At 40.5% G+C, this 72,089-nt stretch overlaps 2 long non-coding RNA genes across 2 annotated transcripts; both read right to left on the bottom strand.

The window, feature by feature from the left end:
- Nucleotides 1-21,093: 21,093 nt before the first annotated feature.
- LOC127481703 (uncharacterized) lies at nt 21,094-23,799 on the bottom strand. Its single transcript, XR_007908295.1, has 3 exons — nt 23,764-23,799; nt 23,329-23,388; nt 21,094-22,692 (listed from the first exon to the last, which is right to left on the bottom strand). It is a non-coding gene; the product is annotated as an uncharacterized LOC127481703 (long non-coding RNA).
- A 726-nt stretch (nt 23,800-24,525) lies between these two features.
- Nucleotides 24,526-54,452, bottom strand: LOC127481702 (uncharacterized). Its single transcript, XR_007908294.1, has 3 exons — nt 54,397-54,452; nt 50,097-50,202; nt 24,526-24,636 (listed from the first exon to the last, which is right to left on the bottom strand). It is a non-coding gene; the product is annotated as an uncharacterized LOC127481702 (long non-coding RNA).
- Nucleotides 54,453-72,089: the final 17,637 nt, after the last annotated feature.

Below are 72,089 nucleotides of genomic sequence, written 5' to 3' on the forward strand. Positions count from 1 at the left end.
TTCTAGAAGACAGAAGCAGATCAGTATGCCTGTTTTGTTCATAGGCTCTCAATAACTGACCCCACATTCGTCTGTGTAATCAACACAAACAGCTTCATTGACAATATCCAAATGAAAACTCAGATTAACTATCCCAGTTCTACAAAAAAAAAGTATGTATCTTTTAGTGCAGTGGAGGCTTGGAATCAGTATCATCCATTATTGACTTTGTAGCTATCTAATGGCTTTGCACATTATTAGCATTACTATTATGAATATAGTTAATGGATATTAATATGATGTGAAAAAGTGCTCATTAAAACACTGTAAAATGCATTTGGTTAGTAATTAGCACTTTTGAAAGCCTAACTTCTTAACTAATGCATTTATTTCACATATTTATAATTACAAAATTTTATGTACTCATTTTTATAAATTAAAGTTTCAAAAGAAATGTGCTCAGTATAATTCCAATATAGTTTTTCATATTTCCTTTTTTTCTCTTTGTCACATTCACAGAAAGTGCAAAGGAAGAAGATTTCAGCAGTAGCTCAGTGATGGAAATCTAGCAGATGGAGCTCCTGCAAGAACCATTCCCCAGACAGGAAAGGTAGAATGAAATAGAGCAAAATGCTGCATGGAAATGCAGTGCTCCTGAGTGGACTCCAAGGTGCCCAGTCCTCTCTGTTCCCAAGTGGTCTCACTTGGAGCAGCCACTGGGTTCACTGATACACTCAGGTTCTGCTGGATGAACATCATGCATCAATAATGAGCTTCACTGTAAGTATAGCTTCAACACAAAGGGTTTTACTTCAAAGACAAAATGTTCTTCTCTTCCCCAACATCATCATGGTGGAGATCCAGTTTCCTAATACAGAGAATCTACAAGGAAGTGGTTGAATTTATCATATCTCAGAGGAGAAAAAACTCAAACAAATAACACCCCAAACAGTCCTCAAAAGAAAAAACAACAACAACAAATCTGGAGTACATAAGCATAAAACACAGAATAGAAGGAGTGTTGGAGGAGAGCAAGGAGATGACTTCCCTTTAGGAAGGCCTTCATTGGGGAAAACAAAAAAAAAATCAGTAAATTACTCCTGCAGCTTCACACTGAGTTTTGATTTTGACCAAACTAGAAATGTAGTTACCTTTTTTTGGTTTGTGAGTGGGACATGTGAGACCCCCTGAGACCACTCTGTCACCTGCAGTGACACTCTTGAGGGCTCAAGCAGCAGAGATCTAGCAACCTCCTGTGTGGTCTCTGTCCAAGTTACATGAGCCGTTGGTAAGGAGTGGTCTGCCCAGACACAGTCGTGGCCCTTTAACTCGACCTCTTCACAAACAGGATTCAGCTCAGCTCATCTAATCTTCCATCTCTGAAGCGCTGTGGTCTCTGATACCGACTCCACCCCAGCAGAGAGGGGCTGCTGCTGTGTTGGCTGGGGCACAGTATGCCTGCTTTGTGGTGGGCCAAGGCTGCCTATATTTGTATATCATTAGCAGAAAGACTCATAAGTAGCAGGTTTTCCCTTGTTTTCACAATGTCCTTTAAGAAACTCTTCAGGTTCCTGTGGTAAAAAAATCTCCTCAAAGTCTTATTGAGTTCATTTGAAATTCCAAAACTAATGAGGCTTTTGTCTCCCTCTTAACCTAAGAACTATTGTTACCTCTAAAAATAAAAGAGATAATCTCTTAAAGAGCTAAAAACACTGAACTCTTGACAGCCTTTTCAGACATTTACATAAAAATGATTGACAGGCTTGTACCTTTAATCTTCACAAAGAGAATGGCGAGGCGGGAGCTCCTATGCCCGCCTCACAGCAGCTCTTTCACCAGCTGTCTGCCAGTTGTTCTCTCACAGTACAAATAGATCCAGCACAGTCTGGGTAGATGCTTAGTGCTCAGAAGGTGGTATTCATGAAGAAGCTACAAAAATCATCCAGGGATGCTTGGGCAACACTGTTTTCGGGAAAGAGTTATGCAAGGTTTTTTAGCAGGAAAAGCAGGGTGTGCTTTCTGATAGGAGTGTCAAGAAGTCCAGCTATGTGCCTCCTGCCCAAATCCCCATGACTCCAGGACAAAAAAAAGCTCTCCTGGAACACAGTAGGATCCAGGGTGCAGGCTGGAAGAGTCACTGCATGCTTTGCATTGAAGAGGGTAGTTAAAAAAAGTAGACCTAGCTACCAGTACCAAAAAAGCTCTCCCATTTATCGTAAAGAAATCTTGAATAGTCACAGTGCAGTGACTATTCTTTGGGAAAACATCCTTTTCCCAAAGCTTACTGGTCAAAACACAGGCATACATTTGCCTCACTTTCCTAACTGCAAAGTTGTGTTAGGTGTCCACAGAAAGTTGTTGGCAGAGGCAGGACTACAGGGAGGAGTCTGGAGAAGAGACGGGGACACAGCCAACTCCAGCTGGCTCCAACAAACCCACTGCAGGACGGAGATGAGGCCATCAGGTGGTGCCTCTGTGATAAGGTAACACAGAGAGAGTGAGACCACCAGAGGCAGAGGTGGAACTAAAAGGAATGACAAACAGCAGGGAACGTCAAGGTCCTGAAGGAACTGCAGCCCATGGAGAGCACACAAAGCAACAGATGTTTCCTGAGGGACTGCAGACAGTGAGGAGAGTCCACATCAAAGCACAGAAAAAGTGTGAGAGCAAAAGGAGGAGGAGAGAGAAATCACTAAACCTCTACATTCTGACTATAGCTGCCCCCCCTGGCCCTGCACCACTTGGGGAGCAGGTGCAGGAGTCTGGAGTGAGGGGATGAAGCTGGACCTGGAAGAGAGAAGAAAGGAGGAGAGAGGAAGAGGGAGAGAGAAGGAGAGGGAGAGGGAGAGGGAGAGGGAGAGGGAGAGGAAGAGGGAGAGGGAGAGGGAGAGGGAGAGGGAGAGGGAGAGGGAGAGGGAGAGGGAGAGGGAGAGGGAGAGGGAGAGGGAGAGGAAAGGTATATCTTTGTGTCTTACTGCCAGATTCTATTTTAATTGGCAATAAATTAAATTAATTTTCTCTAGTCAAGTCTGTTTTGCCTACAACAGTAACTGGTAAGCAATCTCCCTGTATGTTGACCAATGGGCTTTCTCATCCTATTTTCTCCCCATGTGCTGCTGAGAGGGGTTATGAGTGAGCAGCTGGATGGAAATTTGGGTGTTTGCCAAAGCTAACCCACCACAATAGTGAACCTGGCACAATGTGTCAAGAACTCAGCAGCACATGGACTATCTCAATCTGGAGCCTCTACAATAAGGATATATTTGGTTTCAATCAAAGGAAGCACTGGGAAAGGTAAGGGCTATTTCACAGAGTCCTTCTACAGACACAATAATAAATAACTTTAAAAAAGATTATTCCCTATGGGAAATACCAGCTTCAGCCTTTGCTGATTATTTGGAAGAAGAGGAGGCATCTGCATGCTCCCTGAATCCCCAGTCTTTCTGCTCTCTTTTCTGTTAGAAATAGCTAGAAGTGGAGGACAATTGAAGATTCCCCACTAATGACACATTAGAGAGGTTCCTTTTGATTCTAACAATATCCTGTTTACTACAAGTTGTGTTCTTTCCACAAAAGATACAAACCTGCTTTCAAGTCCTGATTTCATTTCAACAGGATATCTAAGAGTATAGCAAGCTTTTCTGGCTCTGAATACTATGGGACATTTCTCCCAGCAGATGAGGAATCCTAAACTCTCTTTCTGTGGCCAGATGCATTTAGTTATTTTTAGTCTAAAATCTTTTAAATCTGAACCCATATTTTTCCTGGGTTCTAGGTTCTTTTTGTGGCACATGACGTGTCCTCTGAAGCTCCAAAGCACAGGATGTCCTTCACCTTCTCCAACCTCTTTGACAATAGTGAGGCTGTAATGGGGAGGACGGTGAAGGAAGAAACACTCATTCTGGGGAGTGAAGAGAGGCTGAGAGAATATTTCTCCTGTCCAGCAGATTACTTGTGCTGCAGAACTATTTCCACCGCATAGAATTCCCCAAGTCTGTACAAGGTGCCATGAATTAATCTCTAACTCATTTGTACTCTAGACTGTTTCCATTCATTTAGGCTATCAAGGAATTTGCTGTGCTTCTAATGTGTCATTATAAAGTCCTTTAAAATATTTCAATCCCGCTTTAAACTTAAACTCCTCAAAGAACTTTAACTGTATGGTGTAAATTTATGAAGACCATATGAAAGATGTCAAGCTCATGACAAAAGTCAGAGATAATCCAGAAAAAAAATTAGTTGGAGTACAAATTAATCTTCAGTGTTCCTGTCTGTTCCCAGTAGAAGAAATATCTTCAGCATTACCTCCAGGACAGATCTCCTGACAGAAGTCAACCAACCTAGCTCAAGTGTCTGTGTATATTCTGAAGTCCATGGTCCACTTCTACAAAATCCTGCATTAAAGCCTCTTCAGCATGATCCTGTCAAGTTTTACAAAATGCACAGGGTGGGAGCTAGTGTTTGACCAAACTGTCTTTGAAAAAGCTGGGTTATTTCTGCAGGTCATGTTTTAACTCTGCCTTTTCAACCAATGTGAATTCAATGGCAAATCTTGTCTGAGGCTGAGCACTAGAGCTGTGCCTTTGTGCGACAGAAATTAAAATCAAGTTTTGTTTATTCACAGTTGACAGAGACTGTTCAGCACTAATGCATGAGTTGTAACATACCAGCTATGACCTCCTGCTTAGACCATATTTTGGGTAGCTATACTCCAGATGTTAGCGCTCCTTAACATCTCAAATCGACAAAAAAATTCTCTAACCTGGGGACAGGGCTGTGCGGTGTCGAAAGAATTGTTCTGACTATTACCAACCTGGCTACCTGGCATACATGAAAGAGAACATTTATAAATGCTTTGAAATTGCAGGATATTGGTCAGTATATAATTATTTCCAAATCTAATACCAACATTATTATTATTGTGTTAGCAGAATTGTAACAAAGATTAAATCACTTGTTGAAGTTTCACTTTACTAACATTGTATTGTGGGGTTTGTAATCAAAGGGAAAAACATAATTCTGGCTTACTTCCTATATTCTTAATCTGACAATGATTTAGGAAAAATCTTTCATTACAGAGAATGAGAATGCATTTTCCCAAACCTGTTATTTCTCTCTAAAATCAAACACTTGTTCTCATTCTCATATATGAATCATGAAAATCCTTTTTTTTTCCTGAGTCATTCCCTGTGGACTTCTCTCCATTAAAGGAAGGCTAAATGAGGTGGGCAGAATATCTAGAGCACCTCTAAAGCATAGCTATCTAAGCAGGTTTAATTTTGAGGCCCCACTAAACAGCTTGCAATCTTGCAGGGCAGGAGATTTTTCTCCAGCTCTGTGGTTACTGAACTTTCCATGAACAGGTCCTCTAATGTCAGGTCTATTGTACATGAATTGACCTATGTCCTGTCATGTCACCCTTTACAGCTGTCCTGAGTCTTCTGGGACGTTCTTTGCTGGTCTTCATGTCCTCTGCAGACCAATTTTCAGGCTGACATCAGAGGAATGCTGTTCTTTCTCTTCCTCTCTCCAACTTATGATTTTTAAAGCCATTCATTTCACTTTGCATTTGACATGAAGGCAAGGAAGTACATTTTAAAAATCACCTATTGGGAAAGTAATAAAAGCCTTGAGCCATTAAATTCATACACGTTTTTCCTTAGCCTTTGCCAAGTTATGTGCAATAAAACAATTTGACTGTCCTTGACCACACTTGATTGTTGACTATCAGAGTGTCCTAGTTAGAGCAGCCGGGACCAGTTCATCACTGTGTGGGTGTAACTCAAACTGTGTATTCTACACCCTATATGTCATTTCCCAGGAACTGTTAACAATAGATCATTTGTAGCAGCTGCCCAGAGCACACCTCACCCCTCAGGCTATAAGCTGGGTGTTAAGAAGCCTGTGAGATAGGAGGATGTTCCTATCCTCACGCCAACGATTCAGGTGTGATAACTTCCCTCCAGGGAGTCATTAGCACCTCCACACCCAGCCTGAGGGGTCATGTCTGCTAATGGGCCATCAAGGATTCCAAAAATATCTCAGGACTCACAGTCACCCACTGTGGAACTCCCCGCCCTGGGGGAGGTACTGGGCATTCCCACTCAAACCTGAGTGTATATAGTCTTGTGGTCTTGGGATTTCTGGTGCCACTCGTTGGATCCAGAGGAGGACCAGAACCTCAACCGGGCTGCAACCGCCACTCTTGACCAGACTGCGACCACCACTCTCGCCAACAGGTTGTTCCTTCCCTTTTACTTTGAACTCAGGGGGACCACGTGGGGTTCAGCACGGGGGCCAATGAGCACTATTCTGTTCGTGCCCCAGGGTGCTGGGTTATACATCTGGGTTTTGTGGGTTAAAACCAATTGCTTGTCCATATAATTGTATTTATTGTATTATTGTTATTAAATTGTAACTCTGACTTATAATGTCTTTTGAATTGGGTTCATTTCTCCTGCTAGTTTACTTTTAAAGCAGCACAAAGAGTAGCGTAAGATAACCCTCAGACAGTCTGATTACATTATACAGCGAGATTATATTAAAGATGTCCTACATTTTTGGCTGGCACAGCAGCTAACCATGAAGATAGTGGAACCTTTGATTGTGAGATGTTTCCTTTCTCCATCCTATTTAAGAGTAAGATCTTGTGGACATTCTTCATCAGATCTCCTGACAGCTCACATTTATTGTTTTCTTAACCAATATTTTTGTGTAGCATATGTGGGCAAGCCTGCCTCACAGTGACCCACGCTCCAAAACAAGTTCTGTTTAAACATCACACTGGCTAACTGAAACAGAATGATTATAATAGGCTTGCTCAGTGACAAAAATCCATTTCACATCTTCACCGGCCCAGGTCTTTTTCATTTGATCACTTAACAGAGTGCAAAGGGCTTATATGATGCACCCCCAGGAAAGGAATGCATACTTATATCCTGCTTGATTTTTATTCTTTAGGTGCTTTTATAAAACTAAGCCAACACAGCTGTGACAAAAAGATCTTTCATTTGACATTCATCATTCATATTCACTTGTCATTAACTCAGTGACATTGAGCTCATAAAATAGAGTAAAACTCACCTTGATAACATCTTCAGGAAATTTGTATCCCTGCTATAATGTCTACATTTGTGTTTACCCACGTGAACCAAGCCATAGAAGACACAGACATACTTCTGATTTTTAAAGACAGAAAAATAAAATCATCTTCTCTTGCTCATGAAAAATTTAGTAAATCCTTTTTTTTTTAGCAGGGGGGCTATGGCCTTCAGGAAATCTGGGAATTTTCATTAATAACCAGCAAAAGAAAGACAGAAATTTGAAAAGGCTGAGCCAGGTTCACCCTGGAATTTTCTGAAGATGTCCTCTGATAAAGGCCATCATGGGAAATTATGATGAAGAGGAGTTTATGAAGGCAAAAAAGTAGCTCTCCTCCCGCCTCTGCCACACACTCCCCTCAAGTCATACTTACAGACATATAAAAGGGCTGGGACATTCTGGAAAGTGAGCAATGTCAGCTGAAAAGAGACAGGAACAATGTATACAGCGTATCAATTCACACATTCCTCTACAGATTCTTCCCATGAAAGGTTGAAAGCCATTGCTACTCAGAAGATGTGAGAGAACAATCACCTCTTTGCCTTCCCAGATAACGTCCTAAGTAATCCACCAGTCTCATTTGGACAAGAAATCTTATTTAATGAATTCCCATACTGACAATGTGACCTGACCTACTGGAATGACTGAAAGTTCTTTTGTTGAATCCAGTGTGCACCAAAGTGCCTCCTATTTTCACTGACATATCCCTGTTAACAAATTTTGCAAGCACGCTGTTATTTTCATTTTACCGAGGAAGAAGTGAAAGGAAAGTTGAAGGCCCTTTGGTCAAGGTCAAGAGAATTTCATTGCCAGAACTGGATTTTGGAAGCTAGTGACTTTTCATCTCATCTTCAAGCAACCTGAAGCTGTTTTCTCATCAACTTTTCTAAAATCAGTGTAACATTAAAAGCAAAAAATGGCAGGAGGCATCTACATGTTGACAGCACTCGCTTCAGCAATGGGTGTATCGACAACCTAATCATTAAAAAATGGTCTTCTAAGTCCGTTCATCTCTGAGGTATCTTGCATTCTTATCAGGAGCTCAGTCGTCATAATAAAAGTAAGTGCAAAAACAAGTAAATAAATAAGTATAACAAATCTGGCACACATAGTTGCTTGGCTGTTCAGTCGTTTGGCTGGAAGTGATCAGCCATTAATGCCATAAAGTCTGAGAATCAGTTTCAAAGGTAGGGAAGATTTTCTGCACATTGGCCTTACAGTTTTGGGTTGCTGAGTAGGAGCTGAAACCTGACAGTTCATGCATTCCCACTGCCCAAATTATATGAAGAAAGAAGTTTTCGATAAGAGTGGGGTTGAGACAGGCAAATGTTATGTATCAAGCACTACACAAAAAGGGCATTAATCTCATAAAATATGTCTGTTGATGAAGTAGTGGACAACATTTTGTGTATCTGCTCTATATTTAACGTGCACGTTTTAAATGAGAATGTACTGGTTTGAACACCTTTTTTTCTCTCAAAGACTCATTATTATCATAATTTGTTCCATAGTAAAATTAAATATTCACTAATGTTTTTCATGTCAGAATGACAGGGGGGAATGCTATTTTAGCACCACAGCAAATTCCATTAAGTAGAAGAAGAGTTTAAAGTCTTGTGCTTCTCGAGCTCCCATTTTTAATTAGATCTCTTGTATCCGTATTTTTCATCGGGTGTGGGAATCCTTCAGAGCCCAACCCATTGGCAAAAGCACAGACTTACTCAGAGCCCATGGCTATATTTTATTAATACAGAATTGTTACATATCATCATGAGCATAATGCAGCATCTGGACAGTTTTTCCCTCTCTTTCACTATTGTTTTTCCCTTCAGCTTTAGGAAACAGCGTTTTCCTTATTAACTCTTCATCTAAAGTTGTGTATGTCCATACACCAGCTTCTCCCCCTCCCCAGATCCACAAAATGAGGCTGCTTTTGAACTGCAGGCCCAGCACACAGAAGTCTGCAGAGATAATTTTTAATTTTATTTCTGTTCCACTGATGCTTGCATTTATCAAAGAAGAAACATACAAGAAACACCTTTCAGATGTGATAGAAATTCTGATTACAAAAATAAAAAGATAGTATTTTTTTGCCTTGCAGAAGGAGAATGAAAAGGCTAGGTGTAGTAACTGCTGACAGATTGCAGTGCTGCAGAAGCTTTTATGTAATGGCTTGAATCAGCACTGCTTTTTGTGGCAAAGGCCAAGATACTTAGCATGCCTTTATATTTAGCCATTCTGCTATCCAGCGCATCTTTTGAAATTGTGTTTCAAAGAAATATTTGAGCTTAATCCATTCTGTTCAGTAATTTAAAACAAACAAACAAACCAAACAAACCAAACAAACAAACCCCCAACACAGATAAACATGACTTTCATCAGTCCCTTAATTCCAGTCATCATGTGGAATCTGGTAAATCAGCTTGGCCTTTTGGAGATAATAATGCTAAGGACAAAGTGACTAGGTGTTGCACGGCGCAGTGCCAACTTCAGTGACCTTGGGATCCAAGCTAAGACAACACAGCAAGTATGACAGTGCCTCAGGAATCACTGCCATCATCATCACTGCATGGAGCAAGCACATTTCTGAACATGGAAAACAATGGAGACTGTAGGGATGAAACACAAGCTAAGCAGGAAACCATCTAAGCTAACAGGCAGCCAGAAACAGCAAAGTAACTGTGAGTCCTGCTTTGCCCACAGCAGAGCCATGGAAAATCATGCTCTTGGTATGAACAGAAGGGAAGGCCAGAATGTTTATGATGGAAACTGGTATTGTATTAGCAGGGTAAGAAGGATCAGCTGATCATTCTGCTGCCCTCAGCTGTAGCAGCATCACAAAAACAGTTTCAGAAGGGATCCCTGGCTCTTTGTTCTTCCCCACTCTTGCCTTCAATCTGTTTCCTTACAACAGAAGGCGGCGGCCCAGGCCACAATCCCTGCTAGAGAGAGATGATAGTTGAGATTTTCCCAGACAGGAGACCTTGAGCAGTACATAGCCAATTACCTTGGTCCATCACCTTTCAAGTCCTGTTTCTACCAGGGGAGATTTTATATGTCCAGTGTACAGACCCACATGGAATAGGAGACACAGAATTCTGCTCCTGGAAACCACAGATGTTGGTGATTTTGTGCATGTGGAAATTGAAACTTAATAGATCATGTCCTTTGTAGGCATTATCTTGATTGAAACAACTGAGGTAGAAATAGAGTGAGGAAAAAGGTTGAGGAAGACACAAAATGTTTGTGTAAAAATTATTCATAATATAAAAATTATAAAAGTTCCAAATAACTAAGTTCAAGTCAAAGGGAGTAAAAGGATCGGAATCACAACTGTAAGACTCCTGACTGTGAGGAGCTGCTATCCAAATATCCTCTCTTTTCACTGGACATGTATGTTAAGGAGACTGTTGCAGTACTGCCATCACTTGAGCCTCTCTGTGCTGTACATAGTTACAAACCTATTTGATTTTTTTTCTTATTTTATTATATAGGCTGGCAAAGTGTTATTTTGTGTAACGCAGGGAACCAGGGATGTGTAGCCATTCACACTTACACTAAAGACCTGATCGCCTCAGTCTGCCACATATGAACTTAAATGACTAAAAAGAAATCAGCCTTCAGCTCAAATGCTCCAAATTACAATTTGTTTTGCATTATCGAGGAACATGCTGAGGATTACCTGCAAAGAATAATAATTACCTCACTGTAAGCAGTGTTCTTGGAGCTCTCTACCATGTGGTTATTTTCTTTTATTCGGTATTTTGATCTAAAATAATTTCTAAAAATACAGTCATTGCCTTTGGCTTTCGTTCTGTTTAAACTATCACATAATGTTGCACATGGACTGTTTTCTTTCATTATTCCAGGCCACCCTGAGTTAGAGAGCATGCATTAACGCTGCACCTCCTATAGAGTAACACATCTAAGCCAAGGACTAGAACATAGGACCCAGTGAGCTAAATTTGCATTTATATGCTTGGCCAAAGTGATGCTGGGGGATGGGGTAAGCAGAAGCTGTCACTTGACTCAGTCTCCCTAAATAAATTAAGGGAAAAAATACTTGATAAATGCATGATAATCAACAGAACTGTACAGTGGAAGAATTATGGCAGGGAGGGTAAGGAGGAAACAGACAAGTCTATTTGTAAAATGCCATCCTAACAAGGAGAGAGCAAAAGTTATAAGATCACTCACCTAAATACCTCCCAGGGTGTCTTCTCTGATTAAGGATTTGTGAGAGTTATTGAGTTTTGAATTAGATGCACTTTAATAAAACAGTAGAATGTTCTTATCTGATTGCACCTGTATTGATTGTGTTAAAGAGGTCTATCCTCAGATCAAGGTCAACGATTTTACATAAACTGTCTAGCTAGATGGAATCACTAGTGGTACTTAGGACCCATAGTATGTCCACCCTTTAAGTGTATGATACTTAACTGTGAAACCTAGACAAAGAACTCAATGTTCATTACACGTTTTCTCTAGCAGTACAGTATTTACTCTAATTAAAGTGTAAAATAATTTGGAAAAGACCATTCATGTTAGCAAAATCTCTAGCAACTGTCTTACCAGCTAGAAAAGGAAATTCTACACATATATTTAAACAAGAATATTTCACAGATTTAAAAGTACCTTTGACCATTTTGAAGTGCTGTACTTCATGTTAATATCCTTCTTTACCCAAGTAAAATGGGGCATTAGTCTGATTCATTGTTTCATTGGCTTCAGTAAAGCTGATCCAGCTTTCTACTGCGGTGTTATAATTTGGATAGTTTCTGAGTGATACGCTCACAGTTCTCCTCAGTAACTATACATATATATTTTATATATGTATATATGTAACTATATACATACATGTATTTAAAGTATAGTGCATATAATTATGAGTATGTATAAACCTTAAAATTACACATACCCACCTATCCACTCTTAGTTAGTTTACCCTGCTTGGGACCCTGAGTGCAGATCTCAGGAGCCCAGCAAGTAGTGGCTGCCTGCCAATCCCCAGCTTTATTTAGGAGCAGATAAAAGCCCTTCAGAGCTTAGCTAGACCAGGAAGCTACCACAGTGAGTGAACATCCTAGCAGGCTGTTCAGGTTAGCAGTAGTGCATGGATGTGCAGTTGTACCTTACGGGATGACCTCAGCTTCAACATCAACCATGAGAAGAGATCAGCTTTGCACTTCCAGACCTGGCAGACAAACCTCCTCCTAGCCACCCTTACTTGCTCCTGACATCATGAACAATGAAGCAGATGAAGAGGACTTTTCAACAGGCTGCTTACTGCTGATGGAGACACAGCAAAGCAGAGGTGATACTGGAGCTGAGAGTGAGAGTCCTTTGTATGGGCATAGTGAGGCTGCACTGTAGCTGAGCAGGGAAGGAGGCAGCCCTAAGCTGCCCATTCAAAACTCAGGCTGAAGATGTACTTGGCTTGTGAGTTTTGAAGATAATTGATATCTTGCTATCAATGAGCAGGTGGGGAGACATCCAGATAAATCTGTAGCTCCTCAAATGTTGCAAGAACATTCTTCACTTCATGGCAAGCAACAGAAACTGAACATTGACTGCAGGTAGAGAAGGCTCCTGTTACATTTGTAGGCTGGAAAACGGACTGGCCAGGATCCATGATCTGGTTTCTCTTGGTGGAGCTGCTGACAGACTGATGAAGAGAATCTGAAGGGGACAGCTGCAGGGGAAGAGATGGGCTTACTGTTGACAGAGACAAGGGTGCATCAGCAGTACAGGTTGCTGGAAGCCCAGATGGCAACAGATTTCCTGAGTAACATTTCCAAATGTCACAACTGAAATACATGAAGGGGAGAGGGGTCCCAATACCCATTAAAAGCAAGTTTTGTTTGTGACAACATGAAGTCCGTTGGCAAGGCAAGGAAAAGCTGCCACCACAACTCCAGATAGAAATACATCTTGTCCACATAAAATATAGATCAAGAGCCTGTTAGATAACTGCTAGTTTTTCTGTGAAAAAAATCAGCCCCAGCCACAGACACAGCAGGAAATCAGGATTTAAGAGAAACAAAAGTTTGCCAAGGGCATCTGGAGCTTTCTCTGGAAAGTCTCATGCTTCTGCATGTCCCAAGCTTCAACAACCACCTGGACAAGATGGTAAAAGAAGGTAAAAAGCAAAGCACTCACTGCTAACTTTGAGCCAAAATATTAATATTTACTCTCTATGGCAAAAGACACCAATAGGAATCCTGTCTTCTCTTCAGCTGGCACATTTTCATGAAGGGTGGGATTTTACTTGGATGATACATTGGCTCCCATCTGTTTGCCTAATTTTCCTTGTGCTGCTAAGTGCTGGGGAGGAGTGAGTGTCTTCATTTTTGAGTTTCCTACTCCGTGTGTCAGCCGGTTGGAGTGAAAGCAGAAGAGAATTAGGAGATAGTGCTTCTCAGCCAGTGGTTCAGATTGGACTGTGCCTGAGCACTAACTCATCACGCAAGCTTCTCTGGATTATCTGTTATCACATTTGCCTTAGCAGCTGAATGTTCTCTGTCCATCAGCAGGTAAAACACACAGTGAATTTTTCTCAAAATTGAAGCAAGGATAAAAGACTTATTTCTTATCAGGGATAAGTAGGATCCCTTTTCCTTGCAATTCCACTGAGCTACTAATATACGAGATACCTAATCATCTTCTTTCATGCGCTAGCTTCTTGTTTCATTTCTCACTAATTAACTTAATGCAAGAAAGAATTTGTAGGCTTTTGAACAGGCTCAGCTACTTGTTTCCCTGCTGTAGCACTTACACAGTCTAATAAGGAAGGAGCTTCTGATGCAATTCCAGGAAGCAACATTGCTCTTTTACTGCTGCTCAGCAAGGATTTTGATTTTCTCTCATTTGGCAGGAATAAGCAGAGATCTCCTTCCAACAGACAGGTAGTTTGCTGAGAAAGGTTTATGTTCTGGGGCTTGGAGGGAGGGAGGAAAACTAAATGAGCAAGTGAGGCAGTGGCTTCACAGGACCACAAGCCATCAGATCAATTAATTAAATGAAACAGAGTAAACATGTTGCTTCAATGTGATTTATACTATGGCAACCATAAATTTTTAAAGCTTGTAGCATGATGTTCACCGTTTTTCCTAGGCTCATTTTCACTTTTAGAAGCTGCAGGAGTGAGGTACAAAAGACTGACTGTCTTCTCATCCTATGAGGCAAAGACCTGCATTTGTGGGAATCCTCAGCGATTTTGAGAACTTGGCCATGCTGGCTTTAAATGAGGAGGCATGGGTCAATACATCAGAGACCCCCACAGACGCTCAAACAACATACAACAGAGGCCAGAGATAAACTTCTGAACTGCTATCCTGTGCCACATGTCCCACTAGAGGAGTTGTGCTGCTGCTGGTACTCGTGCTTGAGGATTTTAATCTGACCCACTTTTACTTGTACAAGCTGCCTTTATTTTCAGAGCAGTCAAATTCTGCAGTATCTTAAAGAAAAATCGGAGTGGCAGTCCGGGTACGTCAGCCAAGAAAATATGATGCTGAAGACCTGGAGCAGAGTCTTTGATTAAGTTTCTGTAATGACAGAGGCAAGATCTTTAGTGACAGCAGATACTCATATTTGTCCATTGCCCCTGCACTATTCAGACAATGGGACATGATCAGGGCCTTTCTCTAATAGGAACAACATCTAGGCAGCCAGAGAAACTCCTAGGGACTCTGGTGCTTTAGAAATGCAAATATAAACCAACTTCCCTAGACATTTCCTCTCTGGAAAAGGCTCAAGGAAACTATCCCATACCTGCTAAACCCAGGGCTCCAGTGGAGTTTGCGTGAATGGACAGAAATAAGAGGGAGGGAGTAGGGGGTGTCAGGTGTAATTCTGCTTTGGAGTTGGAAGAGCTTTGAATTCAGATTATATCTCCTTCACGGTTTCACTTCTACACTTTTCTGCTAGTTTAACCTAAGCAATGGCAAGTACTTCTATTTTGCAGCCTTCCCAGCACAGCTCTGCACACCAGTGTTGTGGGCACTTCACAGACGGACAGAGAAGTCAGGGTGAATAAATTATGACTTTTTAGAGATCACAGTGACACACTTTCAATCTCACCAAACAGTCTGCATTATGTATTTGTGTCTGTCTTCACAAGTAGTGGGGCTGGAGATATGCCCTTTTTTTTGCTCTTTAAATAAAAGGGAAGACAGAGTTATCTGTCAGGATGTCTGGCTGCAATCAATAGCGATACAGCAGTAAGCACTGTGATTGCAATGAGCCAGAACTAGAAATAACAAGCCAGCTCAAATCAAATATCTGTCAAGTCTTCCCTAAACTAGGAATGTAAATGTCTCCAGTTTCTATAAGCACACATTGGAAGCAATCACCATATGTGGGGAAAAAAAAAAGTCTGAAGCCAGGCAAAGAAAGTTCAATTTATGCGCATAAAAGGAAACATCTCAGATCTCTCCTTGAAGAGCTTTCAGGTGTGAAAACATACAGCATGCTTTCTCATCCAAAGCACTAAGCTCCCATTCCAAAAATCAGCATCATTCATGTTGTACTCTAAGCAGCACAGCTGAAGGGGTAAATGAACACAGGTGCCAAGGAGATATGGTGCTGCCTGCCCAAACAATGTCTTGGCTGGCCTCTGACACTGCCACCTATGTTGTCTGCATCAACTGAGCACTTATCTCCTGACAGCTATTAAACAGGCTGGCACCTTTTGTGGACAGAGATGTCAATATGAAAAAATCAAAACACAGTCAAAAAGAAAAATAGAGAAAACTGGAAAGCACATTAAACTCCAACTGGGACTACAAAACATAAACCTGGGGTGGAGGAGGAAGAAATAGAAGCTGTTGCTGGCGCTGCTTACTGCAAACACCAGATACTTCCAGGTCCACATGTTTTACCTTGTGAGACATCCACCTCTGCTGCAGTAGGCTTGCTTAGGTTCAGGCAGCAAACCTTAAAAATAAGTGTTATACACAAAGGTGCATTGTTTGCTATGCCTCTTCTTTGCTTGTATTTTTACACTTTTCCTCTCCTCACAGTCCTTGGACATAACTTTACATAATGAGCCACCTCTCCTTCCCTTCTGCCTTGTTCTTGGGTGAGTTAGGAGAAAAGAGGAAGAGAAGTGTTTCCAAAGGTTGACTGAAGTCTGGCAAGGATAATCTAACCAGGATTTTCTATAGTTACAAGGGAGAGACAGACATCAACTAAAGCAGGATTTGGAACAGGAGCCCAAGTTGGCTGATTTAAATCAGTTCTCCATGTTTCAAGCTCTTGCTGCCTTATGGCCTGTGGGAGAAAACCACATTGAGAATGAGACCCCAGCCAGGAGGGAAAGGTAGAGAGCCAGGAGAGAAAGCTACGGAGCCATCAGCACTGGGAGCCTCCAGCTGCTTCTGGAACTTTTTATACATTTTTGACTGAGTTATCAATTTTTGCTAGTGGGCTGCTTCCTCCAGCCTGCAGTGTGGTTTTCTTTGAGTATACATCTTTCCTGGCTTCACTTTACTTTCCCTCTTTTTCTATTTCGACTTTACTTCTCAAGAAACCCATTTTTAGCCCTCCCCAAGCCTCAGTGCCAGCACACTGGCTGCTGCGACCACACCGTTTTCTCCCACTGTGAGATCTATGTCTCCTTTCTGCCATGTGAAACCAGGCCAGCTACATGACTCAGGCTGCTGTGCAGAGGGCAGGACATGTCTGCTGGTTGTGCAGCACCTGGGACAATGGAGCCTGTTCTTGGCAGCTTGTAAGGTATGACTGTAGCAAAGATATCCCCCAAGAGAGGCACATGCAGAAAGCCACTCAGTCTTTCACTTGAAAATATGATAGTGCCAAGTCTCAGAGTCTCAAGGGGATGCCTAGAGTCTGGGGAAGGAGACATGAGCATTGAACACCTTTTCAACTCCACTTTGAATGTGTTCACTTTCTGAAAGTCATACACATACCCCCCAACCAATTGTTTTTTTTCATGAGACTCGGATAAACACAAGGCAATGCTCCTTTCGGTCAACAGGAGTGAATAAGAGCAATAACAAAGGCAACAGGGTAAGGAAGCCCACATCAATAAGATGAAAGCATAATTTTTCTATCTTCTGGAGCTTTCTCACTTTAAATGGTTTGTTTTCATTTTTTCATGTGTGTTAATAATTATAAACCAAGAACCCCAGGCCTAACACACCCAGTCTTCTTGTCTTTTTAGCGCCTTAGAGGTGTATTTTTAAAAAAAAACATTGAAGTTATGGTACTGATGCAGAAAGGGAGACACTGTGAACTGCCCTGCATCTGTGGGGTCAAGCAAGGTCAGCATAAACATCCTGGTAATACCACAACTGCATTGTACTAGGGTTTATATACTGCTTTCAGTATACTACTTTCAAGCCTATATTTAAAGCAGTACAAAAACTGCATGTAGGCAAACCCTTGGGAATATGTTTTTGCTCTTCAAACAACTGTAATCAAAGGAACAATACTGACCCCACTGTAGTCAGTGGGAGTTTCACTACACATTGTTTTCAGAAGTTCTTTCAGCTCCTAGAAAAAATTCTGTTAAGTCAACAGGCTCTCATAGTGCAAACAGCTTTTCGAGGTTAGATTAAAAAAGAGAGTCAAGAAAAAAATGGAAATAACACAGACTGATCAAAGGCAAATCCATGTTTGTGTCGCCTACATACACATTAACACCTCATTAACACTATTTGTACCTACAGAAGAAGTCAAGCATGGGATAGGTTCTGTCACAAAGTAAATAAGTCCTAGGCAGAAATACTGCTTTTTTCTTCTGATAATACCAGAAATAGCAGGTCCTTGACTGCTGTAGCTTTGTTCCTGCCATTTATGAGAATAGAAATGAAAAATTCCAACATTCACTGATAAAGAGTTCCCATATGAGAATTCATAACAATCATGATAAAAACAAAAGCAGTAAATTGAAGACAACAGGATGGGCTTTTTTTAAACATAGTACCAATTTACAGTATGGTAAAAATACTACAATCTTTTGGAGAAAAAAGCATCAAAAGAATCATACAACCTCACAAATGTTTCATAGTCCTGAAGGCAAGACAGCATTAGAAATTGGTTGCATCTCAAAATTCTCCATCGACGGTTCTCATTTCTCCTGTGATTTCTGTTTTCACAATATAGTGCCTCACTTCTGCCAAGAAATGGAATTGCTGCTTCCTCCTCTTACCTCCACTGGCTCCCAGCAGTGTTCCATGCCATACCTCCAGCTCAGCCATCTTTCCAAACCTCTTCGAAACACTGATCAGCCAGAAAACAAGTGCATTAAAACACGTAGAGCAAAACCAAGATGGTTTGCTGCCTCAGTGGCCTGGGGTGCTGCAGCCTGGGCGAGCACAACTAGCAAGCTCTAAGCTTGCATCGCTTGCTATTCCCAAACCTCCTCCAGTGACCAGTGCAGTCAGGACAAGGATTTGGTTGTGCACAAGTTGCTGTGAAGAGAGTTCTTCAATCATGCAACCCCTTCTTATCTCCTTTTCTGTACATTTTGTTTCACAGGGCTTAAGATTGGCATATGATCTGCTGAGGTTCTGCAGCATCTGGGGTTTTACCAGCATATCCTCTACCTCATCATTAGCAAGCAAAAAGAGAAAGCCTTCCTTGAGCTTATGCTGCATCTGCACCCATTTCACTTCTCTAAAACCAATTTTGTTAAACCAGATCAGTTGTTCTTATACTGACTTAGCTAAAATCAATTCCTAATTGATTAAAGCTAACTTGAAATAAAATTGCCTAGGCTATAATAAAGGGTGTCCGTAGCAATTTAACTGACTGGATTTAAAATAACCCCATCAATTAAGCAGCTACAACTGTTGAGCTTTTCATGACCGAGTTTGCTTCCTCCTCTGTGCTCAGGAAGCATTAAGTGCAGGGGGACCTAATCCCAATTAGTGCAGCAGAGTGATGCTGTGGGAGAACAGTAACCAATCCAGAGCGAAGTTTATCAGGCAAGGAAGGTCTGAGCTCTCAGCTTTTCCCTTTGCATTGCCTCAGGCATGATATCCTCTCTCCTTGCAGGTTACGAGCAGAGAAGGCAGGAGCTGTCTCATACCTTGCGTTTGCAGGGCACTTTGCACCAAGCAGGTGCAGTCTTGTCTGCGTCTTTGGAGTTCTGGCATTAACCAAATATCTGTCTTGTGAAACAATGAACATCAGCCTTGCACTTTCTCAACAGCACAGTCAAATATTTTTAAACTTGCATATGTCCATAGAAGAGAGACAAAATGAAGCCAAAGGATGTTTTTCTCCCTTTTAAAGGCTTGCGTTCTGCTCTGAAGTCACATTCATATGGAAAAAAATACAAATGCAAAAAACTGCTTCAGTCACAAACCTGCTGATGCAAGTGGGCTCATGTGATTTAGTGTGCTAACTACACATTTGGGTATTCTCATAGGAAGAGTCTTCATTACAGCAGGGATTTACCACCACCTTATAAACGAGGATTTGGGGAGGCATATAACACTTGGCTGCTTTCTTTGTTTTTCCTGTGTCCTCTGGAGCCCTTCTTGCCAAGCTGGAACCCACACGAGGTTCAGAGCACTCCCAGTTTTTAGGACACAGCTCCATTTTGCTTCTTTGTAAATAGGAGTTGGAAGCACTGAGTACAAAACATCTTCCCTCTGTGAGACCAGCACTTTCTGCCTGGTACACAAGTCAGTACTGGGAGTGAGGGTGGCTGAACGCTAGTGCCTTCAGGGAGATGCATCCATACAGGCTGGCAAAAGTTAAAAATCATCCCTTTCAGTCCTCGGCTGCATATCTTTTCTCTGCCAGCCCACAGGGATCTGAAAAATACCCAAACTGCTTAACTGCTTATTCAGAACAGACATGAGCCAAAGCTGGAATGAGTTATGCAAACGATCCTGAAGGCTGGATTTGCTGGTAAAACAGGATTCAAATCCAGGCCACCCTGCCTTTGTTTCTGCAGAACCAAAAATTAGACAGTGATTTTCTCCAAAACAACCAGAATGTTTCTAGGTCTACTTCATTTCCATATTTTGATTCCCTGGTTTGCCATCCATCCTACACAACATCCTTTCCTTTCTCCTGTTAATCATTGCTTCATACTTCCAAAACTTATTGATCTTGCATTAGCCACATAAAGAGGGTTTTCCTTTTTATTATAGTCCCACTCAAACCAGAATCTATATTGAACTCAGTACAGAACAATGACAGGGAACTAATAAACATTTTAAAATTTCTAAAATCTAGCTAGTGGACAATGAAAGAACTTTTCAAAAAAACTGCAATTGATTCCTTTGATTTTTTTTCCATCAGTAACTTCTTTAGCTACTCAAGAAATTATTTAAAACGTTTTAAAATTTCAATTCTTTTGGGAAATGGAGTCAACACTGGTGAAATTCCAGTCAAAGATGTATGTCACTTATTATTTCCAAGTATTACCAAGTTGCGTGGTTATGTATCGATATACATACGTTGTGTCTATATGTGTGCACACACGTGTGTGTGCATTTACACTCTTTGCACGTGGTATTATCTATGTATTAGAAATAGATTTAAGTTGCACAATTCAGTCTAGATCCAAGTTTGAATCTTCTAAAGTTTCAGAGGTGTTTGGACCTAAGCCTCGTCCAAACATAACATAAAAAAATGGGTCCTATTCAAATTTTAGAATCCATTTAAGGCTCAAATGTTTCTCACCAGTAACCTTTCCTGGAGTAGCAATGAAATTTGAGCTTTACAGATGAGACAAGGTCACATGAAAAATACAGGAACGTTATGTCTCTACCAGGATGACATAGCAAGATGGCATTTGAATAAGCAACTAGGATTCTGCCAGTGTAAATAAGCATATCTATACAGAAATCAATATACCATGCAAAGGAACACAACCATTTCAAAATCACATTTTTATCCTTTGTTATGAAAGGGAAAAATACTAAGTCAGTAAGGCAAAATGACAACTCTTTTAATTTGATTTCTCTAAGCATTTGACAAGAATTTCACTTCCTCCTTTGTGTAATCAGTAAACCACATTTGTGTAGGTTTTTCATGCAGTAACAAAGGACTGTGTACATGGATGTGAATAAATTATGAGAAATGCTGATGAAGAAAGTCAGGAATAGGAAGAGGAAGCTTAGAAATAAGTGCTACATTAGAGACATCTTTTATTTTTATAATCAACCATATTCCAAGTTGAAGCTTTCCCTTTCTTATCAGCCTAAATATACATTTCTCCTAGCTGCAGTCTCAACACTTTAACACAATAAATTATTATGATTACATGCTAAAACACTAACATATTAAAATGGCCTGCTGAAGACAATTAAATTCTTGTGAAGGCATGCAGAACAAGACTCTGCAATAATTATTAAAATTTAATACTAATAAATAATTGTAAACAACACAAAATTTGAAGCTGAAATTTTGAATGTGTAGCTACAGGCAGCACAGGCATCTGAACCTTTGAAGAGGAAGTGATGTCTCATTTTCAGAGCAAGGGTGTGACTACAGTCACCACAGGCAATATCCACAGTGTGTTAAGCTTGGGAAGCCATGGTTTCCCCTCCCACTGTTTTCTGCAGGACACAATCCACCCCACAAACCTTCCTTGGGTTGTCTGTAGCTGCCTCCTGGTCCTCCTTGGCTGTAGGGGGTCACCACCAAGGAACGCACCAAACACCCTGGCTGCACCACTGCCTCCTGGGGTGACACAATGGATAAACTGCACAGTACCCCTACCCTCACACAAACCACTCTGACTTTAATCAATACAAATCTGAAGCCCAAATTTTGAATGTGTGAAGAAGTGAGCCATAAATATATGCCCACTGCCTTACAAGGATATGTTACCAGCACTGAAGAAAGACAACACCTGTACAGCCAATAATTAGAATTGCTCCACTGCCATTGTTAGACATTTATAGCAAAGACTTTGCCTAATTTAAGGATGCTGGGTACTTTTCTCTATCAGCTCTAGCCAAGGACTGGGCAGACCTGACTATCAAGCAGGCTGAATTGTTCCTCACACCCCATCTCTTAGGGGCAATAGCAGCCATAACACCTGCATTTGGCTGTACAGCCCTTGGTGTGACAGCAGTTCTTCTGCTCTATCAGTTTGATTTGCAGGTTACCACAAGGAACTGCAACAGTTTGCACACAATGAATATCCAGGTGTATTTCTTGCTGGGAGAAAAAAAAAATGAGAAAGGGAGAACATGAATAACTGGAAAAGAATTATGCTCTGAACCTTTCCTGGTCACGGAGTATTAACAGAATAAGAAGTGCTGAACTGTGGACTATTTGGAGATGTATTTGTCAGTCAGTACACAACTTCCCCAAAGTCTGGACTTTATATTTGGTTAATGTTATTAGAGCTGGGAAAGACTATTAGGAAACTGAGAGATGAAAATTATATCTGGAATTAATATTTCTGATTGTTTTTCCTTCCTCCAGGTTATTTCTACAAATCAGATATTGTGAATTCTTATCTTGTTCCCAAATCAAATAACTCCAGTGAGCGGCAAAGGCAGGGTTTGAAGGAGGAATCTCCAGTGGTCTGTGCCTCAGAGCTGTGGTTTATTCTCTTCCTCCTCAACTTTGAGGCAGCTTCATTAACTTGGACTTAGATTCTAGCTTCAGCTCCTGTTGTAGAGAGGAGAAAAGAAAAAAAAAAGGATGAAAGAAAACCCCAACATGATCCAGTCAGACCTTGAAAAATTAGACCCACAGAAGAAAAGAGTACAATCGGAACTTGCAAAGACATTTTTTTTTTATTGGCCTTGTAATTTCCTCACTAAACACGCTTTTAGCAGCCTATCCCTCTCAGAATCTTAATTATCTGGCAGCCCCTCATAATGGCCCCATTCATGGTTTTGCAGAGCAAAAGCACTGTGATATCGCAAACACAGGAACTCAGAAGTTACAGCATGTTCCTGAGGAAGGGCTGCACACCCACAGATAGTTGGCAGAGGGAATTTGCTACTTGGAGAAATAATACAAATATGTAGACTTTTTTTCCTTCTTTTTTTTTTTTTTCCTGAAGCAAGGAAGAAGAGATGCTGTGCCTGAGTTCTGTATAAAGGTAAAAAAAAAAAAGCCCTCTGATATACAATTCTGAATAAAGCAGAATATTATAGGTTCTCAATCTTTCTCCTCCACCATTTCTGGCTGTTCATTGACTACCATAAATTAATATGATGTGATATATTATATAGGCTGGAGACATTTTATGAGCTTCCGAAATCTTTTTCCCAACAGAAAATGTGAAGCATCACTTACTGTTCAGGCTTTTCTGGTTTGGTTTGTTTGGAAATGAACCACGCACTGAAAATATCTTATCTAAATCAAAATGAAGAATAACAAGTTGGTCAGCATCCTTGAGAACTGGACATTTTTAGTGATTCAAGTACATACCTTTACAGACCCTGTCTATGATAAAAGAAAGAAAAAAAATGCTATTCTATCACTAGCTCTGAGAGACTGTTATTTCTGAAGTCCACACTGATTTATGCTCTCCAGGTACCTTTTGTAATCAGTTTTGCTTTTTAAATTCTCAGTCTGACTTTGTCTAAAAGAAAAAATTTTAAAAATTTTAAAATTAAAAAAAAAAAGTAAAAACCTCTACAGAACAGAACTCCCAGAAAAAAAAACCCCTCTGAACAGAAACTACATTGTATGCAAAATATAGTCCAGAAAAAATATTAAAATACTTACGTTAAATAAAAATCTTCCCAAAGGGCTGTAACTTCTGTAATAAGAAATATAATAATTTTACTAAATTATTCGGTGTTCAAGGAAAATATCAACTCCATATATCCACACTTGTCTTGAGATGACATTTTAATAAACACATTTAATATTCCAATAGAAGTGGTCCCATTTACTTCGGGATCTGCTGTGTCAGGCCTACTCAGTAAAGATTGACTAAGGTCCTAGGGATAACTTTATGAATACCTATTGATTTTTATTTCAGCAGGTGTGTTCCCTCCAGAACTGGTGGGCTAGCTAAACACCATGAGCCACATTCCTAGATGCAATGGCAAAATAAAAGCAATCCCAGAACAATGATGAGAATTATGAAAAAAAAAAAAAAAAAGACAAAAAAAAGTTTATCTAGGACCCTAGAAAGATTAGGTTTAATTTTGGTCCACTTCATCTCACCTAAAAATTACATTTAATAATAAACCTATTTTATCTAGTATGTGCAGATGTGATCCAGATCAATTTCCATATTAGAAATATCAAGATTAAAAACAAAACAAACAAACAAACAAACAAAGACAAATAAAGAGCCCACCCAACAACAAGAATATACAAAGGCATTTGGATCTGTGAGTATGAGGACTTATAGATAAAACCTCCCTGAAAACTTCTCTTCAAGCAATAAGGCAAGGAAAAAACCCATTACAAAACTGAGCTTGGGACATGACTCCTTCCCAGAGTCCTGTTTCTAACCTCCAGAAAGCCCACCTCAGAGAGAAACAGAAGCCAGAGACTCCTCACACATACACAGCAGTCTGTAAGTGAGCTGGGTTAGGAGTCACCTTCAGGCTAGTTGTGCTCCAGGACCCACCACCACACTGGCACCTTGTAAGAAAGACAAAGAAACATAAGAGAAAGAAATAGCTGTTTTCTTTCATCTGAAAAATGTCTCCTCCAGAAGAGGGTGAGAGGTAGAGTGTGTGCATGCCAGGCTACCCAACAGCACCTGCTCTAGACTGGTACAGTAGCATCAGTCTCCACATTTCATCAATAATGAATGCCTATGTTAAAGGAAGGGATTGCTAGAAAGAATAGGTTGAAAGAAAGCATAAGTTAAACAGTAAGAAATTAACCTAATACTTGCATCTACCAACTGAAGGCCAGAGTTTTGCATCTCTAGACAGAAAGAACAAATTGACCTCTTCACAGAAGTGGTGCACTAAAGACGTTTAATGAATTGCTTCAGAAGCAGAATCAGTTCTGAACTTAACACGGGTATCTCAGGGAGGAAAAAGGCACATAAAAGCACTATGCAAACTGCTGACAGCACTAGCTATACGAGAGACAATCAAGGTACTTAACGTTTTAAAACACACGTCCCGCATAATAACCAATGCTGTAGAAGCCTCTGTCGCTCTTTTAAGCACTGAATTAAGAGAAGCATCACTGTACCAGGATCATAAAAGATATCCTTTAAACCTCTTGCATAAATGCATGTGTTCTGAGACAGAGAAATGTGAACTTATATTCTTCATGTATTGAAGGGCCATTTCCCCCCTCAGGAGCTGAGGGAAGAGGAGGAAGGGGGCACCACACTGCTGATTTTCTACAAACACACTTAACCTTTAGTAGTTGCTGTCAGCATTTCCAGTGCTAATACCAACAGTGAACAAAGTAGCTAGAGGAGTGCAGAGCTTTTGCTTCTGTTAGACACAAGATCAGTGATTATTGGGTCAGAACCACCTTGTGGGGAGAGTGTGTGTGTGCGCGTGTGTGTGTGTGTGTGTGTGTGTGTGTGTGTGTCCCTGAAGGGATGGGTTGAACCTCACAGAGGTGAAGGGGCATTGTCTGCCTCATGGCAGGTCCCTGGAATTCACATGGGGAAGCCCCGGAGTAGCTGTCAGTCACAAATAGCCCAGGAAAACTACAATACACCACACCTCTTGGAGCCCCTCACCCAGCCTCAGATTGGCAGGGACAGTGAGGACACTGCCCCTCACCCTAGCCTGGAACCCCAGAGTAGCTGGTGGGTCAGAGACCTCACCTGGGGGGCCTGTCCATAGGGACCAGAGCAGACAAAACCACAGGCATACGTTTGCCATGCATCACTGCCCTGCCGTCTGGACATGTGAGAGCTGGTCTTCCACAAGGTTTCAATGGTAGCTATCTCTCCCTCTTTCTGCTTCTCTTTTCTTGTTCCCTCTGATTCTCTTTCTTTGCTTCTTGCTTGATGCTTTTGGTGGCTTGGAGTTGCAGGGATTGGCTTTTGACGTAAGTGCTGTGGATTGATTACATCTTGATTTAAGTGTTGTGGATTAATAGTATATTCTGAGTTGGTATTGTAGTGGAACATGTTGTCTAGCTTATGTAGTGCCCGTTTTGAACTTTTGCCAAGTTCCCTTATTGTCTCCCCTAAATTAATAAAGAAACCCCTTGGGAACAAGTCTGTGGCTTATTCTCTTGACACTATCTCAAGGTATTAAAGAACCCCATACCTATATTTTAAAGTAAAACTCCTAGCTGAGCTCGTGAGCCCACAGCTCTGGAGCTGGAGTGTTCATAGGTGAGGCTTAAGAAATCAGAGTTTCCTCACAACCCAGGGTGACTCGCTTTAGCAGCTATACCTGAGAGGGTGGCCATGCAGGAGAAAAAGCAAGAGGAGAGAAGGGGAGGTGTCTCCATGAGTTCAGGCAATATTTCCTGCAAAAGTAACAAGATTGTGGTCCGTAATTTCCCTGAGCCATCATGTCTGAACGAACTAACGCTTACCATCTAGAATGTACACGTATCTTCTAGTAAACATTTCCTTTGATGAGTGCTTGCAGTATCATAAAAAAAAGTGCTCAGGCCGTGGGTGATAGGGGGCAGCTGCTGCCTGGCTTGCAGGCCCGGCAAAGATTGATGGAAGCAGGGTAACAGGAGTTTTGCAAGAGGCAGTAGCTGAAATGGTTGATAATAGCTTCTGTAGCCCTTAGTTTCTGGGTCACTAGGTCGAATGCAGAACCATGCAAAAGTCAGCTTCATCTCTCTCACAATCACAGAGTGCCTACATGAAGGGAGGCAGTGGTTTCAGCCTAGCCTCTCCAGAGCCACTGCTCACTCCTATCAGGAGCCCAGACTGGCTCCCTCTGGGACAGTCTCCCAAGAAAAGCATACCAGCAAATCGGCATATAGCTTGAACTGCTTCCTGACACCTGAAAAGCCTTATTTATGTTAGGCGGGTGATGTGTCCTCATCACAGTAAATTAAAATCGTCTTGAACTCTTGGCCAACTTACCTACACTCAGCCCACTAATATACCTCCGCTGGGCGTACGCCACACACCCCGCTGCGGCAGCAGCTCTCTGTAAAAGCAAACCAAGCGAGCAGAAGCACAAAGTCTTCCCTTGCCCCATTCAAATGCAGACATGCACATGAACCCTTCACAGCAAAGGGGATCAATGTTCAGTCCTGAGGCAACCGCAGGGCTCCACTGTCATAACCCACAGCTGGGCAAGGGCTGAGCCCCCTGAGCAGTGCACCATCCACAGCATGCGCTCCCCTCCCACTTGGCAGGGGTGCTGAGCACTGGTATCATGGAGTTATGACTGAGTTTTCTAAAATGTATACTGGTTGCTATTTTGTGTTGCTATTACCTCCTCTGACACAGTTTGGGCTTGCAATATTAAGACAGCTTGGGTTTACATACAGACAGAATACAAATAGGTTTCCTGCAAAATAAGTGGTGAAAACACACCATTTGATGGTGCTGCGTGGTTCACAGGATTTATGGTCTCTTGTTTGGGATGAACAGTGCAGTTCTCTTGTGCTGTTTCCATTATGAATAATGTGGCAACGCTAAACTCACACTAATAAAACCTGAATGTATCACCGCACTGTTTGGCACTCTGTATAGGAGAAACCCATCCATTAGCAAGGCGGGCACTGAAAATTCTTTGTGATAGGAGCAGCGGAGCGACAGCTTCACAGCAGCTATTCAGAGCCACTTTACAGCTTCCTGAGTAGAGCCTAGACTGGGCTGCACGCCAGAAGTGTGGAAAATGGCTGGCAGAGACTCTGGCCACTGATTTGTACATCATGTGAATCCCCCAGAAAAAAGAACAGGTACTGACAACACCTGCTAGAGGGTGCTTATAGAATGTCACTGCCCATCTTTAACATTTGTGTCAGCCCACCTATGCCTTTGGTGACTCCTTTGACAAAGCAAAATGACTAAGACTGTGCAAATGGGCAACCACCACACCACTTCAGCTGCTATGCAGCTATTGGTGACCACCAGGGCCTGCTTAGGCATCAGAAAGGTTCCAGCCAAAGAAAAGCAGACAGCCATACCAGGGAGTGGGACAATGTGGTCTGCTGAGGCAGTATGCTCAGAGGGGTGCTCCCTGCTCTCAGGGAAGGAGTGAAGGCACCGCAGACTTCCCGCTGCCACCAGCTGAGTTTCGGGGGCACAGCCAATGACCACAAAAGGGATGATTGCTTACCCAGAACACAGCCGAAACTAAAAGCAGTAAGAGCTGCAACACTATCTGCTTCATAGTCAACAGTCTCCAGCCTTCCTTGATAATTACTGACATATGCTGCTTCCTGGATGTCCCTTGAATAGACTGGCTGGCCTGACCTCCCTGTGTTCTGCTCCAAAGCACCTTCGTTTGATGAATGCTTTAACCCTGGAGAGTTACCCAAGAATGTACTAACACCATCCCTTACATTTCTTCTGTGTGAAGTTCCTAAAAAATGTCTTATTAAGTTGAACTTCCTTTCTTTAAACAAACTCATGACTTTGCATCTGGATTTCCCTTTTCTCTAAGTAGTGGTATTTAGCCATGCAAACCAGACCTGCAAATTCACCCAATTGCCATGGCAAAAAGAGAGCCCTGATGAGAAAGTTTAAATTGAACATCTTTCAGCAGATGACAAACCTTGGCCTGCCTGAAGCCTTTGAAAGCTCAAAATGCAATGTAAATTAGAGTTCAAGGAGCCTAGAAGAAAACTATTTTAGCTTTAGGCTTTCAACCAAGCAAAAAAGAGTTAAAATTTTATTTCAAACAGCAGTTCAATCATTCGTTTCCCCAGTATTAATGAATGCCTTCTGCATGTTTCCCCAGATAAGGCTCTGATTCACATATATCTTCACATATGCCTCACATAGCAGGCATATCCCAGAAACTCAAAAGGTCAAAAAGATGGCAACAAAGAATTTTGTTAATATTACCTAGAATCCACTCTGTTCCTTTGGCTATTTTAGCATCAGTAAATAACTCTCTACATTTTCTGACCTAAGCAGTTCCATTTGAGAAGCTTCCCAGGTTGAAGGTTTCTAAAATGCTACCAAATGATTAAACACAAATCCTCAAGTGAAGAGAGTAGGTTTTATTAAATATCCCAGAGCAGTACTGTCTGCCCACACTTATGCCCATGTCTGGCTGCTGGCTGATAAATGCCTTGGCTTTAAGCTATTACTTATTAGCATGCCTGTATATTTCCACCTCACACAGTCACCCAAGGGTGATTGCTATCTGTTAATTGAATTCCGTGCCAGCAACTGTGTCTTTGTGTGCCTGCCATTATAATTTTGAGGATTGTGACTTCATTTCCTATTTACAAGTTGAAGTGATAAAAAAGCATATTTATTCATATGTATAAATAAACTCAACATTTTTGTATCTATGTGGCAGGGGGTGGGTGGACATCACATGTGAAATGCACAGACGTGTCCATTTCTTTGCCTTCCTTTTGCTCTTTCTTTTTAAAGACATTCTGCTTCCCACCTGAAATAAGCTAGTGTGATGGAAGATACGTCCAGTGATGGAAGAGGGGGTCAGGGGAACAAGATTAGAGTCTTGTTAGAGCAGAGCAAGCTGAGGCTGTAGAATTTCTTGGGTTGAAGCCTTCCAAGTACTGGATTCTATGGTGCAGTCTTACTGCAGCAATGATTTGCACATCTACCATATTTTATTCAAGCATCATGGAGCTGTTTCCCATCATTGCCATCATAAGAGTGGTTTATGGAATGTTTCTCCCATTTTTTTAGATGAGAAAATGTGGTGTGTACATTGTTTGACTCTCCTGAGACCACACCGTGAGACTGAGGTGGGAGTAGGAGAAGAAAGCCAGCAGAAGAGACAGGACCCCAATGATATTTCATTGAAGACTGATAGGTCTGATTTCTGGGCCTGCATCTTAGCAGCAGGAACCCATGCCTCAGCTAGCTTTTGCTGGCCTCCAGAAAGAAGCTGAAGCTTTTGAGAGGATTAGTCCTTTTGAGTCTGGACTAGTCTGCTTGAGCAAACAAAGGAAACTCCTGAGCCACCAGTAGTTGGCTGCTACTGCAGGAAAACTTGGTCTGTAATCCCTTTCATAAACACACTGAGATCCACTTCATAAGCCCTCCTGGCTTTCTTGCCCCTCGATATGTCTGTAGGAAATTTGTTCAGAAATCTCAGTTTTTGGAAGATCAGAAGCTGATTTCTCTCTTAAGATCCACAACAAGCAGCTAGGAGAAAAGTAAATGTAAAAAAGATTGGAAAGGGTTGTGTCCATCTCAGGATAAGGGTTTGTGGAAAACCAGGGAGATCTCTTTTACCCAACCAATTCATGTTTAACAGAAAAAAAGCAAAGTCTACAGCCAAACAAGTCCTCGTTGCAATGTCCTGTATGAAGGTGGATTTTTTATACCCAGGTTATACTTTTGAGCCCACCTGCTGTGAGCACTCCTGTTTCCAATGTCTCCAGAGAGAGAAAAACTGAGTAATGAATTGGAGAATCCCAATCCATGATGTCAGAAACTAGCCAAACACTGTTTATTTAGTGAGAAATGCTATGAAAGCATTGCTTTTTAATAAGATTCTTAATATTTCCTGGAACTTGTCTACAAGAGAGTGTCCTTCATCACTGCTCTGCTTTACCTTTTTCCATAGCCAGAATGTGCTAAGATACATGTCAATTAATATAAACAAACATCCCAGGAATAAGAATACCCTGGGAAGCTATAAAATGTTTTTTGATCTGGAAATAAAAGACTTGGGATCAGATTCATTTTAACATCCTGAGAAATCTTTATCCAAATGGTATTACTGTAGTCCAACCTGTCTTCAGTTTAAGAGAACTTCTGTTTAGTCTGGTTTTTATCAGGATATTAGCAATATGCAGGATACATATTGCAATAAATTAGCTTTAGGAAATAATTTTTAACTGTAGACAGTTGTATACTTCATATTCATCAGTGATTCAGATAATATTAAAAATCTGGCTTCAAATACTGGCTCTTTGTGCTAAAAATTATTTGTAAATTATATTATTTAAGAAATGGAATACAGTTACTGTTTTCAGAAAAATTTCCAAGGACAAATCATTTGCAGTGTAATAGATGGAACAAAGGAGGCCATGTATTATTGAGATCACTCAGTCTTTAAATTTATTTTGGCTGCTTATAACTTGGGAAAACTTTATCCACTTCAATTGATTTTTTTTTTTTTAATTGAGTGTCTTCCTCATAGGAGTTATAAATTCTACTGAAATTAAGTTTCTGGAATTTGCTTGCTTTCTTAACATATAAGAAAGCACTGTGCATCCACAAAGGCCATTAAGCACACAGTTGTTAAAAACCAAACTTATTGAAACCTTGTAATAACCAAATCAGTCAATGTCAGAATTAACAGGATTGAAACATTTCAGGAACATTTTGCAGGGGATTTGGTAATATTTAACTAATGAATAGTAAATATAAATAATATATGCTCTGAGATCAAAAGAAAAGAAATCAGGCCTACATTGAAACAACTGGTAGCGAGAAAAACCTTCTTCAGATTTTGAATTGCTCACATTTTTTTCTGTCAAAAATATCATCACAAACAAAATGTTCCTACGAAGCATTTCAATTCTGACAAAGCAGCATTTCCTGGTGGAAGATATTCTGGTCAGAAAAACCTTTCAACACAATGTACTTCAGGGTCAGTCTGATTATATGAGAACACAAGGCTCTTTCAAATGTCTCAAATGCAAAATTAGTCCTGCTCGGTGTATGGCTCTGTCCAGAGAGGTGAATTAGTGCAGGGCATTCTCTTGCTGTAAGCTCTTGCTGTAGGAATGGGAAAATCAGAAACATGCTTGCTGAGCCAGGTCAGTTGCTTAGGTGACCAAATCCAGGAAAAAGTCCTTGCCTGGGAAACTATAAATTTGCCTTGGTCTGATCCCAAGGCTTGGCTGGAGCCTTGGCTGGGGCCTTGGCCTGTAACACAGCTTGGGACACATGCACCCATTGCAGCTGAAGACAGCTGGAGGACAGAGTGTGACTAGTGAAGGCCATGTTATAACGCACATGTGCATAATTACAGGTTGAATTAAGATTCCACCTTACCTCTGATGCTCCATAAATTTGAGTTCTTGCCTTTGTAATGTTAATATTTTTTGAATTTGTAATTTTTGTTGTATAATTGTATATAGTACATAATTACTCATAATTCATTACTGCACATGCGACTCTGCAGACAATATTTAGACATTAAATCTCAGCTCAGTGATTGAATAGAGGGTACAGTAAAAATAAATATCCATGTATTTTGTAAATATTTGCATAATGAGCTATTTAAATGCAAGAGATTTTAACATATGTAAACAATTGGAAATACTCTATGTGTGTAAGTCTAAAGTGGATGCAAAAATATACACAACCTCTTGTAAAATCATATGATTTAGGAGTCAGACATAGCATATTTTTTAGGGCTTTATGTATGACTATTACAGACTGTAAATACAGTATTAGGAACACATTGCTTGGTACAATTAGTCAGCAAACTGTATGACTGAAAGCTTTGCATGACAAAAACAATGGAGTAAATGGACATTAACGGTTGTCCAGTTACAGTGAAAGCTCTTTGTGATCTGCAGACTTAAGACATACAAACAGCTACAGGACCCAGCATAATCAATCCCAGTTCACCAACAAGTGGAGATTGCACCAACAGAGGAGATAATTTCCCTTTCCTTAGAAAGCTGTCATGTAACATGCTGTGGAACTTCTCCCATAAAAAGTTTGCCCAGCTCAATATGCAGCAGCGCATACCATGGGAACCGAGAAGCTGCCTCCATCTCCACTGCTTGCTTCTTCTGTTCCTCTCACAGTCTGAGATTTCTGGATCAGTGTGTCAAATGGTACCTTAAAGAAGCTCCACAACTTCAGCTACAGCATAATGTGGCTCAGCATGGTTTTTGCAAAGGAAATATAGCAGCGGAGGATGGAGAGAACAAAACAACTTTCAAAGTGAAAGCTTTTTTTGTGTTAATAACCAGCCTGAGCTAGCTGTCAGGGAGAGAAACAATGAGTATTTTACTTGGTAGGTAGTTGTGCCTTCTGATTAATTACCGCCTCTGCTGAAATCAACTTCTGCACTAAAGACCGAGGCAGTTAGATCGCATCCACAGTCACACCTCTGTGCTCACAGCTGATTAAAGAAACTGAGTTTCTGAGATCGTTGCTGCCATCTCCCTCAAGCTTCATGACTCAAAGGGACACTGCTACAAGATGCATCCCACCTCCTGTAGAGCACTCTATATGTCTATGGTGGAAGGGTTAAGTAGAAGGTCCCTGCTTTGGCACATCTGGCCAGCATGGCCAAAAGCAGATGGACAAGGGATCTGCTCCCTTCATTGGGACTCATTCTCCCAAAATCACCTAGGTGCCAGGCCTGTATTAGAGCAGCCACCAATAGCCCCATGTCCAAAGCAGCCAGAGAGCTCAGGGTGGCAGACACATCCCAGCCACAACCCCATCCCCAGGTGGTACCCCTGCTGCCTCTGCCATGATTCAGGGTACAGAAAGACCACCATCAGTGTCCTAAACATCTTCTATTGCAACATCCCAGGCCCAGGAGCTTCATGCACATGCTGAATTCCTGGCACCTGACCAGTTAATAAATGTTTGAGTCACTGAGGAGCTAATTTAAGATAGCCCACAATAAATGGGTGTGTCAAGTAATTGGCAGACTGAAGAAATGGAAGATAATATGAGATGCCTGGGTGTGGTTGTTTATGTGAGACATAGGGAGCAGTTTTTGACTCAGAGGCTAAGTTATCCGGGTCTGATTTAAGGCTACAGAAATTTAAGTATGATTTTTGGGGAAGGAAGAAATTAATTTCATTCTCTTCTATGGGACATTTAATTGCAACATTAAACTCAAACACATTTTCATTAGTAATGCTCCCAGTCATGAGGCAGATCTGAATTTTTAAAACCTCCCTTTCGAACTCCTACATTGCATTTCAAACATTTTGTGTCCAACTCATGACTAGCCCTGCACCAAAAAAATGTTTTCTTCACAGGCATTCCACATGTTCAGAGGGGGAAAAAAAGCATTTTCTGAAATGCCACACACAAGAAAGCCATTTGGGTTGTGGGGGAGAGTCTCTCGGTGTGCAAACCACAATTATAGTCATATTTCTTACACCTTGCGACAATCAACCCACAAAGTGAACAGTCCTCAGAAATGCTTTTAAGAGATTTTCTACTCACCTGGAATAAAGATAACATTTACACTGCTGTTTCTCCTTGAGTAGCTATTCTTAAAACCAAGTTCTTGACTAACTTATTTCCAAAGGAAACTTGAGCAGCTAAAACCCATGCCTTCTGCAGACCAAGGGAAAAGGACAGTCAGGTGGTATTCCACCCCTTTCTCAGTCTCATAATATGAAATGTTATTATTTTTAAAATTTATTATTAAAATAATCTTTAATTAATACAGGATAATGTTACACATAAAGAAATCTCCCCTTTCTTTTCTTTTCTTCACTGCCCATAAAAAGGCTCTGAAATTAAATTATTCTGGTAGAGGAAAGCATTCCAGATTTTCATCACAGACAAATGTGTGAAGAGGAAACACATTTGACAAAACCTGTATAACAAAAAATTCCATTGCGTGTCAGACTCTTTTCCAGCCTTTTCTCTTGCTGTCCTTACTTGTATGTCTAGCCTCAGACTAATGCTCCCTTAAGAGTAAAAGGCTAAGGTAGACTCAGCTTATGTCTGAACACGTGGAAGATGTATCTGTCCTGAGAAACGGTTGTTGGAGTTCAAGAGCTCTCAGGCATCTCCTCTCATCTATGGTCTTCTCTTGTTCTCCATCAGAGCACTGCATTTACAAGAGTTTGCAGATGTGTAGCTGAACACCTGAATTCATGGTACATTGCACAGGAAAGCTAAAAATTCTGAGCAAACAAAGTCCATCTCATCCCAAAGGCTTCTTCCAAAATACAACTCCACAGAAATGTATGTGCAGAATTAAGCACCAGACTCTTACCTCCTAGCACATTCTCCAGAAGCAAAGGGCAGAGGAGGAGGAAGAGAGGACTTCAGCATGGGGTCGATGGGTATATGAATGGTGTGCATCCACAGATGGCATATGCATGGGCAAGATGTCCTGTACACTTGCAAAGGTGATAGCACCACAAGTAGCCACTTGGATTTGCTCATGTCATCTGCTTTTACTACGGGAAGGCCTCTTACATAGGACAATTTCTTCCCAACATAGGGGCCTCCTGCTCTCACATTAGTTCCTGCCTGCTGCTTCTTCTGTCCTTTCCCCTCCTCACCTCCTTAGGACCTAAGCCCCTGACACTGGGTCCCTCTCCATGTCAGGTGCTAGGCATTGCCTTTTGGGCACTAGTTCAGCAGTGACAGAGGTTCTGAAAGGGTGACCAGGCACCAACTTGCAGAGATGAGCTGTGCTTGTGTCAAAGGTCTCCCATGCAGCTGCACGCTTATGTGCCTTCAGACAGTTGTGCATTAGGGCCAAAGTTCACCTTTCATTGCAAACTTCATTAAGCAGCCATGTAAAAGGCAGTCCACCTACCTTGGCCTCCTATTGCTGCCTCTTTGCACCTTCACCATCACCAGTGGGACTTAAAAGCATTCAACAAATGTTGTCTCTGGGTGGAGAAGCATTCATCTCCACAGTAAAGACACAGCAAAGGGTCCCCACTGACATGCCTGAGTTCTGTGGGGCTGGCTTCAAGCAAGTATGTGTCCTCACGTTTTCGAGGACAAGGAAAAGATAGGCTAAAAGCAATCAGACATATAAGCTACTTGTTCAGCGGGTCGGGACTGACAGCTTCCTTGTCATCTCTGAAGAAGGAAAGGTAGTGCATTTTAGAGGCAAATTATCTGAGTCTGCACTAGCAGCCCTTTATAGTCCAGCAATGGAAGGTCTAATTGAGGCTGTATAATTATCTCCTTGCTATATAAAATGAAATGTGCACTCCCTTGGTGGATAACATTGATGAAAAGCCAGTTGGGGAAAAGGTTGAAATACACAGCAGGATCAATTTTATTTGTAATGGGTTTTACCATTTTGTCTGTACATTTAACAGGCTGAAGCAGGGGGAAATAAATATTATGTTAGCAACTGTGCCATAGAATGAGGCTTTGTTTTTGATTAAAAAATAAAGGGAAAACAACCATCATTTTATGGCTGTCATAATTTGTTTCACACACATTTTTTCAATACTAAGGTGTACAAAAATATTTAAGTGGTAAATAAAAATGCCTATAAACTTGTAAAGAGATCTTTAGATCTCCCGGACAAAGACTGAAGAATGTGGTTTTATTCTGTGTTGATTGTCTTGTAATACTTACATGAGTCAATATATAAAAAGATAGGTACATATATACAGTTACACATACAATTATCTCTTTATCTATGAATCACTTCCACATAGCAAAAATGTACTGAAAATATTGATCTCAAATCTTATTATACATTGCTTTGTTTCTTGTTTTATTGATATTAACAATTTTTGCCTACACATAAATTCTATTTTGCTGATATTATTACCACATGATGCAAACTGAAATCACAAACCAAGATACAAATTCAGGTTCAAACACCAGTCCTCAATTCTCCCCTTGCAGAGAAGTTTAGATTTCATGCTTAAAGAACCAGAAAGATAAAATCTTAATTAATGTATTTTTTCATTTTAATATATGGAATATATGCATTAAGCTGGAGGCGAGAGAACATAATCCTTTATATGATAGAATATAATTTGATCTCTTAAACATCAGACATCAATACTATTAATGGTGTAAATAAATAAATAAAGCAAGATGAAGTAAAAATCTGACATGCATCATGTCTAGGGGCCTTGGTTTTGTTTTAAACCTATAAACCTGGGATAAGGATCAAGACTTTTCCACTGAGGTTTTTACCCTGTGGATGTTTATTTTTCTGCAATGTAATTTGATGCTGCTGTTGGTTTTGGCATCAATACATTACAAGTTAAATTTATGTCAGCTCCAACAGATCAACTATCAGATGTTGCTATTAACTTTGACATCAAAATCATTAAGAAATTGCCATCATGTAAATTAATTATCAGAATTGTATTGGCATGAATGCATAATGATATTACTCATGCAAATAATTAAAGAAAATGCACAGTGAAAAATCCATTAGAATAATGGCACAAAATGTCATTATTCTGGCTTCTTGACAAATAGATGCTATTAGTTTTCAGCATAGTGAACTTTAAGGTTAACAGAAAGAGTCAGGGAAGTCCAGCACAGGGCTCAAGTCACTCTTATTTATGACTTTATTTATTCGGTATATAAGACTGTAGGAGTGAAAGCTAACTTTTTTTGTCTTGTCAAATAAAGCTATTTACATCACTCTGGAAGAGAGTAAAAAAAAAAAACAAAAACCAAACCAACAAAAAAAACCCACAAAACAAACAAAACAAACAAAAAACAAAACAAAAACAACCCCCCCAAACAAGCAAACAAAAAAAACCCAACAAACCCAAAACCCAAATCCAAAGCAACAGAACTACTTATGGTACTGTTGTCCAAATATATATGTTCTTTCTTTCTTGCCAATTTCAAGTCTCAAGGGACCTCAGGCATAGCAAAGTTGTTAAATGCTAGGATTTTGCTGAGCACAGAGGAGTAACAACTAACACAAAAGTATTTAGGTTATTACCTTCTGCCCCCTACCCAAAAGGTCATTATTACTGATCAGTGCTCAGGGAGAGAGAGTTGAGAATTATGGTGCATGTGTGTGTTCTCTTAATTTAATGTGTAATGGACTGAGAGCTTTTTCGTCAACAGCAAAAGATTGTCCACTCTAATAGAATAAACATTACTAACAACTCAGTGGTGCATGCCAGCTTACTCATCAGCTGGACACATTTCTTTTAAATGCCTCTCTTCATTCCCTCCCAAGCCAATGGAAGAGCGCTCTCTCTCTCGGTCATGGTTTTGTACTTGATCCAGAAATTATATTAAAGAAATAAGGAAAAAAGGCAGTAATTTCTGGGCTTCTTGCCTCCCAGCTCTCATCTTTACTAGACTAAGCACACACCACCATGATCCCAAACCAGAAAGTTCACATCTTAAAGAGAAAATTCAATGTTTTAAACAGTTAAAGCATGGGAGGAAACAGCACTATTCATCTTCCTATAGAAGACCACTCCTAATGATACTCAGAATAAGAGATATATTTCCAGGATATAAGTGGGGGGCTAGGAAACAGTACATCTATGAGCTGTTTGGGGCCCTATCCTTGTTCTTCTGCACATAAATGACTTGCCTTAAATTTTTCCCCATTGCCAAAGTGAGAGCAACAGTGTCAACACAAAGAGAATATAAAGAGATGTGGCAAAGGATCCACAGTCAAAAAACCAAAAGCCACTCCATAAATTAAAACTAGTCAAGCTACCTAAGCAGCCATAAACGCACAACTCCTAGAAATTTCTCAGAAAATCTGCAGAAGATTCATTTGTGACCTAATGCCCAAAATCTGCAGCTGGATCTGCCAGCATAGACTCCTGCATGTCTGAAGAGTCACTTAAAAATCTCTATTTGGAGCCTCATTGTCACTGCACTCTCTAGTCTTGACATAATGAATCTCAGCTCAGAAATGGGACGTGACACTACATGTCACTGGTACCAGAGGTTTTGGTATTGTCTATATCTCCTGGCAGTTCAGTGTTTATTTTCTCTGGTTTGCTTTGGGGAGTGGGGAGAGATACAGATCAAAATGTTTAAGGGCAGCCAAGGTTTCTGGGAGCAATTTAGATCAGAATTAACATCAGGGCAATGGTAAAAGTAATTTTTAAAAAAAATACTTGAAAGCTATTTATGGATTTCTTTAAACTTTATAAGTGGCCTTGGAGACAGCTAGCTTTTCAGGTATGCTTTGACTCTTTATGGTGAAACTCAGACATTTTACTTAAACAGTTTGTTTAATGATGCCCTGAGCCTTTTAATTCTGTTTAACAATCCAAGCTTTGCTTCTAATCCATCAAGAGATAGGTCAAACTTGTACCCATAATTTAAAGTTATGTTAATAAGATCTATGACATGTCTTGCAACATTTTATTGATAATATGTAATGTATTATAAGTATCATGAGCTTGCAGAGCTGCTGTCACTCGGGGATTTTGCGCATAAGGTATTACATCTCCAAAGCATGCTGCTGAAGTGAAAAAGGACTTTAAATAAATAGGCTGGCACAATTCTACCTTCAAAGGGACAGTCTATAAATTCACAAAAAAGATTTACTGTGAAACTCAAGCCTGAATCAACACAGGACTTACTCTGTGTAACTAAGAAGGGACACGCCACGTGGTAGGGTGTTTATAGTGTAATGCAGAGGTTGTTTTTCAGGCACATTTTTTCCTTCTCTAATTACACTGATTGACACCTCCTATTTACAATCACAGATCCACACTGAGAATAACTGCAGTAATTGCTACATGATAAATTCATGTAAGGAAAATATTGAGTGTCTATTTAGTGCTTTTTAATGTCATTTAGCAACTGGGGAAAAAATATGGCAACAATAGCATCATGTGACTTCATCAATTCTCCATGCAACATGGTAAAGCTGCTTCTACACTACATCTGTAAGATCTCAGAGATACGGCAGTTCCATCTGGATTAGAATGAACATCTGTCAGTGCACTAACTAACTTATAGTTTATGGTCATGCTTACTTGTGTGAGTTTACCATGAACTGAAGGTGATATTTTTCACTCCCCTGTTGTTTGTTGATGGTATAAAACCTTCTTGGGAAAGGGCAGATGATACATTACTTTGGGAGGAATAAAACCCTGAAGAGATAGTCTTTGCAACATATCTGAAGATGTAATTCATTCCAGGAGTTGCTTCTTCTCCACCCAAAAGTTTAGCAACACAATCTACTAAGAATCAGCTTGGGTTTTTTCCTATACACAGTAAAAAAGTTAAAATTACAAGTAGTACAGGTTACATTTATCCAGTTAATTCTAGCTTTACAGGGGTTAGAACCCCTTAAAATACAACCCTCTCCAAAGAGTTAATCCATGTCTCTGTTATGGCACCAACATGTGTTTTTGTTGTTGTATGATCAGCAGAAGTTCTGGCTCAAGTCACCCACCCTCAGAACTGTCCCTGACTTTCAGAGGTCAGGATCATGTTACCTCTCATCTTCTTCAATATGAGTAAAGGAAATGTGTTCTTTCCAGCTACTTTGATCTCTGCCTACAGAACTGTTGTTTGACATGTAAGGGTGTAATAAGAATATGATCTGCTAACCAAAGATACAGCAAAATCAAATGTTACACCCTGAAATATGAATGCAACTCATCAGTCCCGTTTAAAACCAGAACAGAAACACACAGCCCAGTGTTTAGGCAGGTAGAAGAGAAAGATGCACAGTGTGTCTGCCCTTCAGAAATACTTCCTGCAGTTTTAGCTAGCGTAACTGGAAGATTTCTGATGCAGGGTTGCTTTGGAGAGCAACACTGCACTGGCTTTTCTAAGAGGTAAATTATCATTTGCTACTAACTGAAGACAAGGGATTACGGGCAAGTGCTCAGAGTGGCACGTTAAGAACTGCATGTCCTTAGTCCTGCTGCCTGCTCAGCTCTGCACCTTAAGTCTTTAGGCAAACAATTTTAACCCTTCTTCATCTGAGACTACAAACCTGTGAAGCAGTCAGTCCCACAGGAGTGCTGAATTTAAATACATATTTTTAAAGAGCTTTGAGATTCTCAGGCATACCTTACTCTATAACAGCAGATATCTTCTAGCCAAGCTCATGGGCTGTGAGGTATCAAGAAGAAGAGCTAACATTGAAGAGCTCATGTCTGTAGTGCTGGGAACTTCTACAATCACAGTTTGTTCTTTCATTTAACCTCTCCGAATACACAGAAGGTGTCATGCATCCTCACAGCTGTTCCTATGCTCATGCTCTCCCAAAGCAACCACTGATCTTAAGTGAGAGCTTGGCTGCCTCAAGTTGACTCAGACAGGCCCAGGGCCTTATGATGTTTTGTGTGAAATGGGGACGGAAGCAACTTGTGGGCTGTTAGAAGCAACTGTTGGATCTGGCGCTCCTTTGGACTTACTTCTTTACCGTGATTTTTCTCTATCCAAACATGCTCGCTCTTCTCATTTCATTTTGCATGACCGCTACCCTATTCAAGCAGATTTTGAAGAAGTGCACTTGAAGTGGTAAGTCTGGCTGTGCTGCAGAGTAGCTGGGGTAGATCCCTCCAGCCCCTCTCATCTCCCCCTTATACGGCAGCATGAAAGTGAGTTAACAGGCCCCTTATAATGGTGACTTCATCCATCTCACAGCTCCTTTCACCACAGCCATGATGCTTGTTCTATCCTTCGCCTCAGCTCTCCTCCACGTGATTTCAGCACAGGAGCAACATCCACCATGTGCATTCAGGAATCCTGGCTGCCTGGTCATGCTGAAGGGATGTGAGGGGATGGAAAACAGGATGCCCAGCAGCAAAGGTCTCCTCATTTTAGACAAAAGGATCCTGATTTACACAATCAGAGACAAAAGTATAATCAGCCCTGCTTTGATTAATTGCAGTTGAAATGGTAAGGAGCTATCAATGCAGCAGCCAGGAGAGCTTAAAACTAAAAATAACCTGCAGGAGGGGAAGAGAGGATGAGTCTTTGAAAAAACTTTTCTGAAATGAAACAGGAATCTAGGGAAAGCTTTTCTCTCCTCTCCTCACTCTCCCAGTCTGTGCAGTGAAATGGGAGTTCTTGCTTTCCCTCTCTGAATAAAAGTGCTGCTCGCATCCTTGGCATGAACAGCTGGGACCATCCTGCTATCACCTCCCTGTGCTTCCTCACCACTTTAAAATTAGCATCACTGTGATCAGGCAGCAGCGGAAGAAATATTCACCCACTGCTTGCCACGGAGTCTGGAGCTGATCATTAAAACAGCACCTGCCTCTAGGAACTGGGGAGTTTGCAACGCCCCATATCTCCAGCAGCTCGGGGCTGGGATTTGCTATATGAGCAGAAGGCTTTCACCCACCAGAGAGCTCCTGCCACTGCTGGCACCACGTCATGTCTGACAGAGCTGGCTCCCGTTCTTGGTGTGAAGCAGTCAGGGAGGCAGAAGTGACTCTATAGTCATAAATAGCAGAGCCAGTCTGAGCTGAGGAAGATGATTCAATGAGATATTTTGGTTGCATTTTTATGAAGGCAGCAAGACTCTCTAGAGAAGTTATTTTTAGTGGACTGAGACCCATGATACTCATCAGTAGGCACAGACACTGCCAGTGCAGAAAACATGTAGAGTAAAACCATCCTGAGGGTGTATCCTGACTAGGTGGTAACTGCAAGTCACAGAAGAGCTTCTTGTAAATTCTCAGCTCCAGCAACTTCCCAAAGCAAATTTCACAAAGAGACCTCAGCAACACGAAATGTCCATTCAGCCCTTCCTGGCTCATCCTGATAAATGCTTCGTTTCTGGTTTAACAGCAAATTGAAATTGATTAAGCCAGCATTGATATTGTCCTACAAGGTACAGAGAAGCTAAACTCATTTGGGATAAATCCCAAGAAAGAGCAACGTGTATGTATGCAAACAGACACACCATTTAAAATAGATTCATCTGGGATGCATAAAACCTGAAAAATGTTCATTAGGACTGGAAAAGGAAACACTATTAATCAGCTCTAGGCTTCTTATTACTCAGTGGAAGAAAACTTCAGTTGGATAATTTTTTTTTTAAACACACATAAACCCTTAAAATTCTCATTGGAAGAATTAGCCAGTTAACTTGCTGTAAATATGAGAGGCAAATGAAAGGGGTTGGGGGCCAGATTATTATTTTTTTTAGTTTGCATTCAACAGGAGAAAGATTTATGCATGAGATGCAAATTGCTATGTGTTATTTACACATCTGAAGAAAAACAAATCTTGAATGTAAATGCTTAGAGGGCATATTTTTAAATATGAAAGTGGTAAAATTATTAAAATGTTTATAACTCCCACACTGTTTAAAAGAGATTAAACTGGGGAAAAATGAGTCCTTTTATTTAAATTATAGAGTCCTCCCTAAATATTAGGGCAGAAATCAAATACAAAGGTCCATGTGTTTCCATTCTTGAGAGTCTTTTAGAGTAACCTTGCAGTTGGTCCTATCCAGAGTATCCCACTGGGTTAGCAACTGCAGAGAACAATGGCCAGTTATAGCCTTTCTGTTTCCGTCTCAAAATACTATACATTTCTTCAGACAATTAAGAAACAAAAATACATTTTAAAAACAAGTACACTCCATAAGCAGTCCAGTTTGGATAGTGGAATACATGCAACTTGCAGCTGAACACTCCTGAGAATGAGGTGAATAGCACTGAAGCCTGCAATGAATGAGCGAACAAAGCTAAAAGACCTGAAAGAAAATGGCAAGAATGTGAAAAAGATAAGAGCAAGTGATGGCACCTAGAACACACAGCATTGGTTAATTAATCCATATACACTGAACTGTGCATTTTCCAGTTCTCTTTGGAAAATTTAAAGGGCCTCTATTATCCTAGCACTGCTCAATCTTTCATGTATTCACTTCTGGTGGCAAAAACCTATTATTTATGTTCTTACCAAGAGAAAATAAAGGTAATAAGATCTGGGTTATCAAATCCATTTATATGCTTGACTCCTGTCAGCTTCTAAAACCCTTGATTATCTGCATCGTAGACTCATGTGCTTGCCACTTTTGAAAAAGCAACTTGTCAGGAATGAGGTTGACACAGAACATGAAACTTGGAGAAAAGAACAAGAGTTATACGACCCTCCTGACGATGAGACCTCCGTGTGAAGTTACTGAGAACATTGGACTTAGTTGTTTTTATGGTTCTAAAGCAGAGTTTACTGTTTTATAGTATTTTCCCTGTATTGTACCCTGAAAATTGCTTTAGAAAAATTCCCTAGTTCTCTGTACCCTCAAACCCCCCTTTCCTGATTGGCCAACACTTGTTGCAGTGTTACCTTTTATGGCCATCTTCTCCCTTAAATGGATTGTTACCACCCCTGTTTTCCCTGGTTTGGTTGTATTTTGCATACTCCGCCCTTTTCCCTCCCTTTCTTCCAGCAAGTTCTCTCCCTGACATTATATAAGCCAGAACTCCCCTAATAAAGAGGCAATTCTCCTTAACCCTAACCCTGAGTGTGGCTTACCCTCTTTCCTACGGGATCACGTCAGCAACTCACAATGCTGTCAACCTGAGAGCCTCAAAAGCTGTAAGACTAGACTCCACAAGCTGAAAAATAACCATGGAATTGCCATTTTAGCTTTCTTTTTGACATTGTGAAATCTGGATGGAGGTTGCTCTTTCCCTTCAGCTGCCCTATAAGAGGTGCATCTTGCAGTCATCTTTCTTTGCTCACAGCACATCTCACCAGTAGGAATGCTAGAGCAAGACCTGAGCATACTAAAACAAGTGTTCTTGTAATGCAGGCCAGTGACTGCCTACAGCAATTGCTCTCAGGTAGCTCTGCCCACCACCAGAACGAAATCAGTGGGAGTCCAGGATGTGTCATGCAGAAGGAGCCTTGCAAGTTCCTGTTTCACAAACAATCAAAACTTTCATATAGAACAGCAAAAATTCAGCAGAGGGCTTAGAGATGGAGTGAGGTACATTTCCTACCCATTAAATTAGGCAAGAGAATTTCTAGTCTGATTAAGAGTAGTCAAAATGAAAGAAACCCCAACCATTAGTCATAATCACTTACTTTTTGAATGTCAGTTTGTAAACAACCAAAGCCAAGTGAGAAAGCATCCACTTTTGTAGCCAAAGACTTGCAGCAGGTTTATGTGGTTGTGGTTTTTATGGCTATCCACATGGCTAATTCATATCGGGTTTTTGTTGATCTTTTAATATTTATGTCCAGATGCCACTGTAAGCTTCCAGATGTTTTTGCACAGACATCAAAAATGTTTACATAGCAATTACCAAAAGAAAGTTTGAGGCATTTTCAAAGGACTGAGAATGACAAAAGACAAAGTGGGTTTTGTTGCTGAAAGATTTCATTTTCTCATTTTTCTTTCTATATTTTATTTTATTATTATTATTTCTTTATAGACCATTTGTCAGTCTATTAACCAAAAGTGGAACCCAGTCCATCTACTTGGAGTGTCCTATTTAGGCACTGTCTCTGAAAATTTTAGGTTTCTGATGCCAGATGATGCCTACATTTTCTAGCAAGTACAAATAAGTAGATACCTTCACAGGTCTCCAGAGGGTACTAGCCATATAATTTAATCTCCCCTTCAGTCTCCACTGACCACAGAAGACTCTAGATATTCCTGGGGTTTAAGCCACACATATTTCTCTGCAATAGAGAGAAGACTGCGGGAGCAGGAGCTGTTATGTGCCTGCTGCCCTTTTGGGTTCAGTCCTAAAGCAGTGGGGCTCTGCCTTCCTGCCTGGTGTCACAGCACTGTCCTTCAGGAAACTTCACAGACATCCCTGGGGAAGGAGATGGAAGCAAGCTACCTATCCATCTCTGCTCCAATGTACCACAGCTCTGGCTCAGAGAAAAATGCCTGTTGCACCAGAGCATCTACTTCCAAGAACAGATACGAAACTAAAAGAGAGCTGTTGTAGTGCATTCAGTCTAATTAGGAAATTACCTAACACTTGCAAGTGTCTGCAGGGAAAGAACTCCAAGGAAGTCAGCTCTGGATTGCAGACAGGCCTTCTAGATGAGATACAGACAGTCTGAGTGGGAGTTAGGTGAGCTTAAACTCTTCAACTTATCTGTGTTCTGGCAATCATAAAACAACCTCATGCTTCCCTGTGTTTCTGTATTGTGTTGGGTAAAACAAAAAACACCTAAAAGCAAATATAATCCAAATATCAAGCGTAGAGAAAAAGAAACAAAATGTACCTTACTGTTGATAATGATATATGCTAAAACAACAGAGTGAAAAAAGAGCTTTGTTTAGAGTGAGAAGATGACACAGGGAGGTGATTTATTTAGCACCAACATTCAAAGTGACAGTCCAGCTGCAGAGTCTAGTTGTTTCTGGGAGAGAAAACAGACAGTTTTGCTCTTTATGCACTCTGAGTGTTTGCTGCAGTACATATTTTGGTCCCACAAGAGTTTTGCCAGTGAGTTCAATGGGGCCAAGATTTTCCTTTGGCTAGAAGCAGGTGGCCAGGCTAGCACCAGCAGCAGCAGCAGCAGCTTCAGCCAACGACACTACTCTTGTGAACTGGAGTGTCTCTGGATTTGCTCATAGAGCTCTGCAGAGACAGAGGTGGGTGGCAAACATGATTGCATGACTTATATTTGTATTTAGTCAGCTACAGTTACACCACAAAGTACTTAGGGAGGGATTTTTCACTGAGAAACAAATATTAAAGTGTGAGAGTGTTCGTCAATATTTTCTGTTAATTGACCAAGGATTGGAAGCATATATCTACATCCCAGACATCATTGTGAAGTAGAGATAGCCAACTGCTTTAAACTGGCTTAGATAACAGAAGAAATACATCTGCAGCAGCATTATTTCAAACTACCACTCAGTTAGAACTAGCTCAGGCATCTCCCTTGGTTACCTTGTAACCTGCAGTATATTCTGATGCTATGATGTGGAGAGAAATTGCAGAGAGCAAACAGCTGGGAAAACATAAGATAAATTTTAAATTATTTTTCAGAAAAATATATCAGAACTTGCTAGATAAATTATTTTCTAAGCACATCTTACCTAGCCTCAGCTCTACTCTTTAGCACAAAAATTATGTTAAAAAAAAAAAGGATTATTCTAGTTAGCATCAGGAAATCCACGTAGCCATTATTCAGCATGGCTACTGTCAGATGTCTTCTCAAGTCCATAAAACCAAACACAAAGACCTCTAAATGCAATCTGCAACCTTCAAAAGGCAAGACAAAACTAAAGAACATCTGAAAACTGTGTGTCAGGTCTTTAGCTGCTGAGAATCACTGTAGTGTCCTTGCTTCCAGTTGAGCAAAGCTCGCACACATCAGCCAGAAAAAGCTGTACTGAGTTGCAATAGTCATTGTGTTCACTGGAGTAAAGGAAGCTCCTTGCAAGCCCTCCTGGAATTGGTGATTCGCAGGCCAGTCAGGTGGCTTACCTATGTGATCTACTCCCAAATTTATAGACTTTGTCTTACAAACATAGCCACTCCTGGAAGCTGCTAGTAGTAGTATTGCAGTCACTGCCAGCACTGACCATAAAACTCCATTTTAAGATTCTCAGCAGCAGAACCACCTATTCACCTTTGGTTGCTTGTGATTTGCTAATGATTAGTCCAGAGTCTAGAGAACACTTCTTTCCAATAGCACCAGATTGGAGCAAAGTATGTTCTTGTCTCTGTTTATTAGAATTATTTTTTTATCTTCCCTTGAAATATCAGGATTTGATCACTGTCAGGGACTGATTAATGAGCAAGATGGACTTTAGATGTCCTCTGGGCAGGCAATTCTTATGACTCATTTACAGTGGTGACCTCTGTTTGCATCCTACTTTAAAGGTCCATTTCATCACAGAGTAGTATGGTCCTGGCATGGTCCTGGAAATCTATATTTGTCATATGGGAAGCAAGACAAAACTTAACCTATTGAGACTGCTCAAGGAAGTAATAGAGTTTAATAGTGAACAGGGTGGTAGTGCTAGGTTAACTATTGGAGTAGATGATCTTAAAGGTCTTTTCCAATCTCAACAATGCTATGATTCTATATATGACTACTCTGCCTGCTTTGGTCTTGCCCAGTGGTCCCAACTTGTCATGGCAAATAGTTTGACTAAGGCTCAAAAAAAAAGAGCATGTGCATTTGCAGGAAGTCTACAAAATCATGGGAATGGTTCATTTAGTGATGTTTTCTTCCTTTGTTTTATGGTATTTCTGATAACAAACAGGGTTTAGCAATGAAAAATAAGTTGCATTATATCATCGGTAACCGCAGGATTAAAGTGACTGGAGCTCCTTTAAACAAAAGACACCAAGGAGGTATGGGCTCATTTGTAACTGTGCACCAGGACTACCCCAACTCTTCCTCCCCTTTGACTGTGCTAATTCTGGTCAGGCGGGTGGTGATAAAGGAGGCTGGGGCATACATGGTCTGGTGCAATAAAGCTGCCTGGAGTGTCACATGAAAGAAGAGAGCCACACCTCTAGGCTGCAATTGAGAATCAGGTCTCTTTTAGTCAGGAGTTTGTCCAGCTGTATCAAACATTGGAGTCTGTCTTCTGTGCCGTGACCCTCAGGAGTCAGACATCTGCATGGAGCCCTTGGGGTATGGCTCAGGGGAGGGACCACAGTGAGGTACTGTGCAAATGACAGACGTATAGCCCAGGGCACAGCTGGTCAAGGGGAAAGGGACTGTGCAGCCCTCTGTTACAGCCCTGTGTGGTTTCTCTCTCATTTTCTTACAGGTCCAAAAAAGACATTTTAAAACATTGAAAAAAGAAAAACAAAAAGGGGAGGGGGATAAAAAATAACTTTAATTGCAAATAGTGGCATAAAACCTGTGGCATTCAGTCAGCCTTTTTCTACCAGATAGTAACTTAACTGGCTGTTTTTAAAAACTATTGCCTTGCCCTGTTAGACTCAATACCTGTCACTTGATTAATGTGCTGGTGTCTTATTAACTGCAGTGTTAGAGGAGCTTCTGTAATCATCACCACCCCCCTTCTCTCACCCCTTTTGTAAAAACCTCATGTCGATATTGCTGCTCTGACTGGAAGGTACTGCACTTTCCGGCTAAACATCATAAAGAGCAAAGAATTACCATTTCCATGTAATCCAGCCCATAAATCAACTCTCATGTTTTGTTCTGAGGATGGTGAGGGTCTCTGCAAGTGCTCCCTGCATTCACATTTACAAGACAGGCTGTCTCCAGAAAGAAGAAGGGAAAAAAAGGGTGGAGGGGAATCAGAATGGCCAAATCGTTCCAGCATCTGATTGATCTTATCTGGACCTCCCTTGCTGCAACAATAATTTGAGACTGTTGAAAATTGCCACCTTATCTGATTGGTGGTCTTACTAGCTGCTATTTTATCGGGGCCCAGCTAGATGAGGAAAGCAGGATGTGGCATGACCTTGGTATCTCAGCGCCTGACTTCAATATCTAATCAGTCAGATGTCTCACTGAGGCCACCTCGGGATGTTGTGCGTATCCCCTCCAGCACCAATTCATTCAAAAGATGTTTGCTTCACACTGGTGTTAGCCCCCAGCACACACACACACAGAGTACATCCCAGCACATCACTGCCCTGCCTGACAGTGCTGCAGCACCTGAAGTTAAGATGCTTTTTGTAAAGCTTTGGCAGCCTTTCTCCTGAAAAGCTTAGTTTGCAGGACTGCACACAGTCAGCAACATTTCAGCATCCTGCTGGCGCTGCAGCCAAAGCAAGACAAGTCCTCCAAACTCATTTCATTTTTTTCATATAAGCTATACAGTACATATCCATCAGTGTAGTGAATGTTACCAGTAGAGCGGTGCACCACAGACAGTGCCTCATAGATGGTAATAGGAAGAAAATGAGTTTTGTTGCTTCAGACTGGAAGTTGCAGGGCAAGATTTTTACCCTAGCTCTAATAACCATTAGCTGCATATCTGGGGAAAGCATTCCACCTCTCTGAATTCAGATACAGACAGCAGATTACACTTTCAAGAACCCCATTGTGGCAGGATTATAGTGTCTGTTAGCTCTGAGGCTTTCCCTTGGTGCTGAATTCTCCTTCTATTCCATTGGAGGAGCAGGGTGCCTGCGTAGCACCTGCAATTCTCTGCCCGAGGGAACAATAAGTGGAACCATGTTCTGGCATTCACCAGTCCTGCTCTTCCTTTTCTCCTTCATTCTGTGTCTGGAGAAGAGTCTCCACACACCCTGAAAAGCTCCTGCAGGAAGATATACTCTGGGGCAGGTCCCTGGGACACAGATGCCTCCTTCTCTCTTGACTCAGAGCGGATGTTGCTCAAGGAAGTAACTCTAGGAAGAGCAGTGATTGCCATAGCTCTGTGCTGCCCTGTTCAACAAGTACAGTATGAACAGCATGCTGGGGGAGAAGTCTGGGCTTGACTCACCTGAGATATCAGTAGACCAACAAGGGACAAGATCGCAAGAAGCAGTACGTGAAGTACAGAGAAATTAACCGTCCAAGGAAGATGAGAGTGCTCTAGCATGTCATTTCTGGGGAAAAAAAAAAATTAGTTTCTGATTCAATTTATGACTTAATTCCTTTATGCATGTACATTTGTTATATAGATTTTTTTAAAAGGCTGAAATTCAAATCAAAGATTTCAATTCTTTTAAGCCTTTGGGATGACCCTAATTTTCTTTTTTTTTTTACCTGCCCCTGGAAATTACTGTGGGGTTTTCTGTTTGTTCCTGGTATGTTTAACATAATTTAATGCAGAATTTCTCATAAAACAGCAACTTCCTTCCCAACTAGCTCTGTGCATCACCTCTGCTACATGCAATGACTGCTAACAGGGGTCTCAGACATGCTCTTTGCACATCAGGACCAGGCACAAACCCTGGTGTTTCTGCACAGAGGAAGTATGAGAAAAAGGTGGCAGTTTTATGCCAAAAGAAGCCACTCACAAGCTCTTATTCTGGCAGTAAATTTCCCTGTGCAGTGAGCAGGGGAGCCCACTAGTCCATCAGGCAAAATGATGGACTAGTGCAGTCTCTGGCCAAGTCTTGGTTTGCTGTTGCTGTTCCAAACAGAACATTGAATTGTATGATGTCCATGTCCACCTTGGTATTAAAAGTTCAGAGACCTACATAATTCTTTTCAGGGGGTGCAAAGTTTATTTTCAATGCTGGTATAATTTTCTCCCTTGTTCTTTAAGTAATAATAATAATACTAATAATGCTAAGAAGAAGATAAGAAGAATTTCCTATGTGTTTTTGTTCTGTTTGGGCTTTGCTTCTGGTGTGGTTGAGAAGACTCACAGGGTTTGCTGTCTCCTAAAGCCAAATTAAACACCTTTAAAGTAAGAGAATCATTACATATATTTTGACAAATAAAGAATATTTCATATGTTTGGGGTCATATTGTTTACTAAAATAAACAGTGTGACAATACTTGTGGCTTGGAATAGCAAACATCATAGAGGGCTGCCCACTGCCCCCCAGCTGCACAGAACACACCTCTGGACAGCATTCCTGCAACTCATGAGGACATTGCAGCAAATTCCAGTCCAAATAAAGCCACAGAACAGATAAGCAATTCCATCTCAACACACACAGATGTATATGCACAAAAATGTCCTCATATCAGGACCTAGATAATGCAGCCAAGAATGCAGCCAAGTGCATCTTACTTGATTGACAATATGTAACAGATTGCCTTAGCGTATTCTTCAGGAGAAGCAAAACATATAATTAAATAAAACTTGTTATTAAAAGCAACCCCCTTCCCCCTGAAAATAGATGTCAAACTCTGACTAGATAAATGTGGTATTTCAGGTGGAAAATTGAATGGACTTAATAGGAGTAATATGAACAGTTGGTCCTGGAAAAGCTTATAAACTGTAAATATTGCTCACTGCCGATGCTAACACAATGATGAATGTGTCAAAATATTAGTATCAAAAGACTGCTGGAGTAGATTTGCAATGTTGTGGAAAGCATGAAGGGAGGTAGCTGTCCTTCCCGTGGCTTTATATTAATCTCTGGCTACTGGCTGATAGCAGGGGCCATGAGCACTATAATTAGATTTTGGAAATGTATATAGGGAGGAGGAAATGGAATAATTAAGGTAAGCTATCAGATGCCTCTCCTCATCCTTTTTAAACAAGTCAGAAATATACCCTGCACTCGTTCAGCATGCAACCTTCAAGGGGAATGGTGTCAGACACTGTAATTGGTAGAACTTGAATGCTGCTGTACTGGTGTCCCTTTTTTAAGGAAACCTATTTTCCACACCAAAATTGATCCGGAGAGGTTGTTATCTCATAATGCACACCTAGAGAGGTACTGTGAGGCCTGAGGGTAGGGAATAGCAGGGCACTTCACAGCCTCAGTGCTGCATCCTCTCTGGGGGAACTTGCTGCTGAGGCACAGGCTATGTGGTAAAATACATGTGTATGTATGTGGAGAGTTTGCAGTTTCCTTTAAAACGCATGGGTGAGGCAGTAAAAGTGTGCTAATGGGATGACATCTGGCAAGGTCTGACAACTGAACCAGGTGAGAATTTGCTTCTCCTTCTGGGGGTGCTGGTAGGTGGGAGAGCCTCTGCCCTCCAACTCATACAGCACCCCTGAAGGGCACACTGGTTTTTATTTCATTATCCTGCCCCACTTAAACAACAAAGAACAGCCAGGGAACCTCAGTAAACACAAAAAAGGTATTTTTGGTGTGGAAAATTATTTGACATTATTCTTAAATATTTAAAGGACACTGTCTGCTGGTTTGGAAATCCAGTGAATAATTTAATATTGTTTGACAGAATCTCTTTGGGTCAATTATTCAGTAAGTGGATTAATACATTCTGACTAAAACACAGCACATTGCATTTTGGCGGGCATATCTCATTACATCACATATTCCATGTCACATTGCATTGCAGAGGAGGCCAGTATAATCAAATGGGTCAACTTGAATTAGACAATGCAATCAGAATAATTTCCAAATATTTTTCTAAAGCTTCCTGTTCCTGACTGTTTCTCTACCTGGTCTGTCTATACTTATCTGTTGAAAAAGGAAAATAACCACAGCAACTTATTTAAAAAGAAGTCTTGTTGGAAACTGCCAGTAACTCTTGACCTCATTATAACCCTAAGTGTCTTATCTATACAAAACACTTTAATTTTAGAATAGCATCTTTAAAGCCCCAGGGGAAGAGTGAGAGCATCTTTTGATGCTTGACAGTAATTCTCTAACACTGACATGGGTCCAAAACAGATATTCTTATCGAATTGTTCTGAGGAAAGCAGCTGTAATCTAGGATCTCAAGGGCAGTGGGGATACAATACAGGTTAAAAAAGGAAGGATCCTTGGGATTTCAACAAATATGTAGAAGGCTTCAGTGGCAACAGCTGTCTCGTGCCAGGAAGGGGTTTATAGGAATGGAGGGTCCTGCTTATGTTTCAAATCATCAAAAGGCACACCTTTCTTTCCTGTCCTTCCACTTTCCATTCTTTCCCAATATGCTCTGAGGAAACAGGTGGGACTTGATTTCCAAAATCTCATAGCTCTAAGTGGGGATGACAGTCCTTTTAGTAAAGCTAATTAAAATTTGAAATTTCTCTTTTGTGGGAAATTCTCAGATTCTTCAATATTCCTTCAAGTAGAATGGGGAAAAAAATTAATAATCTCATAACTTTACTGTGAAAGAGAATATTCCAAAAGCAATTCTAAGGTTATGCATTTTTTATAATTGTAGTATGAATATTGCAACATGGCATAAAACCCAAAATCATGCTGTAGAGGACAAATGCTCAGGTTTTTGGGAGTGATCTAACATGATATTTACTTCATTAAAGTGAAATATTTCTGAAAAGGGCTTTCATTTCCTGCAGTCAGCATGTTCTGACCATATCCCTTTACCAACTGAAAATTATAAAGACAGATATGCAAAAATGCATCTAAAGGTCTGAGTAAAATCAGAATAAAAATTGTTAACAAAATAAAAGGTACCTGTTTTTCTGCTCTCACAGTTGTGTTCAGCAAAATCTACTACATAGCAGGGTGGGATTGCACCTGGTCTTGCCCAGTAGCTGCTTTAGCAAAGCAAAAAGCAAATCTAGGAAAAAGGATGAGTTCTCTTCTAAACATTTCCTAAGGGTAACTCAACAGGAATTTTTCTCACTATATGTGCAAATGGGAGCAGGGATGAGGTCAGGATAAAGCCTCAGAGAAGCTCGTAAGAAGAATCTTGTAGTTGTGTGGAGTCCCTAGATGTTTAATTCAGACCACCACTAAAAAGTCCCCATGCTCATGTGCATCTTTGCCAGACTATCTGAACAATTTCCCGTCCAGAGCATTATGGGAACCTGTCTTCTTCTTCACATCTCCAGCATGAGGTCAGCAGTCCTTCCAGCAGTTGCTCAAAACTGCTAAGGCCACAAGCAAATTTGCCTTCTCACACTCTTCAGGATGAGAAAAAAGAGGGTTAAAGGCAACTCAAGAGAAGGAAAAAAACCCACAAACCAACATTTAAATCCCAAACAAGCTGGGATGGGAAAATGGTCAGGCTTTTAGACTAGTCAAATTTTCTTACCCCTTTCTTTGTGTGATCCACTTAGGGATCACAGTGGTGATGCTTCATGCTGGCCATTTTGAATATCCAAAGTAATTTTCCCCATTTTACTAACTGGAAAATGGCAGCAAAGGGAAAGCTGTTGATCAAAAAGCTTAGAGGTTAGCAGCACAAACCTACACAGAGGTAGCAGCGTTAGCTGTTAGCAAGGTCTGAGTTTGAAGTGGCTGACCTGGAGCCCTCAGTCTGCACTGACAGATGGCAGTGCTTCCACAAACAAACTTCCACATTCCAGGAGTTCCTCTGCTGCAAGGTAAGTAGTAGCAAGCCCTGATGTAAAGGTACAGCCTGAGTTCTCCTTCAGACCGCTCAGTAATAAAAATTAATATTGAAAACCCCATAACCTCCTAAAAATGCATAACATCAAGGTGTCCTGTCCTTGGCTTTTATGCACATAACTTTACTCCGAGTCAGCCTCATTAAGCCTAGCTGAGTAATTCAAATTCTCAAGTGTTTGGAGGGTTGAGAATTGAATAAACATAGCAGCAAGCTCATAGATCCTCCTTCCATTTTTAAAACATGTACCTCCAAAGAGATGTTACAAGAAATATTTTAAAGACAATAGTTCAATAGGCTGAGATGAGAAAACACACTACCATGAACCTATGGCTTGTGTTGCCCAGCCACCTCTTCTGATGTATGAGGGGTATCAAAGTAAAGAAATTCATTACATAGAGGGTTAGAATATACATGCATGCGTACGCACACACACACACACACTGATATACCTTGAAAGGCTCCTGTAGGCAGAGGCAGGAGGTGCTATATGGTCCTCCTGGCTCATGGAAGGGCAGAGGTGGGGGGGTGAGGGTGGTTAAAGGAGATGGGACTGGGGGCTGGAGGGCCCAGGGAGCTTGTTCTGGGTCTGCCATACTGTCCAGGGGCATTTTCAGCAATGCAAGGACTAAAAGGCATTGCCAGTTGCAGTAAAAGAAAACCTGAAATAAATGGTCTGGGCTCTGCCCCAACATGAATGTTTGACATGGAAAGAAAGGAAAGCATAAGCAAGGAGAAAAAAAAGATTTGTGCAGAAATGTTTTCAGAGTTCTTGAGAACCTCACAAGTACTGATTTATTTTAGAAACACAGACACTCTCCAACCATTTCACTCAGGCAGCAGAGTTTTTTTGCAAGGGCAGGAGAACCAGAGGGAGAAGGAAGGATCAGAATCAAAAATTAAAAGTGGTCAGGTTAGATGTCCAGATCATGCTGTGCAAATGCCAGCTGTGGCTAATGGCATTACTTTTAAAAATGTACTTTTTAGGATTTATTACTACTAAGGTGTCTGAAAGTCTGCACTGGAAGGTACAGAGATGAGCCCAACTGTTTGCATTTCGGTGATGCAGAGAGAGCTAGCGGTGACTATGTCCAGCTTCTTGAATAGCACTAGGAAATGGCCTCCTCAATAATGTGAGCTTCATACTCTCATCTTCTGTTTCAGCTACAGAACATCAGTTAGAAAGAGCTCCAGTCCTGACAAAGGAAATAACAGAAAGTAAGTAAGGATCTGCTTTTTCTTTAATAGATCTGATTTTTTTTAAATCATGAAATTGTCCTGTTAAAAAAATCAATATCTTATATAAAAGTGAATATTTTCTTTATTCCTGATTCAGGAAGGTATCTGAGTGCTTTCTTAAATAAGAAGTGGATCTGAAGCACACATTGAAGAGTTATTCATAAATGGGGATTTCATTTCTGAACAAGATGACAGGGAGACCAAAACTCTGTGTGGATGAGGTTTAACCCAGCATGATCTACTGAGATCAGGGGATTCACTTACATTTTTCACAGGTACACAGACAAAATTGGGGCTCCAAGCCTACTGAAAACAAAACAAATGCTCTATTTGAAAGTAAGGTTACACAGGAAAAACCCTTAGGAAGAAATATTCCAGTAAGAAAATATCTAGGAAAGATCAAAGAAACAGTCATGGTTTAACTGACACCTGTAGCTTTATCTCTTTCTCTATTTACAGGGGAAGGAGGGTTACATGAGCAGCATGAACAGGGGCATGCTGGCATGCTCCCAGAGGGAGGAAATGTGGCATTTGACAGGTGCAAGAAGCCAATAAATTATAGGATATATGGAACAGAAAGGCCATCTATTTCCTTGAAAATTGCCAAGGTTCAGTCTGTAGAAGATCAGAAAGAGAGACTTAAGATAGAAGTTAAAGATGAAAACACTTTTTTTTTTTTCCAGGAGGATAAGAGAAGGGAGGATATCAGTAAGAAAAGTTGTAACTGTAAATCGAAGTTTGAATTCCAATGCTATAAAAGTATAGTGGGACATTCTGGCTTCATGTTAATCATGTACCTGAGTTCAGGGTTGAATTCTGCTCTTACAACCAGAAATGTCTATAATATAATATCACACATGTTCTGAACACTGTGGGCTATCTAACCTGCTGAAATTTGGCCAAAAAGACCAATTTTTTCATTTGTCTCTAAATTTTATCTTTTCTTCCACAAGGGACAAAGAAATAGCCATCAGCCTGTGAATGTATGAAACATTGATAGCAACAGCAACGTGCGGCTCAAACATATGATGCCTAAGTGTCCAACAGCCAGTGTCACTGTGCAGTGTTAAGGAGCCCTGGCCAGGCTGGAGGCTGCCCTCTGTTCACCCTTGCTCTTGGTTTGAATCTGGTTCCTACTTGTACTTCTCCATTCAAGTGAAGGCTTTTGATGGTATAAGCAGAAATACTTCATTATCTCTTTTGCCGTAGGCAAGTGTGGCTGAGTGCAAGTGTATTCCCATTAAGTCATGTGCATTAACTGTGTGCTACTAGTAGGGAACTAGGAAACAACTACACAGTCTCCAGATTGTTTTATTTCTTTCCTCCCATCCCCCCCTTAGTATGAATGGATTACAAGAGGAGACTCTTTGATTTTCCCTTCTAAAAGAGGGGGGAAATGGCAGCTTGAATCTGAGAGCAAGACTTCCCCATAATATAAAACAGTGCACTGTCCCTGATGTGAAAGGAGCTACACTAATTTACATCCACAAAGAATGTGGCTCCCTACCAAACTAAGTATCCTATGCTAGTGCTGCACCACGTATTCAGCTGAGGTATACAAGTGTCCAGTGCTCACAGCACTGTGGGGAAATGGCTCTTAAAAAAATAAAATAGAAGCAGGAATAGTAATGTCTTGTCTTTCATTATGTGACTCAGTGTAGACAAAACTAACATTCCGATCAACGTCAACAGGATCAGAATATGGTCCTCGGAGAATATTTCATACTGTTACATCCTTTCATGACTCAAACAAAATTTCATTCTTGGATAACAGCCCCGGTTTATGATAGGAAATAAGTGCTCTGTCACACCCCGATAATTAGTACATCACAGGTAGAATGTAAAACCAGGCAGTAAAATGGCACTAAATTTCTGGCAGAACTTTGAGTCACATATAAACCATAAACAAGACACAGACAAGACATGGTTGTAATCCTTCCTTTCAGAGAGGCTGATAATAAAAAGGTCAACGCCTCAGGATAAAACAAAATACTGAAGATGAGCTCACACTGGAAAGCAGTTACAATGCCATTGCCCCACGTCATATTCACACTGCCAAAATCTCAGCACAGGCAGCTTTGGCTATGTACCTTTCTTAGTATATCAGGAATTTCTTGAACACACTATGAGTTGAAGGGATCTCAGTGAGGTGACTATCACTGACCACATGCGATAGAGACGGAGAAGGAAGTCAGCTGTGAAATGCTGTGAAATATGCTTTTTTTTTCCCTACAGAAATTATCATTTCAGCATTCTGCAAAGATAAATGTAATTTCTTAAGCACTGTTCTGAGAAAAGGGAAAGAGAAAAGGGGGGATATATAGTAAGAACAACACCATGCAGGTAAAAATGCAGACCATAGGCAGCAATGAAAAAGTGGAGACCCAGGTTTCCAACCTTTGCAGCAGAAAACACATTTCTCACACTGCACATCCATGAATCATTATCTAAAAAGAAGACATAAAACTTTAAAAATTAAATTAAAAAACAATTTAAGGACTCCAGATAGATACATTAAACCAAATTGGCACTCATATATTCAGGGTCTTTTAAAAGACTTTCTAAAAAACTGCCATGGAAATTAATTACTCAGTAACAGGAGATGAAACCCACTGCAAACTGCTGATTTGAGTGCAGATTCAAAATGTGCAGAAGGCCAGGGAAAACCTGGCCTCCATTCCTTTCTGCTGAGCAGATGTTGACACCCAAAACCACCAGTGGGTAAACCAAGGAACAACGAGACTCCGACTCTCCCATTCAGTGTCCCAGTGCTGAGGACACTGCTATGACCATTCACCCCCACAGTAGCTGGAGGGAGCTTTGTTTGCTAACAGAGCCCAGGAGAAAGTCTACAGCAAAAGTACAATAGGAGCAACACACCAATCTGCACTTGGGCGTATAGAGATTCAGTGCACACTGAAGTTCTGTAGTGCACAGTGTAATTCCAGTTCAGAAGTTATTGTTAATATTAACTTTTAAGCCAAGTTTCCTAAGGAAATGAGGCTTAGGCAATCATCTTGTCTGGCTGGTTTCCCTAATAATTTTGAGCCTACTGGCTGATATCAGCCAAGTGGAATAGAGGGACAGACAATTATGTTGCTGTAAGTTTTACTGAAACAGGTGTCTGGAGAGGGGAAAGAAAGAGCAACCAAAATGTATTCCCTCCTAAAGGAAAGGCTGCAGCATGAGATCATCATTTAGTTACCAGAGGATCCACATATCCTTTGGATGGAAAAGCTTTTCTGTACACGCTTATGACACCAAAAGTTCAGTGGGCACTGACACTTTCAGAGACACCAGTCAGTCAGCTGCAGGTGCAAGCCTGCAGGATACCTGGCTTCATTAGTTCCAAAGCCTGCAGAACCACTTGTGCCCCATCTAGGCACAGATTCATGCTGACTCACACTGGAAATTTACCATATGATGCTATATCCTGCAGTACTTCCTATTCTCAGAGACTGTCCTCACTAGAAGCCAAATGTAAAGAATTTCCTTCAAACTTCTGAGACTGAGAGTATCTTCCTTACTTACTAAAAGTTGATAATACTCATGCTTTTCAGCCCACCTTTGACTACCTCTTTTTATATCAGTCAATAGCTGCAACACATTATAACATTGATACCATCAGCAACACCTCTGTAACAATCCCTTTGAATTCATTATCTACTTAGTGCAGGAATTATAATGACCCATATCTGCTACATCAAATGGATAGTGCATACCTCTGTGTATTCCCTGTGTGTGTAACCCATTGGTATGCCTACATCAGTATGTAAACCTCAGAATTAAAAAAATCCACAGTCCTCGGCATCTGTACTGGGTGGTGCCACAATATATCTGGTGGATTCCTTTGAGCTTACTTATACTTTCCTGAAGAGTTAAAATCCAACACGTGAGGGCAGACTTACAACACCAGTTTAGCAGCCCCCTTTTTCCAGAAAGTGTACTTTCCATTTAAACAAAACAAAGCAAAATAAAACAAAACAACAACAAGGAGAAAAAAAGAAACGAAAAAAAAAAAAACATCAAAAAAACCAAAACCACCTCATCAACATCTTGACTAGCTCCTACTGAAAAATACATCTCTTTGAGAAATCCAGGACATTCCTTTTTGCATTAATTGCCAGCTTATTAGTGAAATGAATGTTGCCAGTCTTTTCTCAAGCTGCTTGGAGGTGAAGAGACTCTTTCTTTCCCTTTACCAAAAACAACAACAAAACATGCCAAGAGAGAAGAAAAGAGAAAAAAGGAAAGGGAGCTGCTGAGAGCCAGGCTACTTATTCATCTTCGAACATTGGTTTCCATGGGAATAAGTTTGGTTCTTTGTGGAGGCTGAACCACCCCATGCAGTCTAATGCTTCCAACATTACATTTGTGTGGTCAGCTTTCCTTTAGCCTCCCCTTGTCCTCTTCCTCCTCATCCCTGCTCAGCAACAAGACTGGTGTGACAAAAATGAAGAAATCATTCAATAAATTGGCTGAATTAGGTTTGAATTGAAGCCTGCTGAAGCCATTCTACTGCCACCAGTGAAATTTGGACGAAGTCCTCACAGCATAAAGACAGTGGCTTCCTGTCAGCCTGTCAAAACGGTTACCCAGACTTTGTCTGCCTCAACTTTTCTATTTTGATGGTTTCTGTCTCACTTTTTACATTTCTCTTTGTATTTTTTTTTCCTTCTGCAGCTCTTCACTGTTTCTTAGTTTTGACAGATCATGTAGAACATATAACTCCGGTTGTATTAGTGTTTAAAAGTGAATGATTACCTGTAGACCATGAAGGGCACGGGTTCACCAACAGCTGCAAAAAGGATTAAATAAACTGAAAAGTAGATTTGGGATGAAACCTAACTTAAATAGCTTTTTTCCTACATTAAAACCTTCAGAGGCTCACCTGCTTTACTCTCCTTTCAACCAAGGAGGTGAACAAAAGTAACACGACATTCCTGTGAGAGAGGGAACTAGATGAAGGCTGGGTGATCTCAGTCAGGATGCAGCAGACGTTACAGAAAAAAACTCATGGACCATGTATTCTGTTTGTTCTGACTACAGTAATTTCCTAGTCTTCTTGTAATTTATTTTGACATACTTTTTTTTTTTTAAAGCAACTGTTTATAAATACATTACTCAGAGGCTGCCGTGCAATACATTTTCATACATTAATCCTCATCATTTTGCTAACTGTCATGACTTTTTTCTATTAGAGGAATAAAGTAAAAGCATGTTATCATAAATCACTAATAAAATATTTAGCACTTCCTATTGCTCCACTTTCAAAACTTCTCCTTCTTAAAAGCTTCCAGAGCCCAAAGTTTTTTTGAAAAAATGAACAAAAGAAAAATATATTAGAAATTCATGAAAGCCATTCACAGGCAAGCTGTCAGGACTACAGGAGTTTTCTTTTGTAAGGATACTTTTTTCTTACAAAAGATTTATTATTTTCAGATTTTGAAATGTATTTTCTTTGCAAGACAGAGACACTGATGGTTTTTCAATTTTTAAATCTAAGATTAGGTCTAATTGCCTAATTTACTTTAGCTGTCCCTTAGAAAAGTTAACTGGAACTGCTGCGTTTTATACAGTAAATCAAGCTGAAAGAAGCTATTGAAGCGCAGAAAAATTGATCAATCATTTGATTGTCGATTCACACATCACTGAAAGGCAGATAGAGCCATTTTAGTCTTATCGTTCCTATAAGAATGTTAACAATTCAGGCCAATGAAGGTCCATTGTGATAATGGAAGTTATAAAGAAAGCTGGAGCTTAGACCATGCACTGGCACTCATGGTAGTACATCTTCTCCCCTAATTCACAATAAGATTAAATGAGAAGGTTATTAGAAACACATGAAAAATAAAGCTACCATTAAAACTACCTTCTATGGATCCAGGTTTCAATGGTGCAAGTGTGTTTCTCCTTTTCTCTCTAGTTTCAACTCAGCTAAGGCTTTCTCCCATCTTCCTACTGCATTTCAGTCTAGGGTGGAAGTAAAGCAACCATGTGAGACATGTTTTCTTAAGAGGTTATAGATATGTGTTTCAGGAAATCAAATAGACCAGATTCCCCAAATAAAGAGGAAACACAAAACTAGCATTCAGAATTTGCCAGGTTTTACCTAAAACATTTCAGACACCCAGTAAAAAGTGGGAGTGCACAGCATTACTCAAGCTAACTATCAAATGTCAGGTGAGTCACTTTAGCCCAAAGTGAGCAAGTTTTAGCAAAACATGGAAGAATAGTACAATCTGAAAGAGTAGTTCAACTTCTGGCTCTGAAGTCCTCCTGGCATGGAAATATTTGTTGATATGTATCCTTTAAAGCAGGTAGAAGATCAAGTTTTCATCAAATTACACTTCTAAGATGAGGTGAGTTGATACATTTGAGACATTTTACCAGAAATAATTAAAAGTGCAGAAGGTAACTGGAAATTTGAAAGGCAATTCAAACTTCTGTTATTCCTTGGCATTCAGCACTGTATTGGGTCTGGCTGAGCTGGAGTTCATTTCCAGATAGCAGCCCTCACAGTGCTGTGCTTTGCATTGGTAGCTAGAAGTGTGTTGAAAACACAACGGTGTTTTGGCTATTGCTGAGCACAGCATCAGCACTGTGACATTCCTTCCTCAGTTGAGGACAACATCCTGGGAGGGGACCCAAGTAGGCCAGCTGACCCAAACTGACCAAAGGGATATTCCAGACCATATGACATCAGCTCAAATACAAAAGCTAAGGCAAGGAGCAGGAAGGTGGGAATTCATTGTCTCCAGTGGCTACTTGCTGAGGAACCATTACATGTGCTGAAGCCCTGCTGCTCGGGAGTGGCCGACCATGACTGCTCACGGGAAGCAGAGAATAAACCGTGTTATCTTTCGCTTTGCTTTTGCGTGCGCAAGCTTCCGCTTCGCTTTCTGCTTTAAATAAACTGCCTTATCCCAACCCAAGAGTTGTTTTCCACTTTATTCTCTCCCCTGTTTGGCTGGAAAGGGGAGTGATAGAGCGGCTGGGTGGGCACCTGGCGTCCAGCCAAGGTCAACCCACCACAAACACGTAACAATCCAAACCTGAGAAGTACAAACATTTTATAAAGACAGAGACATTAACCCATTAGTTTCAACTCAGCATGGACTCAGTGGAAGATCAGAAGAGGAGTTAGTATGGTCCAGTATGGGAAAGCCATAAAAGCTAAAGCAAAACCAGGACCTTCAGAACATGAATTTTGATGAGAAATCATCACTCAAGACTGACACAAAGCTAGGAGTCTAATGGAGAACATTTATTGATATTTGGGGGGGGCTATTAAGTTATCTGGAAAATATATGTATAGCAAACACCAGGTCCCTAGTGAAGCTAAACTGTTTTGATAAGTTTCACTTACTTTCCAGACACTTTCAATGAAAAAAAAAGAGGCACTTAGTGGAGCTGGAGGCAGAACACAACATGTGCCTGTGCTCTGCTTCAAACACAGCCCCCCACCTCCCCGACACAGAAGTTCCTTCAGAAGATCTTATGGAGTTGGGACCCTCTGCTGAGGAGGGTTACAAGGAGGTTGAGCTGTAACCTCCTAAAACAACCTGAATGGAAGAAGGAGCAGGTGAGCGTCCCTGGTTTTAGAAAAAGACTCCTTTTCCAAAAAGAGCAAAGAGGAGTAGGATGTGCTGATACTTGTTCTCTGACTGCCTACTTAGCAGTGCGAGGGCTGGAGTGCTCCCCTGGAAGAGGAGCCCTCCATGCAGCTCCTTATTGTGTGGTATTAGCCCCGAACTACCAGAACCAACAGAGAGAAAAAAAATTACATGATTATTCCTATACTTCTATTGCCTTGTGATCAGGGCATTTACCTGGAAGGCTGAATACTTAGGGACTAGTCTACAGTCAAATGACAGCTCAGGGTAAACCCTGTCACTGTTTCAACATGATAGAAGTGTCCTTTTGCAGTAAATAAATAAGACTATCCATCAATGAACTTGTTAAGCCATATTTTTTTCTGTTTTTATAAATAATTCCAGTTCTTAATGTGTCATATAGAAGTCATAATTGGGAAGGACAGAATCTCACACTCATTTTATGAAAGGACAAACACTATTCCAAGGACATAAAATACAGAAGGAACTCTGTAATTGGAAGCTTCTACTGCCTGTGCAAATTTATGTCACAGAGGAAAAGATTTGGACTCTCTACAAGTTAGAGTTAAAATTTTAATACCTAGGGTTTTTACTTCGATGATAGTGTCTTGATTCATCATACTTTCTCTCTGCAAATACCTTGTAAGCTAGAAATTTCTGCAAGCCTGTCAACTTTCTCAAATGAATCTTTTTTTTTTTTTTTAATCTTATTGATTTGTTTTCCGGAAGTATTTTTCTTTCTTTCTAATGTTTTATTTATCTAACAGTGTTCACATTTTTATCCCTAGAAACCTTTTCATTTGCTTTTTGTTGATGTTTATTTGGTTTTTTCCTTTAGTGTTTTTCTGCAGAAAAACAACTTGCATTTCAATAGCAATACTTAATACAGCTGAACATCCCAAAGTCCTTTACATTTAATTACACTCATAGCAAAGTGACTGTAAGACAAATGTGGCCTTTGGGATCTCCAGAAAAAGAAAAGAAGGCAGATCTTTCACAATCAGATCATCGTGCACATGCATGTGGCACTTTTCTTGCAAATGAGCACCACTCCAGACTTGATATGTGATGCAAAGGACATAGCTGTGAGGAAATGAAAACAAGAAGAAAAGTAGAGTATTTCTTTTCACCCAGAGCAATACAGAGAAAGACATGTAATAAAAAGCATGCATAGATATCTTATATTTACTTTGTTCAATTTATAGCATGTACTGTTTTATTTCTTTCTTCATCCTTTGTATGCTTTATTTTCTTCTATGGCAGTCTGCAGAATATTGCTGCTCATTAAATGATGAACAAAGAAACAATCCATAAAATGTTTGCCACATAACAAAACAAAAAGATATTTGGAAATCAAACTGCAGTTTTAATAACAAAATTGTCTAATTTTAGCCTCATATCCCTTACTTAATGAACAAAACTAATGAGGAATGTAACTAAGATGCAGAATCCTTTATGACTACTGCAGAAATTTTCAGTGATTGTGGAGTCAATAAGAAATGTTTTTGGACATACGATGCTTTTAGCAATCAGTTGTTCCATAATTTAAATAAATTATTTTAATTTCTCTTGCAAGGACATTCAACAGTTTATCTTGTGTCAGCCAATTTGTATCAGGTGTGTAATGCAACAGCTTTCATATCTTTGGTCAGGTTTTCTTGACAGCTGTTTTTTGAAATAACTGAAAAAGAGAAAAATTTAATCTGAAACTGTTTAATACATACGAGTAATATTCATGTATTTGTCACAGACATGTATTGTGGGATTATCATTCTCATTTCACAGATAAGAAAGACCTGGTTAAGTGGGCTGGTTAATTTTTTTCAACAAATTGATGTAGAAAGTCTACAGCTATGCCTAGAATAAAATCCCAGTCCAGTGCTTTATCCATCACATTACTGTTTCTCAATGGTGGATTGCAAATGTTCTTGCAATGCATACCATTGAAATTGTTACATCAGATTAAATGAAATAAAATCTAGCTTCACCATTCCATTATGTTTAAAGGTCACACAGTCACTAGTAACAGTTCAAAACACACATTCACACCAAAAACTTGTAGCTACTACTAACTGCCTTAGCTATGGGTTGTGGTTTGGTTTTCATTCTGACTTTTAAATAAAACCAAGGAGGCAGGATCACAAAACTGCTTTTCCTGAGACTGAATGTCACTATATTGAACAGAACAACAAAACATTGCATTAGTGTTCTTTCCCAAATATTTTGGCCTTTTGGAGAAGGCCAAGAAACATAAGTTCCTTTCACAGATGCTCTAGACTGAAAATTAACCCGAAGTATCCGAGCCACAATATCCCCTAGCTGCACTACAATTGTACAGACTTTCAATAACCCCGAGTCACCACATGCAGCGATGCACAGTCCTGTGCAGCACTTCCCTGAGTGCGATTCTGCACATGTGCTATGGGCTGTCTGACGCACACAACCCAGAGGCTGGATGCATGGCACCTGCAGCACTGCAACACATGGTGCTGCAGCACCTGCCACCAGCAAGGCCACCTCATTCTCCATCTACTTTCTGTGCATTACCTTGAGATAGCAGAGGTAAAGCCATCTGTGATGGTAAGCATGCCTGGGCCAATGCACTGTGGACCCCCAGTTGTATTGCATGTTGCCCACAAAGATATATTTCTATATATTTCTAGACTTAGTTCCGTGTCTCAATACTTCTTACAAACATGTCTTGAGCCTTACAAACACGTCTTTGCTTAGACAAACATGTCTAAGCAAACAAAACAGAGCAGGCAAAGTGTAACAAAAAAAAAGTAAAGGCTCTTTTCAAGCTAAAAAGCAACAGTAAAATGGATTTTTTTTTCACAGCTGATCTCAAGTCTGTTCCCTATTTTTAGTATCACTCTCTGTTGTCAGTGGTTTTTTTTAATATGACAGTCTTTTCACCCACAATTCATCCTCAAGCCCAATATGTGATGCCGTATGCAACAGCTTTGCAGATGGGCTTCAATGTAGTTGCTGTCTTCTACCCTTACAGCAACCTCCCAACATTGTACTAAGACAGAAAAAACAGGTTTATAAGCATAGGAGAGTAGAGTTATTTATATCTCTCCTTCCTTTAAAAAGTTACAGTTTTGACACAAAATATTGTCTAAGAAATCAAACATTACTTCATGAGATACATAGTTCTAAATGCAGCCCACAGCATAACACCAAGACAGGTGTAACCCAAGACCCTCACACACCATGGGTCCTTTGAAAGTCTCTGGCTCCTCTCAGTGAGTGGAAACACTGAACAAATTTACACAGAACAAGATGAAAAAGTGGTTATGGGACTCAGACTGATAATCTGCTTTCAGTTTTAAAGCTGAACTTGGGCATACTTTTGCGTTCAATGTGAATGGTATCCCATCATCAAGGATCATTTCTCAAGGCTATTTTCCATGTTAGGCCACTTCTAAACCAAAACTAAGCCAATCCTTCACTCATGACTTATAACTACAAACTTCCAAGGCACTGGGAGCCTAAAGTCAATGCCCTAGAGCTGGGAGCAAGGAACTTGGGGCAGCAGCTGTGGGCCATCTCTGAGCAGTAAAGGCCAATTACAGATCTGTAACTCATAACAGTAGTCAGTGGCTAAGTGGACATTTACCACGTACCTGGGTCTCACTATCCAAATGATGAGACATTCTTCCTTTTCCTCTTCCACCCTTCTCTACAGTACTCTCTGTCTGTTTCATGCAAGTAGACCCTCTCCTCTGACCTATGGCCCATGGACACAAATTCAACATTTATAGCTTTTAATTAGTTTGACCCCACTGTTTTGTATTCTGATAACTGTAATTCCCTCCTTTCTTTCAACATGAACTATAATTTCTGCTTCATTTAATGTCCAGTTTATAGTTGCTCTTTTCTTTTTGCAATTTTTCCTCTCAACTCTCCAGTGACAAGTCATATCTATGTATTTGCCCCCTCCGTACAAACACTATTCAAAAAGAGTTATCCAATTACTTTTTTTCCCTAGTTTTTTTTTCTGATCAAGGCACAAAGCCAAAATATTACATTTAACAAACAGAATAATATTTTACTAAGGTTTTACTTATGTACTAGAAGTCAATGCAGCACAAAAATTGCTTTGCTAAATGAATGCTAGACTGAATTTTCCTGGCTTACTCTAGTATAAGAAAGCTGAAATGAAGAGAAGAAAGATTATATATTCCAAATCATCTCAGCTACCCTCTTTATCATTATTATTGCCTCCATTTTCTCTTGCATTTTAGAATATATTCTAAATGGAATATTAATATTAATTTCTTTCTTCTTCATGAGCATTTAGATAATTTGGGATAATTAAGGGAGAGAGGATAGGAGAATCCATTGTGGGGTTATAAATCTCCATGGAATGTGTTAGTTTTGCATTTTAGTTCTGCTAAAAAATGTAAATGCTTCAATTAGTGTAAAAATCAGAGGCTGCCTCACTCATTAACCACAAAGCCTCTAACCTCTCACCTTGCGCATATCTGAATCGGAGGATTCTGAAATGGGAAAGTTGGCCCATTTTCCTAAATACAGAAATTGCTCTAAAAAAAAGTAACCAGAAAATAATTCCTCTAACCTCCCTCCCTTAAAGAGCTAATTAGTTTCCAGAGGCAGCTTATCTAGAGAAGCTGGAATTCTGTTGCATCTGATGGGGAAGCTGGTGTACTTGTGGATAGCATTACAGCAGACTTGAAGGGAAGATAGCAGGGCTGGGCATCTGCAGTACTAGGATGAATCTCTTCAATCTAAATATTCCATGTTTCATAACAAACCTGTCAATAAGGGACATGAGGGCAGTTTCACTGCTGTGCTGTGCTATCCTACAGCTAACACAGCCTGAAGTCTCCTAAAGGCTGATTGAAATCGATTCATACGCAGGTGGAATGCTACAGATCTCTCTTCTCAGCCTTTATAAAGAGAGATTTAGTGGGAGACTTTTTATTTATTGAGAGATTCGTATTATACCAAATTCAATATTCCTTCAGTCCACAGTTACCAGGAAAGATACACTTAAACAAATGCCTGATGTATTCAGCGCGTATGGGACCAAATAAATCAGGGGGAAAGAATATAGCTACTACTACACACATCCATTCTGCACACATTTATTTCTAAGCTAGGGGCTGGGAGGCAAGGAGAAAAGCACTGCCTGGACTGATGATTACATTTCCTCAGTGAATAAAGCCCACATAAGCAAAACAACAATGCAAAATTACCTGTTCCCTTTGCATAAAAAAAGTTCATCTGCAATGATTTAATTAATTGAAGGGTTAGCCTTTTGCTACCATTTCTGACCTGAGGTTTTTCTGCTAATTTTCCTAGAAGATCTTCTAGGCAGTATGACACAAGTAATCTCATGGCGTCACAGGACTCTGGTATATTTTCAAGATCATCAGTCCTACTCACAACTTCTAATCCTTAATTTCTATCACACATTATTCTGGTTAACTTTTACGGGGCTTAAATCAGTTTCTAATATATGAACTGGTTCAGATACAGGGCTCAGTTGTCCAAACGCCTTCAAGATGTTGACCTAGTTTGCATGTAGGAAGTTGAGTTTGCATGAACAAATTGGCATGGAAAAAGGTCATATTATTTCCTCATGTTACCATCCAACCAAAATATTGTTTGGTCACTTTTCAAATTCACTCTAAGTATTGTTACCAAAATTACCTTTCTAATTCGTAATTTCCTCTCTTCTGCTTGTTCTTGATACTGCTGCAGTCACTCTATCATATCTTACTGACCTCAGCTGTTCCTCCAGCAATATCTGCCTCAGTCACTCCATCTCCACACTACCCTCTTTCCTGATCTGTGATAAATTCCGTAACAGTTGAGTACTACAAAATATTTTCTTAAATCTCTTCTACCATTTTGCCTTCAAATCAATCCCACTGACACTGGTACAAGTACCTGAGCTGTCTCCTTATTACCCTAAACTCTTTTCATGTCAGGTTTTATACTTTGCATCATATTGCTGAATGTTATGCAGGTTCTAGTTCTAAATTTCACAGGAAAAGCACCATTAAAGAGCAGCAACTTCAACATACTTCGATCAAATATCCTCTCTGGAGCAACAGAGATCAAAAATCTACTGCAATTGGGCTAAACTTTAAAAAATGGAAGTATATGAACATGGGGAAACTTGTTAAAAAATAATTTAAAAGAGGTATCTGAGAGAATGAAAACCTTACAGATAGCACAGGGACTACCAAAGAACATCCTACTAAAAGTAGAGCTTCAGTGCACACTGTCTGTTAGGAAAAACCTGAGAAACAATAAAAAGAAGCAGGTGTGATGGAGCAGTGAGCTAAAGATTTGGGAAGTAAAAGAGTTTATTAGAATTAAGAATGCATCATTCAAAAAGCAGAAGCTGTATCCAAATGAAGAAAATAAAAAGGATCATAAACTCTGGCAGATTAAATGTAAAAGTATAATTAGGCAGGCAAGAAAAAAAAAAGAGTTTGAGGAACAGTTGGCTGAAGCAATCAAAAGTAATACTAAATTCCTCTTGCAGCACATCAGAGCAAAAAGCCTGCCAGGAAGTCTGTGTAGCCCACTGACAGGCTGAATATTCAGGGAGAGCAAGGCTGTTGCAGAAAAGCAGAATGAATATTTGCATCACTGTGGCCTTCCAGTGCCTGAAAGAAGCCTACAAGAAATACGGAGAGAGACTATTTACAAGAGCATGTAGTGACAGAACAAGGGGAAATGGCTTCAAACTGAAAGAGAGCAGGTTTAGATTAGATATTATAAAAAAAATTCTTTACTGTGAGGGTGGTGAGGCACTGGAATAGGTTGCCCAGGGAATAGGGGATGCCCTATTCCTGGAAATGGTCAGGTTGGATTGTGCTCTGAGCAACCTGAACTAGTGAAACATGTTCCTGCCCATGACAGGGGGGTTGGATCTAGATGATCTTTAAAGTTTGTTCCAACCCAAACCATTCTATGATTCTAAGGTCACTGTAGAATAAACTGATAATATTTCCTCACTAGAAGCCTTTATGGAAGGCAATGCTTCAGAGAATCCATCTGAAACATAACTGACTGTGGAGAAGCTATTGTAATGTTAGCACATCTGTTCTAGAGCAAGCAGCAGTCACAAGTATAGAGGCCACGTTGCTGAGAACACAGCTGCGTTGGGCAGGGCACGTCTCCAGGATGAAGGACCACCACCTCCCTAAGATCCTGCTTTATGGTGAACTCGCCACCGGCTGCCGGATGAGAGGAACCCTGAAGAGAAGATACAAGGACGCCCTGAAACAACATCTCAGCCTTGGCCATATTGATCAACATAACTGGTCTACTCTGGCCTCCAATTGGGAGGCCTGGAGACACACCATCTATAACGCAGCTGTCTCCTTTGAGAACGCACGCAGGATCACTCTCGAGGAGAAAAGGCAACGCAGAGAGAACCGTGTCTTGCAGAATACACCACCTAAGGAGTCTTTCTGCTGTGCCTTTTGCAATCGGATATGTCTTTCTCATATTGGCCTCACAAGCCACCAGTGTGCCTGTAACAAATGTGGTTAGAGCCTTCCCAAATCTTCGTTCACGAAGCCTAGCCACGATGATGACAATTTTAATGAGTTGTCTGGACTGGATGGTGTTTAGCCAAGAGTTCTGAGAAAACCCAAGGAGGTAATAGCTGAATAGGGGTACATAACCTACCATGTTAACCTTTTAGGCGCTATGGACACTGAAGGCTAGCAAATGTGATGCCATGGAGGATCTGGAGAGCAACAGGCTCGCAAGTTAGTAACTCTAGTGCACAAATTTGTAAAGGCTACAATAAAGGACAAATACGTGTCTGAATGCAATTTCTGTGGAAGAGCCAATGTCAGTTCTGTAGTAAGACATTGTGTTTTTCAAAATCTGTTAGTTTTTTGGAGGTAACTAACATAGGGGTCAGGTGAGCCAGACAAAAAAAATACAACTGGATTCTCAAAATTTTTTTCATGAAGTCTCCCATTAATGATTTTTAGAGAAAGTGAGCAGCCAGAGCATAAATGGGAAGGACCTGGCAGGGACAGATAAAGGGCCAAAAGACACGAAACAGAAGGCCTGTGCTTGCAACAGAACAAATATACCCTTCACAGTGAAATAAAATGATGGACTCTGAGCTGACAATTACAAAATTTGGAGTGGGAGCTTCAGGTTATGATAGACCCCTCCATGGAAGCATCAGCTCAGTGCTCAGCAGCAGTCAAAAAACCAACTCAAATGCCAGTAACAAAAAGCAAGACAAAAACATAATTATGACTCTGTTCATCTGCAGGTTTAATATTTTTTCAGTAGGGTTTCCTCATCTCAACAAAAGGACATATGGAAGTGGAAAAAGCTCAGAGAAAAATCAACTATGATAAACTATGGCATGGTTTATAGAGTTCCAAAATTCATGATGAAGTGGTATGAGTGGATAGGAAATGACTGTTCACTGTCCCTTCACTGCAAGAAGCAGAGTGTCAAATGAAGCTGATAAGAGCTAGACATAAAGAAAACAAGAAAATAGCCTTTTCATAAGAGGTATGTGTACCACTTATTCAATATCCGAAGTGTCTGTTTTGTAGAGGAAGGACTTCATATTGTTCTGTATCTACCTCTTCAGGTCCCAGCCCTTGAACTGGAATTTCTGGAGCTACTGGTACAAATAAGTAATCATATATATT

This window comes from Manacus candei, unplaced genomic scaffold (assembly GCF_025592945.1).
Source record: "Manacus candei isolate 608988 ecotype Guabito, Panama unplaced genomic scaffold, ASM2559294v1 h1tg000081l, whole genome shotgun sequence".
Classification (NCBI taxonomy): Eukaryota; Metazoa; Chordata; class Aves; order Passeriformes; family Pipridae; genus Manacus; species Manacus candei.